This window comes from Dipteris shenzhenensis, chromosome 7 (genome assembly GCF_047967505.1).
Source record: "Dipteris shenzhenensis isolate YYH24624 ecotype China chromosome 7, Dip_SZ_1.0, whole genome shotgun sequence".
NCBI lineage: Eukaryota > Viridiplantae > Streptophyta > Polypodiopsida > Gleicheniales > Dipteridaceae > Dipteris > Dipteris shenzhenensis.
Genome location: NC_141602.1, coordinates 48,542,348 through 48,614,436, shown reverse-complemented (window position 1 = coordinate 48,614,436; position 72,089 = coordinate 48,542,348). Strand labels below are relative to the sequence as shown.

General features: G+C 42.8%; 1 protein-coding gene and 1 pseudogene across 1 annotated transcript; both read right to left on the bottom strand.

Moving 5' to 3' along the window:
- Positions 1 to 11,225: 11,225 nt before the first annotated feature.
- On the bottom strand, positions 11,226 to 14,914 carry LOC147900438 (uncharacterized). Its single transcript, XM_087376649.1, has 4 exons — positions 13,596 to 14,914; positions 12,227 to 13,509; positions 11,687 to 12,092; positions 11,226 to 11,603 (listed from the first exon to the last, which is right to left on the bottom strand). Exons 1-4 carry the CDS (start codon positions 14,912 to 14,914, stop codon positions 11,573 to 11,575), a joined length of 3,039 nt encoding a protein of 1,012 aa, XP_087232775.1. The 3' UTR covers positions 11,226 to 11,572.
- A 21,091-nt stretch (positions 14,915 to 36,005) lies between these two features.
- On the bottom strand, positions 36,006 to 40,793 carry LOC147900437 (uncharacterized; annotated as a pseudogene).
- Between the last annotated feature and the right edge of the window lie 31,296 nt (positions 40,794 to 72,089).

The following is a 72,089-nucleotide window of genomic DNA, read 5'->3' as shown; positions in this document are numbered from 1 at the left end:
AGTTTCGAAGGAGGCGACTAAGCCCCAGCAAATAGTAGCGGATATGGATCTATGAGATCTCCTGCAGTAGGAGAGAGAATTCGAAGAATGGATGAGCTGAGTCACACGAGTTCAGGAAGATTCTCTGGATACAGTTTATCTAGGAGAGGATGGAGCATCTAAACCAGTCAAAATTAGCACATTGTTGACAACTGAATTCCGTAGTGAGTTGATTGCCCTCTTGCGGGATTTTTTCGATGTGTTCGCCTAGGATTATGTGGATATGAAGGGTCTGGATCAAAAATAATTTTACCAGCATCGAGTCAACCTCAAACCACATGTGACGCCAACAAAGATATAGAGGTATTGTATGAATCCGCACGTGGCCAAGCAAGTGAAGAACTAGAGTGCCTACTGTAGGTGGGATTCATCGCAGCGATTGAGAATCCAAAGTGGATTTCCTCGATTGTCATTGTGCCAAAGAAAAATAAGAAATTGCGGATTTGTGTCAAATATCGCAAGTTGAATGCAACCACTATACCTCACCCATTTCCCTTACCGTACATGGATTCTATGCTAGACGAAGTGGCAGGGCATGAGGTGTACTCTTTCTTGGATGGATATAGTAGGTACAACCAAATTCAAATGGCTCCGGAAGACCAGCCCAAAACCACATTCATCACATCATGGCGGGTCTATGTCTGCACAATCATGTGGTTTGGATTGTGGGATGCTCCCTCGACTTTTTAGCGAGCAATGCAGGAGATTTTCAGCTCTAATTTGACAAATTTCATGCGGATTTTCTTGGATGACCTCAGTGTGTTCGGAACATTCACTGAGCACCTGGAGAATTTGTGGAAGTGTTTCCAATGATGCAGGGAAGTCTCCTTCAGTCTGAATCCTATGAGATGTGTGTTCACAGTCCACAGCGGCCAACTCCTGGGGCATGTGATCTCGGTGGAAGGAATTGCTGTGGATCCGAACAAGTGGCAGTAATTATGCAAGCCCTGGCGCTAACAACACCTAAGCAGTGCTTGCGGTTCTTGGGCCAAATTCAATGGCATGGCAAAATCTATAGTTCTTGGCTCACATGGCGATTCCCTTGAATGCATTGGCTCATGTGGAACTGAAGGCATTTGTGTGGACCAAGCGTGCCGGCAACTCAAGATTCATCTTTCCAGAGCACCGGTGCTATTGTCTCCAGATTGGGAGAAGAATTTTCATGTGTTTGTGGATGCCTCGGATAGAGCTATTGGGAGTGTCTTGATGCAAGAAGATGCAAATAAATGGTATCACCCAGTCTACTACACAAGCCGACGGCCCTCAACAGCCAAAAATAATTACTTTGTCACGGAGCGAGAAGGACTGGGCATGATCTATTCCGTCAAGAAATTCCTGCATTATTTGTTGGGTCGACCTTTTATATTCCATGTTGATCATTCCGCATTGTTGTATTTGGTAAAACAGCAAAGTCTTACAAGGTTGATTGGCACGTTGGGTGTTGCTACTGTAGGAATATGATTTTGATGTGATTCATCGACCGTGGTAGATTACCTATCTCGACTGAGTCTGGAGAACTGCCAACGGGAGTAGAGGATGAGTTTCCTGATGCAGAGCTAGCGGTGATTTTTCAAGCGGATCTGATCATGACAGAGGCCGAAGTCATTTTTGAAGGACCATGGTCATGGTATGATGAGATGCTCTCATTCCTATCTACTGGCATCATGCCCAATTACATGAATAGAGACTAGAGGAAACGCTTGGCATTGCGGAGCCGATCCTTTGAAGTAGTCCTGGGCCAGTTGTATCAGTGACACCCGATAGAGGCGTTGCTGCGGTGTGTTCAACCTCATGAGCAGGAGGCAGTGCTAATGGAAGCCCATTGCGGGGTTTCGAGTGGCCATTTTGTGGGCAAAGTCACCACAAATGAAATTTTGCAGGCAGGTTTATGGTTTCCTCCTCATCATCCTCCAATTTGTCTGCCATGTTCATCGTCTGCAAAAAAATTTTGAGGATGGCAGACGGATTGGAGGATGATGAGGTAGAGTTTGGAGCTCATTCTCGAGGAGAATATAAGCTGAGTGGGTGCCCGGATGCGCAGATGAGGGATCTCTATCGGTGGATACTCGAGTCTGTGAAGGAGCTGATTCATGTAGAAGCTTTACGGGTGGTGACAGCAGTAGAGAAGAAGCAGATGGTGAATTCAAAGCTTGGGCAGATTCTGGAGATACTGTTCCCCCTGCATCTGGAGTTTATGGCACCTCAACAAACTACTGCTTGGGTACTCTTGTTCTCTGAGGGGCTTGCTGCAATAGAGTCTCTTTCTTATAAGAGGCGTGTTGTTTCAGTTGTTGAGACTTATGAGGAGTTGGCAAAGGTGGAAAGTATTTGTTGCACGTATGCTTACAGTAATCATGAAATTCGACAATGGGCTAGCTTGCAAGAACCAATATTGGTAGTAGAGGGGGTACCAAAAGAAGATGATACAACTGAAGGTGGAGGACATAAAGAAATTGATACCATACCAGAACAAAAAGAGCTTCAACCCTTCAATGAAGAGCAGCGTGAGCATTTACAAAAACATGCTTCAAAGTTTTGGGAAACAGAAGAGGAAGCAACAGGTCCTTGAAATTGTCCTTTTATATGGTGTTCATGTTTTCCATATGTTATCTTGCTATATTCTTCATATGTTGTATTAATTTTGTTGCAAAGATCTTTCAATATTACTTGGAAATTTCTTCTATCTCATTGCCATAATTCAAGCATTCATATGTATTCTTGAATATGTTTAATTTTCTATATTTCATGAGAAGAGGAATGCAAACCAGCAAGAACAGTGTTCATTGATGTTTCGCCTTATACGGGTTGTGTTAATCTAGCAGAAATTTGCATTTTCCCTACAAAATTTGATATGGATTGTGGTGATTCTATTTTGCTTCATGAGTTATTTCCGTACCTACAAATGCTAGATGATGCAGTAGATGTGCGCACTGCTATCTCTTCTAACAGATTTGGGTCAAGCTCTGATTGTCGAAGGGCATGATATGTTCTATTATTTTCAACCAGTGATCCTTGAATTCAAATCAAAAAACAAAGAAGTGCTCGAAAGGATGAATGTCCAATCTCATGTCTACTCGTAGCTCAAAAAAAGACACAGAGAAAGGAATTGCTTCACCTATAACCAAAACTAGAGTGAGAGGGACTTGTCCTACTACAAGAAGTATGGTGCATGCTCAACATGTTACATTGAATGAAGAGGAAGAATGCATGCTAGAAAAAATTGCCAAAATGGGGCTATTGAAAGATAGTGAGACAAAACGCTTTGCTATGGTTCTGGGATGCAAGGAAAGGGGAATCGCTGCCGATGCTGCAAGGGCATTCTTAGCCAACTTGATTAGCTACATTTTGATTTATATTTGGACACTATTTGGTTAGATTCGATTTGCAAAACATTATGTTTCAATTTGTGTCATGAAAGAATTAATAGACATTGAGTTAGTACCTTGTGTCTATTCTTTGTGATGTGAGTTTGTATTCCTTCACTAAAAGAATGATTCTTTGATTTTAAACATATGATAGGTGTTGCAGATTGTCCTGAAAAGTTGAAGAGCTGTCTTATTACAAATTTTGACCCTGCATCCAATGGTTTATGGAAACATGAATTGCCCATACCCATTGATCACGTGTTTGAAATGAATTGCATCCATTATGACGTAAAGAAATCAACAATACATGGGGTAGGATATGGTCTTTTTGTACATACGAGCATCAAGAAGAAACAAGATTTGATGGTATATAATGGTCCAAAGTATGATTATGATACTTGGAGATCTCTCCTCAAGTTTTTCCCAAGGATGAAGACTTATGGACTGTTTGAAGATCCATTCATTGAGCCATTGACATATGTGAAATGTATTGTGGGAGATGTATTGTATGGAAACATTGCTGGATATATAAATAGCTCAATGTATTATAAAGAAAGAACAAATGTTATATTTGTATACATCCCTAAGCTACCACCTTGGGCTCAAAAGTCACAAGGAGACCTGAGTGCCCATGGTTACATTACTGTGCAAACCATAAAGGATATCTCCTTCGGAGATGAGTTACTTTGTGTGAGTATGAATACTAGTATGGAATTATTAATGATTGTGTTAAACGATGTGGTGCAAAATTTAGTTGCAAAATTGGCTATGTATCAATGGTTTTGATTATATTTAGCCCAAGAAAGCAATTTAAAAAAAGGGTTTTATCAAGACCATGTCTCTGAGTTTCATGAGCTCTATTGTGATGGAACGGTGTTTTTGAACACCACATTTATATGATGGATGTCAAAGCTCTACAACAATCCTATTGCATATGTCAATACTGCAATTTATCAACATAGAAACATATGCATTTGGCATTAATTTGATACATCTAATATACCAAATAAAAACTAACAGTTGTTGCAAGTTTAATTTTGTTTTTGAACACCACATTTATATGATGAATGTCAAAGCTCTATAACAATCCTATTGCATATATCGATACTGCAATTTAATTTACTCCAATGAATCTTCCTAACGAAACATCTATAAATTGGCTTTTGTTTGTGGTTTCGATGCATATGAAACAACAAACATCTTTCTTTCACTAGCAAATCAACAAATGTTTTGGCCATGGGGCCATGTTCACATCTATTAAGGCCTTTTGCTATAGCAACATAAGGAAGCTTGTTGCTTGGGTTCTAGGAATTCGCAAAGTATTGTGCATGGTCTAGTCTCCCCCAACCTAATTGAAACTTGGGTCCTCAATGGAGCTACTGTTTCAATAAAAAACATCAAAATTTCCTTTTGAAGTGACTATATTTTATTTCGTGGGAATTGGGATTTTCCCAAATTCTCTAATATAGTGTTTAATGTCCAGCTACAATTTTGTTCCCAGTTGCTCGCTCGGCTGGCCTCACAATATGGTGCGGGGGGTGATTCTGCGAGAGTGACTAGTTTAGAGGCAAAAGTCACGCAGTTGCAGATGGAAAATGAGACTTTGCGAAGTCAGCAGGCGCGAGTGCAGCAATTGGAGGACAAGGTGGTAGTTCCTGAAGCCCAGGTACAATTAGTGGAAGCGCACTTGGAGGCCACTCAGTAGTTGCATTCGGAGTATGTTTCAGGCATTGAGCATGAGTTGTTATGCTGACATACTACCGATGCAATGGGGCTGAGTACTTATGGGCCTTTTCGGGGAATGTTAGTGTCAACATGGAGCAGATGGGCTCGCTCTTGGAGGCTCTTTAAGGAGATGTGCGGGCGGAATGGGACAGACAGATTGCACGATGGAGTGCAGCTGTCGTTCCGCAAATGTGTCGGCGGGAGCTGGTTCCGCACCAACGCCAACCCGGAATGAATGGAGATGCATGGCTGGTGCGGGTTCCAACCTGCAAAAGGGTACGCAAGTACAGACGGGTTCTAAACCAAGGGGGTCTAGTACATCTTCCGGTGGTGATGGTGGTGCAGATAAGAGGAAAGGAGTTGTCGCGGAGTCGGTGTAGATTGCAGGGGATTGGCAAGCAAAGTATGAAGAGTTGGCGGATGGAATTGTGGAAGCCATTGTTCGCAACAACAAAAGAGTGGATGTGCTGAAGCGGCAGAGGCATTCCCTATGTCTGTGGTTGGAATTGTGCGCCCACTCCTTTAGTCTGTCATTGCCTCCTCGTCCTCCTTGGTGGAAAGAAGCGGATAAGTTTTTGGATAATTTTTATAATAAGCACATGCCTTTCCCTGGATTGCTAGATCCTCCTTCTTATGAACCGATGGTAATTCAGAGACCAGCGATGGCACAGGAACAATGGCAGCAGCAGTTGCCACCGGGTGCTTGGATAGATGAGGTGCTGCCCACAGAGTAGTGGCTTGAACAGCAAGTGGTGGATAGGTCCAAGCCGCATCCTTTGCAGTGGCTGATGAATCTGGAGCAAGATCGCAGGATAAAAATGTGGTTGTGGAAGAGGCAGCTAGAGACTACTGCTGTTGGTTCGAGTGGAGCGACGATGCACTTGCAAACAGAGTTACTTGAAAGCGGTGATGCGAGACTGAGCAAGGTGGGTGTCATTGATGCACCTGTTCAATATATTTCGAGTTCGGATGAAGAGTAGAACTACAATGATGGCTGTTGGATGGCCTCGCAGAATAACGATAGGAGATTTATGAAATGCGGGTTGCTTTTGGACAGGCAAGATCGAAGATGTATGAAATGTAGGGATGCTTTTGGATAGGCAGGAGAAACAAAAAAGGACATTCAAATAGGCATTTTGACTATTGGCAATGGATGTTTTTTTTGAGTGTTTTCGGAATGAGATGCTTTGTAAGACGTGTACTAAGTGAAGGGTGAGAATTAACTTAGCGCACCTAGTTCTCTGTCGAGGCTATGCCTAAAATAATTGTTGTGCATACACTATACACTATGTAGGCATCTGACTTCAGTTCCGGGGATGTGCATGTGTGGTTCGCGCAGTCCACCGTGAGTGCCATGTGTTATTGCATAACCATGCTAGTTAGCAGTTAGCCGCAAGGGTTGGCAGTTCAGATCTCCAAGTGGTTGAGTCTTCAACGGCCACTTCCCTAACCGTTAAATGGTTCTGTGCACACACTATTACTAGCATTCCGATGTTGTTTTGTACACAGTTGTTGTGCGAGCTATTGCTCCGGAATGCAGTGATATTTGGTGTTTTGTCTCTATTGCATTATTTGTATTCCGTTCTCATGGATGTTACGCATGTCGTTTATCTTTGTTTCCCATAGCGTCTGCGTGTATTTATGATGCTACACATGGCTATGTGCGCTTTAATTAATTATTGCAGGTACCAAGAGGAGTTGAAGACCCGAGAAATATGAAGTCCAACAAGCGAACAGGAGTTGTTTGAGTGACCCAGTGCTACAAAGACCTCTGAATTTTCCCTTTGAGGCATGTAGCTAGAATCTAGTTAGGATCTAGTTAGAATGATGACAAGTGGCTCTTGCCAAATAAATGAGCTTGAGAGCTCCTTTGTAAAAGGATTCACGTATGGATTTTGTAAGTAGCTAAAACTCTGAACTTTTGTACTCATAATTTATATTTGATAATAAAGCTTTTGGGGGGGGTCCATCCCGACCTGTTGCCCTGGGCCCTAGTGCTATGTGTGAGATAGAGTGAGAGAGAGTGTGTGATTTCTTAGCAATAGTTTTGCTCAGCTATAGCAAGAAAAAGAATTCAGTAATGTTGATTTTACGGTCTAATTGGAGTGAGGTTTCTTATGTATCAGAGCTCAAGGCATGCTCTCTTTCTGAAAAGAGAATGGTCCACTGGGGATGCACATATGCAAAAGGAAATTGCACAAAGTAGACTTAAGGCATAAACTCACATTTCTCTTAAGCATCAATTGTTATGTGCCTCTTTTCTGGCTGCTACAAAAGCACTAGGAATGTATTTGATTCCCCCTTTCTGCACATAAGCATGCATTTATTTACTTTTGTAGATCTTTGATTTACTGATGCTTTTTGTTGTTTTTGGACAGGTCAAAAGTTTGCCTTGACAAGTGAAAATTGACAGGTGTAACCATCCTTTTTTTTGGGGGTAACTGGTTGCCAATGCAATTGAACTAGATTGGGGTCTGGTTAACTGGACCAATTTTGTCTGATTAGCTGTAATTGGTTGGTTAGCTTTAACGAAAGTTAACCAATTGTGGTCAAACTAGACGCGAGCAATTAGCCTAATTGGTCATGGTCTAGTTAGCCTACTTAGTGAAGCTAATGTTCCTCACTCCTGGCAAAGTGCCAGCATACTTCAATGCAATCCCCAACTCCTTGTGTAGACGGGGGGGGGCAATGCAATCGTTGGAGAACAATTCTTATAGGGAATTTGACATTGCATGTCACAAACACTAGCACAATCCGAATGAGCTAATACAAGTATGTGCTCTAAGTGGAACATCTTTCCATTTGTGTTTTCCCACTATGCAAGACCGAATATGGCCGATTGTGATCAACGATGTAGTTATTCTGCTGATGCCTTTGTTCTCTTCGATGGAGTATCAGATATATTCCTTGCAAAAATTGACCATAACATCTTTGAATTTGATTGGAAGGATGGTGAAAATCTTATGTAAGATTTCCTTTCCATTACATCTTGGAATATGCCCTATAATGAAGGATTGTAGAATGCTTGTTAGAGTCCTCTTGGTGTCTCTCCAAACTAGAATGCTCGTCACTGCACCTCTCATTGCACCCTCACCTCACTATGTATGATAAGAGATTGCATCAAATGCTTGGACGTGACCTAGATCCCCCTCCATCTATTGATATATCATCTCTTGATATATGATTTATTGATAGATAATCTATTTATAGATCATCTCTTTGCTGAACGTTGATCCTAAGAATCTAACTACATGAGGTCCCTCCTAGCCTTGCATCTACTACTAGCACTTTAGGTCAATGTGACAACAAGATCCACGTCTCATAGACATCGTTAACTATGCCTGAAAGCCACACATATAATGAAAGGCACAACATAAAAGCCTAGACAATTTAAATGTAAATGGGTAGGGAGAGAGAGAGAGAGAGAGAGAGAGAGAGAGAGAGAGAGAGAGAGAGAGAGAGAGAAGGGGGGGGGGAGGGGGGAGATAAAGGAGAGGGAGAAAAACAAGGAATGGAGGAGGGAGAGGGTGTTGAAATAGTGAGCTGACCACATGATCGCCCACCTAGGGAGTGCCCTACAACCATTAACATGATAGATTGGTGGGATGTAGCATGGTTGATGGTAGCCCTAAACCTGAAACCTCACTCCAATTAGAACATAAAATCAACGTGCCAAATTCTTTTTCTTGCTAGTTTAGCAAAACTATTGCTGAGAAATCACACACTCTCTCTCACTCTCTTTCTCACACAGCACTAGGGCCCAGGACAACATGTCGGGTTGGACCCCCCCGAAGGCTTTATTATCAAACGAAAATTATGAGTACAAAAGTTCAGCATTTCAGTTGCTTACAAAATCCATACGTGAATCCTTTTACAAAGGATCTCTCAAGTTCATTTATTTGGTAATAGCCACTTGTCATCATTCTAAATAGATCTTAGCTAGATTCTAGTTACATGCCTCAAAGGGCAAATTCTGGGGTCTTCATAGCACTGGGTCGTGCGAACAACTCTTGGTCGCTTACTGAGCTTCATATTGCTTGGGCCTTCAACCCCTCTTGGTACCTGCAACAATTAATTAAAGCGCACATAGCCATGGCACCCAACTATTAATCGTTAACACTTTTGCATGCAAATAAATTCTAGACTAATCTTAGTCTCTGTGGGCGTCCCCACCAAGCGAAACCTGTGCACATAAAATAACTAACTCTGCGGTTGACCAAAGCCAACCCTTCCGGTCATAATATTAAGGACTTTGACTGAGGGTCAAGGTGCCTTTAATGCCAAAACTCTCTAACCCGAGTTGATAATAATCTAGGTTGACCGGAGTCAACTTGCTTTGGCCAAAGCCAAGTCTTGTTGACCAAAGTAAACTCTTTCTAACCATAGTCCGAGGTGCTTTGGTTAACCACAGTTAACCTTGTTGGCATAAGCCGAGTCTTCCTAATCATGGTTAAGTATACTCAACCAAGGTTAAGTATCTTTGACCAATAAACATAATTAAATAACTGTAAGCCTCATTAATTATGATCAAATAAATGGTCAACTAGAACTTTGACTTTGGGATATTTACAACTTGGTGACATCCCCTCAGCATCTATTCAGTTGACCTCAACTGAAAAGCTTCCTTGTAAATATCCAAAAGCTATGGATGATCAGGCAACATGTCTTCATCCATCCACTTGGCATCCAATGCCGAATAGTTTTTGAATTTTACAAGGTACTTGTTAAATTCCTTGCCCTCAGGGCCTTTGTGTACAATGGGGCATGGGAAAACCTTTTATGTTTGTCTACTAGGGTTACAAAGAAATGATGGGGAGTAGCTCCATACAACTCGATATCTAACAAGTCACACTATACGTCAATCCAAACCGCATCCTCTTCACTAGGTAAACAAAAGGGCACCTTCTTGTCCTTTGAAACCTAGCCGATTTGTATAGCAGCATAAGTAGGCCAGGTGCCTTCCGCCTGTCAATTGGACCATCCATCTATAACCGTGATACCTCCCTCGAACCTCAATGCTCGTGAAATGCCCGAGGGGAGAAGTGATCCATCCATTGGACCAGCCCTTAGATGCAGAGAATCCATCTGTAAGGTGCAGAGAATCCATCCATTGGACCATCCATCTGTAAGAGCATCTTTAAGGTGCAGAGAATCCATCCATTGGACCTATCCTCATATGGAAGCTCGTAGATGGGGAGCTGACATCTAATCCCAACATCACATGCTACATATGAAGAAGTAAATCATAGGCTTCCTTCAAAATTACGCATATAGCCTTATGCTAACCCGAAGCCGTTAGAGTTTATTTAAAGAAAGCGGGTGTGTATAAGAGCTTGAGAAAAAATGGAGACATAAGGGAAGGGAGCCATAGTAAATTGCTAAAAATATCTGTATAAGCTACGATGGGCATGTTTTATTATACTCACAAGGATCATGTACAAGGGGTTTTCTTGAGGTTTATGCATGTAGGTGACATCCTCCCCCTTCTTCAGAGTGAATCTCCTGAGAAGCAATTGGAGACAGAATCCCCATGCCCAAGTCATGTCACTTATCCAAATTCTCAAAGCTTCAATATTCCCATTGTAGACCGATTGGTCCACCAGTCAATCTCTCCAAAAATGATTTTTGAGAGTTGATCTCTAAGTTTTCTCTCTTGCTCGATGCGTCTAGCTACAAACTAATCAAATGAGTAGTAATATGATAACACCCAAAGTCTTAGATAAATATGCAATGTCTATTGGTTTGTGGACAATTATAGAAGCATTTGACCAAGGTGAGGTGAAAATCTCTTCCAATAATTGTCTAATTTATTGAGTGTATAAGAATGGCCTCATCCACATGATATTATTACCCACATGTGTTGGCCGCTCACCAAATCGTAATGGTTCTTGAAAGTACAAGAAAGCGCGAGCATCCATGAGGTATCGATTACCCACGTATTGGCCACTCACCATAATGTAGCAACATTGCTGACTATGAGTATAGTCTCAATCTTGTGACCATTGTGTTATCCAAAGTCCCTATTTTCCACATGGACTATTGGCAGTCATTGTTGACACTTAGATGTAGACATTTACTTCATCGTTTTATCATCCTATGACAAGCTTGTGGTTAATAATAGAACTGACTTGGCCCACACCATTCAAGATCTTTCACATGAGCGGGCAACAAATTGCATGTTATTTACATAAGAGTCAGCAAGTACTTACAACCTTTTTCCAAGATCATGCTTCTTAGGTAACTATCAGATACTCATGCAAATAAATACACTCGCTTGACTTGCAGTCTACTGGTAATGGTACCGAGCTTATGTATTCTTCATGTCTAAATTCTCACTACATACATTATGCATATGATGTTGGGCCCTTATTCTTAATGTATGTAGGTGCCATCAACGCCTTAGTTACTGCCTCAATAGGCACAACTGACTCCTTTGCATCTAGCTAGGTTGAGAATGAATGTTCTTGTACATTCCTGCAGGCAGACATCACATCGATTAATGATCAGATATGCAAAAGACTTGGGGATAAACACATTTTGAAATCAAACAACAATACCTTTGATGCTGATCTGAACTTATTGCCCTCGTGCTGCCAGCGGTAGCAAGGCTTTCTAATGCAGGATAGTTGAGAATAGCATTGCCAATTCCCGTTTCTATTTTAAGTAGCTCTGTGAGAACTTGTTTCATTGTAGGACGGCTGCTTGGATTCTCCTTGGTACAAGCCAAAGCCAGGCCCATGAGTCTGATGATATGGACAGGATTATTGATTCCAAATCCTTGAAGAGCTTCATCCAAGACTTCGATTTCTTTGTCCGGGAAATATGAACGCACCCATTGAGATAAAGTCATCCCCATGCCAAAATTTTCGTCTGTGGGCCTTCTTGTAGTAAACATCTCCAACAATACAACACCATAACTGAAAACATCCACCTTCACAGAAACCTGGGTAGAGTATGCATACTCTGTAAATGAAACAAAGAATGCACATACAATGTCCTGTGAGATAGAAACATAGGATTGTTTTGCATGTTGAAATTATGTTAAATCCCGATCTTGCGGGGCTCTGGAAGAGTAGAACTGAATGCAAGAGCTTTACCTGGTGCTAGATAGCCGATGGAACCTTTGAATGTGGAAGATAGCTGGAGAGAGGTTTCACCACTGGAAAGATCGGTGAATAGCCTCGCAGTGCCAAAATCTGTGAGGCGTGCTTCAAAGTCGGAATCAAAGAGGATGTTGCTGGGCTTCAAGTCACCGTGCACCACAGGCAGACCGTAGTCATGGTGCAGATAAACCAAGACCTGAGCAATAGCAATTGCTGCCTTCAAACGTGTTTCCCAGCTCAATCGGCAGGTTCCAGCTTCATACAAGTGTCGCTCCAAACTCCCATTGCTCACAAATTCCAACACCAAGGCCTTCACCTCCGAAGTAGAGACGTAACTCAAGATTTTGACCAGATTTCTGTGCCGTAGTCTTCCAAGTATCCGCAGCTCCCTTACGAATATATCGTAAGATCGTGCGTCTTTGAGTATTTTCACAGCAATGACCCTGTTATCTGGCAACACGCCCTTGTAAACAACGCTGAATCCACCCGCACCAAGGATATTTTTTTGATCGTAGGCTTCTGTGGCTGTCCACATATCTTGAGCTGTAAACCTTTCTTGCCTTCGGCGCAAGGTTGGACATAGCACATTAGAGGATCTTGAACTGTTACGATGGATGAAGTACCAAAGTAATCCCCCCAACAATAGCAACGCTGAAGCAGTAGCTGTAACAATGATAACGAGCTTGTGGTGGCCTGCAATGGCTACCTCGCAGACTTTATGAAGGATCGGCCCACAAAGGCCCGGGTTGCCCAAAAATGATGTAGCATTGAGATGCATAAACAGGCCAACATTTGGAATTTCACCTGTGAAGGCATTCAATGAGACATTGAGATATGTGAGGGCAGGCATGCGTCCAAGGACAGAAGGCAAGCTGCCTGTGAGGTTGTTCAAGGATACGTCAAGCTGTGCGAGGGAATTTAAAGCAGCGAGTTGTGGCGGTAGAGATCCAGATAGCATATTTCTAGAAAGATTCAACAGCATTAGACTCTTGAGACTGCCGATGGTCCGTGGTATTTCTCCTGTCAAAGTGTTGCTGGAAAGGTCGAGGAAAGAAAGCTCCAGGCAACCGCCCATGCTTGCTGGGATTGTACCGGATAACAAGTTGTGAGACAAATCGATAGCTCCCACCAAGAACAATCCGCCTAATCCTGAAGGTATGGATCCGGATAAAGCATTCCGAGATAAGTTGAGCGCCAATCCCAAAGAGACTAATACTGAGAAGTTTGAGGGGATACTTCCTGTGAGGGAGTTGGAAGAGAGATCCAAATCTATGAGTCTGAAGCACCAGCTCAGAGTTTCGGGAATGAGACCCGTGAGCATATTGTGTTGCAGATATAAGTTTCGGGAACGGCTGCACTCAACCTGTTGTAAGAAAAGTCGAGGAAGAATAGCTGACTGCAATTGGAGATCTCCGGCGGTATAGTCCCGGAGAGGTTATTCTTCTCCAAATGTATGCGTCGAAGAGATCCTAGTTTGCCGAGCTCGGAGGGAATTGCACCACTTAGCTCATTTGAATCAAGGCCGAGATCAGCGAGGGAGGTGCAGTTGCCAAGGCTGGAGGGAATGCCACCCGTGAGGTTGTTACCACTCAAATAGCAGATTGCAAGGCGATGGAGCATCCCGAATTCCGACGGTATCGATCCCATCACCTCGTTTGAAGAAAAGTCTAGCGCTGTGAGAGCGCTGCAATTCCCAAGGCTCGGGGGGATGAGGCTCGTGAGCTGGTTTCCCCAGAGAAGCAGAGTCTGAAGCTTGGTGAGCATTCCAAACTCCGATGGGATTACCCCGATTAGTTGGTTGCTATTAAGGTCAAGAATTGTGAGGGTGGTGCAGTTGCCTAAGCTGGAGGGGATGAGGCCCGTGAGCTGGTTTCCGCAGAGACGCTGAGTCTGAAGGTTGGTGAGCATTCCAAACTCCGATGGGATTACCCCGGTTAGTTGGTTGCTATTAAGGTCAAGAATTGTGAGGGTGGTGCAGTTGCCTAAGCTGGAGGGGATGAGGCCCGTGAGCTGGTTTTCCCAAAGAAGCAGAGTCTGAAGGTTGGTGAGCATTCCAAACTCCGATGGGATTACCCCGGTTAGTTGGTTGCTAGCAAGGTCGAGAGCAACAAGGTTCGTGCAGTTGGATAAGCTTTTGGGAATGGAACCGGTAAGGTTGTTCTTAGCTATGGCCAAAATCCGAAGATTCGCAAGTATCCCAAATTCAGATGGGATGTGACCGGTGAAGTTGTTTGTATGGATTTGGACATCCGTGAGGGCGGTGCAGTTGCCAAGAGTGGTGGGAATGCCACCCACAAGATGATTGTTGCAGAGATACAAAATGTGGAGATTTTGTAAGAATCCAAATTCATGAGGAACAGATCCAGAAAGACGATTTTGAGACAAATCCAAAGAGGAGAGATGTGAGAGTCCACCTAAAGCTGGTGTGATCCAACCTTCCAAATTGCTAGATGTCAAGTTTAGCTCACTTACCTGGGCTACTTGCATAGAACTGTAGTGTGGCTTAGGCTCAACCACACACTTGACTCCCTTCCAATTGCAAAACACAGATTTGTTGCCAACATTCCAACCTCCTAACACCCCCAAAGGATCATGGGTGATGCCCCTCTTGAATGCCAACAAAAGCTCCACATCTTCATCATTTCCCGTACTTGCTGAGCTGCACCCCGCAAATTTTGCCATGAGGATGCTCAATATGATGGCAATTTTGAGAAGGTGAAGCCAAACCATTTTGATGTGTTGTCCACAATAATTCCCACAAGGATTGTTTCCACACCAAAGCTGGAGTGAATCCAACAAGACAAACAAGATATGAATATCTCCTAATGTGCCACAATCCTTATATCTCTCAATATGCCTTAGGGAGCACACCATCTACTCATATATATAAGTGTTCACAATAGAAAATAATTTCTTATGATATTTATGTATGGAATTTTGAAAACACATAAGCCTAGGCTTAACAATAATTTCAAGGCTACTACCTTTAAAAAAGGATGTCATTTCATCATGGCCTTAAAATCAAGATATTTGTGAACTTTTCAAACCTGAAGATATCCTCTATTAGATTTTAAATATGGCCCTCCGTTTCTATTTTTAAAAAGCATTTGCACCCTTGAGAAAGTGTAAGATCGAAAAATCAAGAGTATATCATATATCTAGTTCGCGCAACATTAATCTCACATGATGACAACTTAAAATACAAATGATAAGAGGTCACGACTTGACATAATCTTTGACGACTTTCATGAGAGAGCATGGCTTGACTTAATGTTTCAATGCTATCATGATAGAGCATGACTTGATGTGATCTCTGAGTGCTATCATTATGGGAGACTTTAACATCTCCCATCATAATAGAGTAATTGACTTTATGCTTCAATGCTATCATGATAGAGCATGACTTGATATGATCTTTGAGTGCTATCATTATGGGAGACTTTAACATCTCCCATCATAATAGAGCATGACTTGGCATAACTTAATCTTTAGTGCTATAGGTACGCGCTTTCAACCAAAGAGTAAAAGTACCATTTCTTTTTCGTAAACAAGTACCTATAGATAAGCATTTTGTTGTGCTAGCCATGGCAAATCATGGACCCATACCTTGTAGATTAAATTGATTGAATAGAAAGGTCCCATTACTTTGAAATTTATTGAGCCTATCTTGACTTTATCCTACAAGCACTTTTAATATCTCTTCCTGTTCCAAAATACACTGCCTTGCTTTCTCTACATCCCTTTCGCTATGGATTGGAGACCATAGACTCATATCTAGTTTTTCTATTGTACTACCTTGACTTTATCCTACAAGCACTTTTAATATCTCTTCCTGTTCCAAAATACACTTGCCTTGCTTTCTCTATATCCCTTTTGCTATGGATGGGAAACCATAGACTCATATCTAGTCTTTCTATTGTATATTATTGTCTTCATTATGAATACAAAGGTTCCAACAATTCAAAATTTATTGGAGCCGACATTGGTATTCCCCTACAAAATTTGAATATCTTCCATATTCCATATGCCTTATATAGCACACTATCCACTCATATATAAGTGTTCAAATAGAACATTTCTTATGAAATTTATATATTGAAAATTAAAAGGCGCATAAGCCTAGGCTTAACAATAATTTCAAGGCTACTATTCGTTCTAACCCTTAAAAAAGGATGCAATTTCATCATAACCTTAAAATCAAGATATTTGTAAAATTTCAAGCCTTGAAAATAACCTCTCTAAGATTTTAAACAAGGTTTTCTTTTCTATTTCTAAAAACCATCTGCACCCTTGAGAAAATTAAAGGTTAAAAAAATCATGATCATATCAAATATCTAGTTTGGGAAACATTAACTTCACATGATGGTAGTTTAAAATTCACATGATAATAGCTCATGACTTGACGGAATCCTTGATTTCTTTCATGATAGAGCATGACTTGACTTAATATTTGAGTGCTATCATGGTAGAGCATGAGTTGATGTAACCTTTGAGTTCTATCATGATGGGAGACTTAACATCTCACATCGCAATATTGACTTGACTTAATCTTTGAGTGCCATATGTTGTCACGCAATTTCAACCAAAGAATAAAAGTACCATTGCTTTTTTGTAAACATGAGTACCTATAGATCAGCATTTTGTTGTGCTTGCCAAGGCAAATCATGGATTCATACCTAGACTTTCTTTTGTACATTCAATTGATTGAATATAGAGGTCCCATTAATTTGACATTTATTGGAGCCTATCTTGACGTTTATACCAAAAGTTTTTTTAATATCTCTTTCCTATTCCAAAAGACACTCGCCTTGCTTTCTTTACATCCCTTTCACCATGGATGGGAAACATTAGACTCTTTCTATTGTTCATTTATGAATAGTAGAGCATGACTTGACTTGACTCAATCTTTGAGTGTTAAAAGTCGTCACACTCTTTCAACGAAAGAATAAAACTTCCATTACTTTTTTGTAAGAAAGGTACCTATAAATAACCCTTTTGTTGTGCTAGTGATTGCAAATCATGGACTCATACCTAGACTTACTTTTGTACATTCAATGTATTGAATAGAAAGATCCCTTTAATTTTAATTTTATTGGTCCCTATCTTGACCTTTATCCTACAAGTTTTTTTGGTATCTCTTTCTTATTCCAAAAAACACGGCCTTGGTGTTTTTACATCTCTTTTACCATAGTAGATACCATAGACTCATATCTAGAGTTTCTATTGTACATTGTCTTCATTTATGAATACAAAGGTCCCAACATTTCAAATTTTATTGGATCTAACCTTGGTCTTTCTTGGACAAGGTTTGAATATCAACTAGTGTGCCACCATCTACTCATACTCTCAACGTGTCTTTGACGGCACACCATCTACTCATATATAAGTGTTCACACAAAAAATATTTATGTATTGAAAATTAAAAAGCACATAAGCCTAGCCTCAACAATAATTTCAAGGCTACTATTCACTCTCACCTTTAAAAAGAATGTAATTTCATCTTAACCTTAAAATCAAGAGATTTCGTAAATTTTCAAAACTTGAAAATAAAGAGTCTCTTAGATTTTAAACGGGGTTTTCAAACATCAATCCATATGAAATACATTGATGAATGGTTTTTTCTAGCATTAGTATCCATCTAAAGGAGAGTACCTTTTAAATGTTACCTAGAATATTATGCGAGACAACATTTCTAAAAGGCTAGTGTGTAAACCCATGGCATGTTTACACATCAATGTATCCCAAGCATGTTCATTATAGATATCACTCATGTGGCAATTACACTACATCATTTCACAAACACAATAAAGCACAAAGATTTACTTCTAGGCTTGATGCTCTTCTTACATGTAAAATGTCTCAATGTTCTACATTCAACTTTAAGTCCTCTTGCTGCTGCTTGCTTTATGGAGCCTTTCTACAACCATCTATTGAATGGCTTGCTCCATCTAATGTGGTTGTAATTAAGAATCAATTTATGGCATTGGTCACATTAGTGTTGATAAACCTTACTCCTCATTGCAAGGTTATTTGCAATTGTTACTTTTCTTTTGAGTCTCAAGTTTTGTCCTAAGATTGACCTTGTGCTGCATCAAGCTTTCAGCCCATTTCTAGCTTGGGCAAGTATCATGAACTTAATGGCAATATACATCAAAACATTCCCTTTCCATAAATATAAAGACAACACTCCATGTTTAGAAATTTGTGTTAAAACATATGGGCAAATACCAATTGATTGCATGCAATCTAGTACCACCAAATCCCTCAAAAATTTGAACTTAAATGCAAAATTATAGTTCGAGTGTTAAAATAAAAGCTAATATAGACTCCAATATGGTCTAATCTGTCTTGGGTGGCGCCTTGATTTGAAGTTAAAATTTGGATATCATTTCAAAAGGGCGCAACTACATTATTTGATCATGACACAAACAAGAACCCACATCAAACTGGTAGTGTCTAAAGAAGGTAGACATGCAGAGCGTGAGTGAAAACATGTAAGAAGTAGACAAAATAAGATTTATGTCGGGTTTCATAAATGCTTACTCATGAATTAGCCTTTTGTGGACTTAAGTATTATTAAACAAGAACCCACATCAAATTGGTAGTGTCTAAAGATAGGAGACATGCATAGCTTGTGTGGTGAAAGCATATAAGAAGCAGACAAATGAAGGTTTATGTAGGGTTTCATAATATATCACCCATAAATTATCCCTTTGTGGACTTAAGGGTCCTCCCTCCTTTCCTGGCAGCAGCAATGGGACTTCGATGCTATTTATTCAACTTAGTAGTGACTTGAGTGCATGGGGCTGAATCTTAAGCAAATCAAGTGCCCATCATGCTCCACAATATATAGCTAGATACTCTATTTCTCTTCTTTAGTACACATTGTGAGGAATTAAGGAGACTAGAAGAGTAGGGGATAAGGTACGTGAACACAACCACATAATGTAAGATTAGAATAACCTTGACCCACCCTTAAGTAGGCATTGACCTTTAGCAAAGCCACAAATTGTGCTAGTGCTTGTGAGTCACATGGGGAATACCTTTGAAACATGTGCAACTAAAGGAGAGTAGCTTTGAAATGTGTTCAATTAAGTGGAATACCTTTAAACTATATGGAACTAAGGGGACTATTTATGTGAATTATATGTAAGGTAGCATTTCTGAAAAGCTAGCATGTGTGCCCCTAGATTTGGCACATGCAAAGGATCTACTTCCCTTTGTAAGGTTCTCGTAAGGTTGTATTTCTTAAAAGACTACCTGAATTTACTTAGCAAAAGCACAAGATAGATGAGCAAGGTGAGGGTGAGGTGCTACGTGTTGTCAAGCTTCCTTTCTAGTGCACCTGTTGGTACACTTCTGCATGCTCGAGCACTCCCATAAGGGAGAGGGGGTTGATGGATCATTAAAGAAAAGGAGGTGTGAGGTTGATTGCCTTGGAGTTCCCAACAGAGCCCTAATGAGTTCCAATCTTCTCAAAGTGGGGGAGGTGGTTTGTCATCCCCTCTGGGTAAGAGCACTGGTAGATCAGTGAATTTTTCAAGACACGCAGTTGCTTTGGATGAGGGGAAGGGTCTGAGTCCGACATTCAATCGGTAGGAGGGCGTTTTCCTGCAAATTCATTAGGCAGCATGCTGGAATATGCCTTCAGTCATTTGAAGGTGTTTGCATAACCATGCAGGATGGATTGAGTCTATGGAAGGCAAGAAGTGTGCACAGATTGAAGGAAGAACCCATAAGTACAGTTTTACCCTCACATGCAAATATCACACTTGAAGATCTGCATTCCTACAGTGATTTCTCTGTCTTGACTTGAGTCTATGCATTTCCATGCAGGATGGATTGTTTCTATTGTAGGCAAGAAGATTGCAGAGACTAAGGGGAGAACCCATTGTTACTGACCTCAAAATGCCTGAAGACTAATACTACTGCCAGATCTCCAGGTTACCTAGAGTGCAAAGTTCAAGCTAGTGAAAGAGTAGGAGATTTACCAGTGCAACTCCAACAGCATGGAAAAGGAAAAAAAAGGTCAGAATTCTAGATTGGTTTCAATGTTTTTTAACATATATTTCTTCCATCCATTGGATTTTTGATGTCCAAATGTCTTCACTCAGCTCCACCCTTCTTGTTACATTTTCAATTTATACTGTCCAAGAATGTGGTAAATCACCCAGGAATTTGATTGGAGATGGATATGAATAGAAACTAGAAATTTGCAACAAAATGCGAGGAGAGTGGTTTATAAATCTCTAAATAGCCCATATCACATTTTGCTGCAAATTCCTGTTGTTGACACATTCCTCATGAAAAGTTTCACTCAGCTCCATTATTTCTCTTGCATATGAGATCATAGTGTCCAAGAATCACTGAGATGAACCTAGTGTTTGATTTGACATGCACATGAACAGAACTGGAGAATTTGCAACAAAATGCGAGGAGAGTGGTTTATAAATCTCTAAATAGCCCATATCGCATTTTGCTGCAAATTCCTGTTGTTGACACATTCCTCATGAAAAGTTTCACTCAGCTCCAGCATTTCTCTTGCATATGAGATCATAGTGTCCAGGAATCATTGAGATGAACCTAGTGTTTGATTTGACATGCACATGAACAGAACTGGAAAATTTGCAACAAAATGCGAGGAGAGTGCTTTATATTTTCCAAATGGTCTCGCATCGCGTTTTGCTGCAAATTCCTGTGTCTGATTTGGTTCTCACTTCTACCTCATTAATTTGCTATCTTTAGCCCTGTGGAAATCTTCCTTGATGATAAGAAATGTTTTTGCTTTGGAACAGCTGGCTCCCAGGCCCCACCTTTCAAGAGGAAGCTGGACTTTTCTACTGCTATTATTAGACCACAGCAATCACCAGGTGAGTCATGAGATGTCATGAAGGAATTATCTGGTGATATCCAATGCATTAACTGATTGCATATGTCAGCATATAGAATTCATAGTATATAAGTTTTTGAATAGGCAAAAAGAAGAGACTGGAGCAGAGTGTTGATTCTTCCATCAAAAAACAAATGGAACCAGAAGAGGACAATTCTCCAGATTTGCTCCTATTTGAGTTTCTTTAGAAATGCAAGGCTCAGAGTAACTTCCATATATACCACCGTATTTTCAACATGGAGTTCACAATGAGCTCTGTACTGGAGCATCACAAAGATTTTCTTTCAGACTATTGGGATACCTTCAAAGAATTGACAAAGGTAGGAAGAATTGTGGAAGCAGAAAAGGTTTTTGTGCATATAAATCATATTGTCTCCAATGATAGGCTGAGGTACCATGTGAACAGAAGATTTGACAGCCTGCCTGATCAATATAAATTCAACTGTACTTTGCACACCAGAAAGTGCAGAGTGCTTGAGGAAACCATGGCATTTCTTATGTACATTGTCTTCAGTCAGGAGTCTTTGGATGAACAAGGGCAGGAGATAGAAGAAGAAGACACATCTGAAGCAGAGGAAAAGGAGAATGTTTCTTTGGTCACAGAAATGGCAGAGCAAGAAGAAGATATCAACCTTCAGGATGAGGGGCTGCAAGTGGCTGCTCTTGACCTTGTTCAACTGAGGACAAAAAATCTGAGGGGAGCAGAGCCAGTTGAAGATTTTGATGTTCAGAGCAGCAACTATGCAGTGTCCATGCTTCCAGGTGTCTTGATTGGTGGAAAAGATTATGTTTTCCTCCATGATATTGAGTGTATGTTCAATTTGAGGGAGGACTATGCCATTTCCCTTATTGCCCAGGCTTCAAGGCTTGACAAGGAGGTTTGCCTAGAGGATGACCATTCACTACTAGCTTTGGAAACAATTTTTGATCCTGTAGAGGCCCTTACATTTTGTTTCAAAGAGGCTGAAAAGTTCCAAGAGCCAGATGAAGCTGCCTTCCAGCTCACACAAGAAGCTATGAATCTCTCAGCACTATACACAGAAAAGCCTAAAGAAGAGGCTGGACAAGAGGGGAGAGGGATAAATCTTTGGAAAGATGAACTGCTTGTTGCTAATGAAAATGAGAAGGTACTTCAAATCAAATACTTTGACTTCTGCTTAACTTTGTTTTTGTAGGTTGTGTATTGTCTCACTCCAATCTTTTGATATGTGGCAGCTACAAATTGAGGATGACACATTCCTCCAGAGATCAAGTGGAAGCAGGCCGGTTGGGTTTCGCAAAATGTCAGGCCTAGCTCATTATATTCATGATCTAGGCAGTGCCAAGATCTTGATTTACCATAGGCAGTTGAGCAACAATGGAGAAGCCATTGTTTACTTCTTAAAATGTTTGTCCAGGGCTTTAGATGGACATGTTCTTTCATGGCAAAAGGAAAAGATCATTTTGATAGAGAGGTTGTCTGCCATAGATATATTTGGAGATTATGTGAATAAGCAGGCCTCTAGGGCCGCTTACTTTTTGTCTTACACTTCTTATGCATTAGCATGTGGTGTTAAGGAGCCCAAATATCTGGAGGGCTATGGAAAACACCAGCTCGTAAGGTTTCGAGAGCCACCCATGATTGCATCAGGCCACACAGTCCAAGAAGAGGAACAGGTGGAGACAGTTGAAGAAAAGGATACCCCTCCCAGACAAGCAACAGAGGCAAGCATTGATAAACAGACAGTCGACATCAAGCCAATAAAGAAGAAAAAGACTCCAATCAAGATCAAAAAGAGAGTTCCGATCGGCAGGCTCTGGGAGAAATAGGATTTAGTCATCAAATATAGCACAAACATTATATTAAATTTGAACTGATTTGTACAAAGTCTTTGATATCTAGTATGATCTTGTATAAATGAACAATAAGTTGAAGATGAAATGATTTGTACATTTACATAGAGTGGTGTCATTAAATATTAAACAAACAATATATTGAAATTGTGAACAAATTGTATTAAGTTTAGATCATATGTTTCACAAAAGAAATACTTTTCATGCATAACACCAAGAGTCACTTGTTCCACTAAAAACATTTCTATTGAATGAGTTTGAAAACATGTGGACATAACACCAATAAGTTACAAATGAGTCCTATTCATGTTTACTTGTCCATTTATGGTTTCTAAATATCTTCGATTCCCTCCATTGTCTATGTCTCTTTGCTGCAATTGAATTGTCTAGAGCTTGTCTTCGTCTTTGCTTTTGGGCTAGAAGAAAAGCAAGCTTGATTTTGGAGCTAGCAACTTTTCTTTTAGCATGCAGCCTCTGTAGTATGCCTCGGTAAAACCATTGGAAGACTTCCTTCAGACTATTTGCCTTCTGACTCCCTCCATAGTGTTGTGTGTGTCTAAAAAATGCATTACGTGCCATGTAGTGAGACTTCTCCATGCCTTGGGTAGACCAAATTGCTGGGCATCCATACTTTTTGACAAAATAGGGAAGGTGGTTGTATATGATATGCTGTAAGACATAAGAATGCATAGTAAGTAATAAAAAAAAGAGGATCACACTTAAGTAAAAGAAAAAGACAGAACCTTACCATGTAGTGAGTTATATTGCAGGCTGTCCATGCGTCTTTCATTGACTTCCCAAAATGTTTAATTGCCTCCTCAAAGTTCTTGTAATCACTCTTTGTCCATGTTACTTTGTCACAGAACATGAAGAGTTGATCAAGAGACCTCCACACCTCTGCCTTCCTATTTCATGCTTCCCCATCTGCCTCATGATCTTTCACAGCATTATGGACTTGCTTCCAAAATCCATAATTAATCTTTGAAACTGTTCTACCTTGCCTTACTTGCTTACTGTGTTTGGGTCGAGACAAGAATCTTCTTGCCTTAACACCACCAATAGAGGGCTTGATTGGTACCTCCTTGCCATTGGTAGACTTTTTAAAATCCTTTGTGATTTGAACATCTCCTCCATGCAGACCTATATCGGATAACACTTTTTCCAATGCTTGAAGAGCATCCTTTCTATTTTTTTTGGGACGGAGTTTCCAAGCAAATCCAATATATAAAAATACCAATTTCTCAATAATTCGACATAGACCATGCAATGTGCAGATGTGAACATTACATAGCGGAATGTCCAGAATGGCCTTGAAGTCAGGGTCAACTTTATCTCTATTAGGTGCTCTCTTCCACCATTTTGAATCCATTACTTGAGTTGATTCTTTGCAGTAAAGACAAGGAGACTTTGAGTTGCCTCCTTTACTAATGTTATACATGCACTTAAGTGTTTTAAGATCCCCAGCCATGTGCCACTCTACTTGAAAATCACCTTTTCCTGCAACATGGAGATTCTCGCCTTGCACTTGTCTTTTGATTATTCTTGGTATTTCCGTGTGGTGAAACACCCAATCTAGTGTTTCATGGTCTTCGGTCTTCACCTGCCAGATTATAGAAAACAAAAGTATTACTATAACAGATTTGAAAAAAATGACCAAAATCAAGTATAAAACAAAAAATGATCATACCTGGAACGAGCCTAACCACCATATGTGTTTCTCTGACTGCACACTAAAATACTTCGAACTCGCTTCAGTCAATGATGTATCAATTGCTCCATTCATCAATGTAATAGTAGCTCTTTCCATTTTCTTTTCCTTTACAACCTCACACTCATCCAGTTTGGTAACAAATTTCAAAATGCCTTTGCACTCCTCAAATGTTATTCCATAAAACTCGACCATTCTTTTTTGAAGTTGTTGTAGATCTAAAAATATATTGTTCCAAGGATCATACACAGTGGTTCCTTTAACACCATGAAATATTTCTTCAATATGGATATATTGCCCAATAAATTCATCTACACTTTCATTCAAATGACCTCTTATCCTCCACACGGTTGCTGGATTTGGCAGTAAAACTCGTTTAATCCTTTGATCTTTCAAAGTTGAGGATATCGCATGGAAAATCGAACTATATCCCTTCCTGCTAACTCCACTAACATCAAGAGCCTCTTGGATTATAGTGCCATCAACTTGATTATTGGATACAAAGTCCTCTACAACATTGCGTTTGACTGTTTTGTATTTTTTTTCCTCAATCAAACCTTTTGCTACACCGCAAGAAAGCAATCCTTTCATTTGTTTAACAGGAAGAAGGTTCGGGTCCATATTTTCTTTGGCAGGCTCCAATAATTTCCTGTAGTAACAACACAATATGCCTATATCATTCAGCACCTCCATTCTTGTTTTGCGATAATCAACGAAATAGATATAGTCTGGAAGAGAGCCTTTTTGAGTATACAAAATGATAAATTTCAATCTAACCTTGCTTCCTGAATTCGTCGCTTGCATCCACCAGTCCCAGCCTTCAAATTTGCAATGTTTTTAATCTTCCTGCTACGTAGTCTATCTCCAAGCACGGTTCTCTTCTTTCTTGCTCTTGTCAACTCTTTTTTACTCTTTGAATGCTCCTCAATTTCATTCTGCAACTGCTGCTCAAATTTTTCACGAATGGCTATCTCCTGCATCTTGGCCCCCTTTTCTTGTAGGTACATCATTTTATACGTTTCCACAAATGCAGACTGCGCTGAAATATAACCAAGAAGTCCATTTTGTCCATCGCCGGCAAACCTCAGTAATGTGGTGGGATTGACAAATGGAGGTGTAGAGTTTTTTACTTGACATTTTGGATATATGCTTCCATCGCACCATAAGTCAATATGTTGAAGCCCTTCTCTTCTCATATTTTCCCGCTGTTGAGCATTCAGCACCGTATCCTTTCGTCTTTTTTGTGCTGGAGCATATTGTTCTTCTAAGTCGATGTGAAGATGGTGTAATCGCTTCTTCTGAGATAGTGACTCACTAGTATCGGCCATTTTTTGTGCTTCTGAGGTTGCGAAGTTTGTTTTTCAATCTCATAGTCGTTTTGTAACATGAATCGTGGAAGTGTGGCGGTATCCATGTGAATATTTTGAAAACTTGCAATCACCAAGTTCAGTGATGGATTCTTTATGAAAGGCCTGCACACGTCGGCAAAAGAGATGCAGAATCTTTGGTACACAAAAAAAAATCTAAGGAGATATTTAATGCAAAATCGTGTTAGTTAGACAAAAGATTATCTTATTTCTTTTTGAATTGACAGTTCTGTAGTCCTTACTGACAGTTCTGAGCCACGTTTCCGTATTTTACTATTTTTGAGGTCTTTTAGGAGAGAAATAAATCAAAAAATAGTGAATTTCTTACAGGGCCCCAAAATGAGTTCCCTTTTTCCGTAATGAGTGGTCAAGTTGATAAAAGAATAGACTTCACCGATTAGGTAAAAAAGTTTAGAGTTCTTACAAGGGATCTCAGCACTCATGGTAATAGATTGTTGGAAGAATTCTATTAGAAGCATGCAAAATGGGACGTATAGATGGATGGGTGTGGTGAGTTTGAGCTGATAAAAGAATAGACTTCATCGAAGAAGACTATTAGGTATAAAAAAGGATAGAGTTGTTACAAGGGAACTCAACACTCGTGGTAATAAATTGTTGGAAGAATTATATTAGAAGCATGCAAAATGCGGCGTACATATAGATGGGTATGGTGTGAGTTGAGCTATTATATTAATTTTTGGGGGCCTTTTGTTAATTATTTTTTTGAGTAGGCGTACATATAGATGGGTGTGGTGTGAGTTTGTGCTATTATATTAATTTTTTGGGGCCTTTTGTTAATTATTTTTTTGAGTGAGTTGGAGGGGGCTTATTTACTTTTTAATTCACTTAGAAGGATCCATTAATGCTAATAGAGTTTTCATTTTATTGATTGAGAAAGTAGGGGGCATTATCTTAATTACTTGGCCAGCACTAGGACGTTTTTTCAAATTCTGAAATCCTGTGCTTCCACATGGCACAATATACACCCTTAGATTTTTTAAATTCTGAAAGCCCAAAAGCTTTGAAAGCTTTTGAAAAGCTGCGTAAAAAGCCAAGGCAAAACCTTTAAATATAGGCGAAACGGACGAACGAAATCCTTGCTCACGTTGATCACTTCGAGCGCCTTGCCCTTGTCCCCGTCTTCAGGCACGTTTGAGGAGGAAGGTTGCTTCTTATCCTGCCAGTGTTTTGGCCTCGGAGAAGAGAATCGGCGATGCTGCTTGCTCCACGGCAGTTCTTTCTGAAGCATTGGTTCTCCTGCTGCCTCATGCAATTGTTATTTTTCCAGCACTGGTTCGACTCCTCTTTCCTCATGCAGGTCTTCGTTTTGTGCTTCCACATGGCACAATATACACCCTTAGATTTTTTAAATTCTGAAAGCCCAAAAGCTTTGAAAGCTTTTGAAAAGCTGCGTAAAAAGCCAAGGCAAAACCTTTAAATATAGGCGAAACGGACGAACGAAATCCTTGCTCACGTTGATCACTTCGAGTGCCTTGCCCTTATCCCCGTCTTCGGGCACCTTTGAGGAGGAAGGTTGCTTCTTATCCTGCCAGTGTTTCGGCCTCGGAGAAGAGAATCGGCGATGCTGCTTGCTCCACGGCAGTTCTTTCTGAAGCACTGGTTCTCCTGCTGCCTCATGCAATTGTTCTTTTTCCAGCACTGGTTCGACTCCTCTTTCCTCATGCAGGTCTTCGTTTTGAGGCGTTGGTTCGTCTCCTGTTGCCTCGTGCAGTTTTTCTTCACGAACCTCTCATGCAGTTCTTCGTTTTGAGGCGCTGATTCATCTCCTGTCGCCTGGTGTAGTTTTTATTTTCGAACCTCTGGCTCGTCTCCTGATGTTGTGGCTTTTTCTTCTCCTCCTGCTGTCCGTTCTTCATGTGCTTCGGGCAACAAAGCAACCCTTAACTCATTGTATTTAGGGGATGGCATATCGATGCAGACAAACTCAAACTCGACCCAGCAACTTCAAAAACATCCGGCCACCACATGACCGCAGTGCTTCCCGGAAACAAGAGAGACGGATTTTAAGGGTCAGGGTTGAAACATAGTATCTTTTCCTGCTTCACCCAATCGATGAATGCATCTTTCTTCATCTCTTTTCTTTCAGCATCTCTAAGATCACCAAAATCAACCGTTTCGGTTGATGACGGCGCCTCCCTGGTCTTCTTCTTCTCCCCCCTCCCCATCGGCGTCTCTGCCTCAGATCTCAGCCCTGATTCGCACCGCTTCTCGCAGCCAACAATTCAGCTCTATCTCCTCCAGTTTCCAGCGTGTTTTCAGTCTCAGTTTTCAGCATCGAGCCCCCTCAGATCCTGCCTGTTCTCAAGCATTGACGGTGATGACACTGGTATCACCCTGTGTGATAACAGATCCGTTGGACACAAACAGAAGGTCGAGGATCGCTTAGTTACCTGGTTTCGTGGCCATTCCTTTTTCACTCTACATCCACCCCATTGCAAGAAGGTTTTTGTACCGTGAATTGCCCAATCCAAATGCTCACTGTCGACGAAACGGACGAACGAAATTCTTGCTCACGTTGATCACTTCGAGTGCCTTGCTCTTGTCCCTGTCTTCAGGCACCTTCGAGGAGGAAGGTTGCTTCTTATCCTGCCAGTGTTTCGGCCTCGGAGAAGAGAATACGTATTTTTGTTCCCCTCTTTCTTGTTGTTTTTCTATCTTGTTTCGCAAGCCCTCTTCCCCTATTGTTGCCCCCTAGCCCGAGTCATCAAAGCCTTCTCCAGATTGAACCGGAGTTTAGATATAGAGCTGTAGGACCAAGCGTAGCCAAGAAAACTGCCAAACGCTTTCCCGTAAGTCGAGCGGCGATGCTGCTTGCTCCACGGTGCGGGTGGGCTGAGGGGAAAGCCGTGGCTTTCGCTTTTAGGCATAGCGATTCAAGGCGAGCAGCATCCAATTCCTCATCCATACAACAGATACCCATCCTTGCCAATCAAATTGAATAATAGAGTCCCATGAGGCGGGGCGAGAAGTAGTTGCACTGCGGGGATGATGGGCTCACTCTGTAATTTGATCCTATAATTCAGAGCTACGTGGATGCTTTTCCTCCGCGTAGCCCCTCACCTTTCCGTTGTATATATATATTTCTATCTATTTCTGTATATACATCGATCACTACAGATATACATTCGGCTTCAGCACTTTATTCACCTAGTTCAATCCGTAAAATTGTAACTACAACTGCTCGAAGATGATTACCTTGATGGTTTGAACATCTTTGATCATTGGATTGTGTATAGCTTTTGTGCTTGAATTTATCATCTTTAGGAAATTGCATATATGCTAACCAACATATCCAAACACGCAGAACATGAGGAATGCATATTGACTAATCATGATTGTTTTTCAGATTCCAACATTCCAGCAAAGAAATAGGCGACTTCTCGTCGAGCTGTGGATGTCACAAAGGATACTCCACGTAAGTAGAATGTACGGTCATTTCAATTCTGAAATGTTTCTGCACCATCTGTTGCTCTGGTCTGCATTAATGCGCTACACCTCCAACACTGGAGGTGACTATTCGAAACGGGGGGATGGCACGTTCCCCTATGATATATAATTTTTGGAGAGACATGTGCCGGCTCTCCACCATACATTACGTATGGTTTTTTTTTTTTTTACTCCTCATCTTGAGCACGCACACTTCTTCGCACATTCTGTTTCCGCAAGGGAACATTACATTTGCTTGGTTCGACCAACATACTAATCATGTCTGCAACACTTCTGTTTTCGAGATGTTTGCAGCCTCCAAACGAGTGTCTTCTCCTAAAGGTACGCACAACAAAATGTATTTGCTTGATTCAAGTTATTTTATCAATTCTTTCACCTTCTAAAGATAGAGGTTTAGTCCATTTTGTTTTTCCTGTTGCGTTTAGACAAAACCATGTGAGTGAAATTGTAGCAAAGTTTCGGATGGTTTTTATTATTAATCCGTGTAGGTGTTTAAACCCGAACATAAGACATCGATTCATGTCACGATGTAGAAATGACCACCGGAAACTCCTTCGAACATGACCATTCGTCAACGCTCAGAGCAGCCAGAGGTCGAGCTATTCAACTTGATATAACATCAAGAAAGATGTCCTTGAGGCCAGGTACGTCATCGTGGTTGACCATCACAGATAGATACAAGCAATGGGTTAGTAATTGCGCGGCTATTTTCTCTAGCCTTCAAATCTGCGGTGTCTGTGGCATAACCACGCTACTGTCTGCAAACCAAAGGATCGTTTCTTCGCAAGGCATAGGCATCTCGAGCCACAGCACCGCACTCGGAAACATGATACTTTTGGATGCCTGCGAGAATATGGGCATGCAAGTGACTTATTGGAAATGCCAAAGCTGCACACGAGATGCCCAGCGGAGCAGATACATTGTGCGGTTGATACCACAGTACTCTCGGCAGTTGCTTAAAACAAACCACCTCCACACGCAACTGCTAAGCATCATAGATATATCCATTTCAGTTACCACGACTGCAAATGCGATTGCTTGTGGCACACTCGATCGAAGGTCACTTCTAGACAATCCTCTGATATCTTGGCAAAACGTCCCACTAAGCTCGGCTCAAGGAATCGTGACGAACGAGCTGTCAGGTGTGCTCGCATACAACATCGAGAACAATCCAATATTGCGCAAGTACAATTCTTTAGCAGAGCGTGCGGACATCAAGATGGGTATGTGCATCTTGAGTCCTCAAACCATTGCAGGTATCTTGGAACTACACGATGAGACAGCTCCCTTCGAGTTAATGTCAATAGCGGAATCTCAGCCTGAGCTCTTGCTTTTGCAAAACATGGTGGACCCCGCGAACCGTCGCGCCTTTGATGCAAGGGACAAGCATGAGTTTGCCTCCATACAGCTACGGGGTACAGAAATGCTTTCAGAGAGGGTCGCTTCATTCCACGTCGACGGAGTAGCAGCAGCTGGCAGTGCATGCGTTGACATAACCATGGAGTCAGCAGTGTTCCCCTTCCTGTTCCCTTTCGGACGGGGCTACTATGATGGCTGCATACAGTTCAGCAACTATGTGAAAATGAGAATATGCACCTTATTCTCTATTTACACGCTCTACAAGCCGTACTTGTTGATCATGTTCCAGTTAAAACAGGCAGTGATGATTGCCAATTCAAGCAACTCTACATGCTTGCAACGAGACATCGACCAATATAGGAAAGCCAACCCTGCCACGACCGATGAAGACGCAATGAGACACGTGCTTCGCTACAGCATGCCATCAACAATGCCAGGGTCCCCATCATGGCATCGACGGCAACTGAAGGACCTCATAACGATGGTCGATGCTTGGGGCCTCCCAGATTTCTTTCTGACATTCACTGCAGACGAGGTCACCGATACACGGTGGCAAGAAATTAATGTGATCGAGAGCATCACAACACATTATAATGCGCAATTCACTTGGAAGGACTGTCCTGTTGAATGCGTGGCACTTTTCCACGCATGCTTCCACATGTTCATGCGCAAGCATTTGCTTTCATCCGACGGTCTGCTTGGCCGAATACAACACCATGTCGTTCGTTATGAGATACAATACAGGGGCTCCCTACACGCCCATGTCATATTGTGGGTCCACCATGATGACCGTCAGCGAATTGCAAATGAGATTGCAGCTTACGTCCCCAGGGACGAGGCCCTGGATCCTCGAAACACAAGGCTGCGAGAACTAGTTCTCAGGAAGTAGTTGCACGTATGCAGGAAAGCGTGCTACGTCGGACCGTCACACCACAGTTGCAAGCACGGCTTCCCTTTCGCAACACAGCCAGAATATGAACCCATCCTCGACCCTCTGACGCAACGTTGGTTGTATTACCGGCCGGGACATGAGCACCGAAACGTCGTCCCTTACCACCCTTCCATGTTACTGTTGTGGGGTGCACACATGAACATACAGCGGGTGACAAACTCTTCAATCTCTCACTACCTCCTCAAGTACGCGATGAAATCTGAACCAATGGGCAAACTGAACATCCGTTCAGAAGACGCCTCGTGCTTGGGGTTGCAACATCTCGATGAAGTAAAGCTGAAACTCATCGCCGCGAGCCTCCTATCAAAACCAACCTCTCCAACAGAGGCCGCGCTAAACTGCATGTAGATACCAACAATCACAAGGAGCGAGACCGTTCACTATGTCGACTCCTCGCCACCATCTCTAAGACAACGCATCATCTCACGAAACAACAACGTCACCCTGCACCCGGTCGACATATACTGCGGGAGACCGAGCGCCATCGAGGATAGCACGTTCTACGATTACCATAGGCAATATGTGAACCGAAAGCCCAAGGAAACGCAACGTGGAACGGTCGGTCTTGACCTCTTAGGCAACAGGATCGCAAAATGTGAGCGAGTAGTCAGATTCACTGACTACCACCCTGGACATCAACCAGAGGGGTACTTCTACAACGTGCTGTTGCGAAAACTTAGCTTTAGGAATGAAACGGAGCTCATATCACCTGCCAACACAGTTGGATCCTACTTTGTCGAATGCCAAATGTGCGGCCTCATATTGAGCAACGAGGACCTCGAGATGTATGTGACCGAATACACGCAAAGGAACTTGCTAGCGACTGACCACACAGACCATTTGATCAATATGATATTGCAAAAGGTTGCGATCATCCGAGACTGCCCGATGGAAGCGCTTAACATCGACCAGCAAACCGTCGAAGGGCCAACACGCGCGAGGATGTTGGAAAAAATGGCCGAGTTTCGCACTGTCGCCAATGACGTATTGACAGTAGAACAACAAAGAGTCTTCGAAAGCCTGGCTTCAACGAGCTCGGGGCTGCACGTTGTCTGTGAAACACCAGGTAGCGGCAAAAGCTTCTTGATACGGTACTATGTTTCGCATCTGGTAGCGCAAAACAAAACGGCAATACTCTGTGCATCAACAAGGGCGGCTGCGACGCGGCTGAGCTGGATTGCAACCACTGTACACTACCAATTCAAGATCCCTGTGCGCAGCAGTCAGTACCCACTGAACATCCATGAGACGGATGAGCGACACCTCGCAATCAAGGAAGCCAACGCGATCATCATTGACGAGATGTCCATGCTAACAAGGATGACTTTCGATCTCGTGGTAAGACAAATCGTCAATGTGACTAATGGCACATTGCATGAGCCATTCAGACACAAAATGCTCATAATTTTTGGTGACCTGGCGCAATTACCGCCAGTCTGCAAACACTGCGAGGATCTCTGCGAGCCGTGCCACCTTGCATACCATAAGACTCAGGACGCCCACAACTGACAAGATTTCCGACTGTTTGGGGCAGTGCATTGTCGACAAGGAAGGTGCATGCCACTTCATCGATGTCGAAACAACCATCATTTGCACGCACAGAGTCGATGTCGCTACCTTCAACGGTGAGCTTGTGGAGAAATTCAACACTCCCAAGATGATTGTGCATGTTCAAATACACAGTAACGTCGCGAGTGAACCAGCTCTCAAAGAATGGTTGGAGGACAAAAGCTTCAACGAGATAGGAAAAATTTGCGTGGGGGCGAAGGCAATGATAACGGAAAACATCGACCTTGCAATAGGTGCCGCAAATGGAGCAATGTGCAAAATCAAGAGCATCAATGCAACTAGCAGGGGAGAAATCAACGGTATCACTGTCGTCGTGGACACAACAGCGGCCGTGCTCACATTACGACGCTCGAAGCATCAGCGAAAGGCAATGGTTCCACAAGTCCACATTTCCACTAACCCTAGCATACGCTATCATGGGACACAAATCCCAAGGCGCAACCATATCCAACAAAGCGCTGCTCATATTTCGAGGAGTGTTTGCCCCTGGCCTAGCATACGTGATGTTGTCCAGAGTGACTGAGAGAACGAGGCTGCGCATACTACATTGCCCACATCCAGACATATTCAGACCAATTCCACGAGAGTTCTCACAGCCGACAACACAACCACGTGCATAAAGGTATTCACTACCAGAGATTGAAAAAGGCAGAGGCAAGTCATGAATATGTTACGTCAAACATGCGTGCAAGGAAAATGGTTTTAATATCTTGTCTGTTGTCAAGAACAGGTGCAGAGAATCAGAAAGCTCGGGATATTGCAGCATAAGACATGGACGCAGACAAGGTAAATTCCACCAGCATGAAAGAATCTTTTTTTCTTGAAGATTTGAAAAGACAGCTCATTTGAAAAGGCGGTGTAATAAGTCGTGCCTGCAAGGAGCTATTTGAGCTATACAAAAGCAACGCGAAGGCAACAAAACCTCCACCAGCAAAGAGGAGGTTCTTCCTAACCACAAAGCAATTCCGGCTAGCAAACAATGCAGGAGAACGTCCGGGAGCTTACATCAACGGCTTCAACACGTATGCGGAACTACGCGACTTCATTGACAACTGCAATAGGCGTTTGCCAGCTAAAAGAGAGCCGGGAGGCTTGAGATTCGCAAATGGTACGTAATGCTTCTGAAAATTTAAAAAAACCGCAACAATTGAGAAAAAGAATGAACGAGTTGCAAGAACAACAAACTCATCATGGATTGCACTTCTCCTGCAGGACTCCTCAAAGAGATCCTTGTCGAGCTTGACATTGAGTTCGATGAGACCGATAGGATGATGGAAAGTTTGGAGGGGCAGAAGCTACTAGACACGAAGACGAAAGGGATCACGACGTATGCGTGCGAGCTGCTGCATTACGGGTACAACGTATCCTTGGAGTTGTTGAGGGACACGACGCGCGATCAAGGAACGGCTATACTCGAACAATTCATGGAACAATTTGGAGGGACGCACGACGCGACGCACCCGGTGACGACAATGGAGAAGCTTACGTATATTTTCGACAGGGACTTATACGAGGAGCGCTTCGGTATTGGAAACGATCCTTTAACGCCAACAGAGAAAAACCAGGGCAAGTAAATAAATGCATTCTATTATGGACGTCAAACGAAAAAAAAAGACCGAAAACCTCGATAACTAACGTAATTGTCAATGTTTACGCAGGTACAACATTGAAAGACACGAGCCTCTAGATGAAGGAGGAGCCTCCACTGAAGCGCCCGCGCAAGGGAATCGTGCGAGCCTCGTCGTCTACTGCATCACGTGCAAGCCCAACAACAGAAAATACATAGGGAGCACGACGGACCTGCCGCGAAGGATCAAACAGCACAATAAAAAACCACCGGCGAAAATGAAAGAGGACTTGCAGTGTTACAAGCCCTTCAAAGAAAATTTCGAAATCAAAGTTTTAGAAACAACAGACACTGTAGACAAAGCACAAACTTTAGAGCAGTACTACATAAGGAGCCACAACACAGTAGGTCCATTAGGTTACAACACGCTCGAGGGCCATCCGGCTAGAGTGCGGAAGTACTATTTTCTAAAGCGTAGGAACATAATTTGACCCAAAAAATAAACATTTGTGCCTTCGAAAAAAGGGATCCAATGAAGTTGCAAATGGTGCTGGAACTTTTGTCGTACATGCAATGCAGCTTTGGGTTTGGATTATTCCTGTCACAGTTGCATGCTTCTGTCTCAATTTGGTTTTGATTTATTATTTATACATTTTTGAAATACATCTCCCCGTCATTCGCTCGAAGTGGAATGACAATAGATTTTCTTACAGTGCAAAGAATAGGAATTTGTCTTCCTCTGAAAAAAAGAAAAACTACGTTTTACTGTCGACATGAACAACATCAAGTGCAAGCAGGACTGAATGATAACGAAATCTCTAGAAAAGGTTGCATGCAATTGAACATCAATCTTCTGCATCATTTCTGACAACGTCACTCATGTGAACCTCAACAAGATAGCAAAAGAGAGAAGTATTCATCAAGAGCCCAACTGGCCAAGCAATCTAGTTTTATTGATTTAGAAAGTTTAAGGGGGCATTATCTTACTTGTTAATATTCACATAAGTTAAGGGGGCATTATCTTACTCGTTAATATTCACATTGTAATGCAAATAGAATTTTATTGATTCAACGGCTTGAAAACGCTTCGCATCACCTTGCCTGCATCAGTTTGATCAGTTGCTAGCTCTAAACTGGCATCCCTAACTGAAAAGACCAAGCCTTCCACATGTATTGGATCATCATCGATCTCCTCTTGGGTGTCAAAATCTAAGAGGTTACCACTCTCCAAGCACTCCCCTAGCCTTATAGCAGAAATCAGATTCCTTCGCAATAGATTCAACCTCATTGCCAGCCTCTTTGAGTCCACAGGCGACCAATCTCTAGCACTGATCTGGGCAATGACCAGCTTCAGGTCCAACATAAAGCTTCTACCACTGTGATAGCTTGAGGTGAGTTCTTGTATCGTAGCGCCGATGTCAGCAATACTCTCGTGAAATTCTGCACGCTGAAAAGGAGGCATTGCTGTGATCTCCACCTCGCCTCGTACATGGTAGTGAGGAAATTCTCACTCGACTTGCTGCAGATGTGGCGGATCTTGGCATAGAACTCGGTGTTCAAGTCTTCTACATCGGAAGCATCCACGTCCTTGATAGCAATGTAGAACAAGCCCTTGAACAGCTTCTCGTCTGCCTTGACCAAGCTGACGCCATCTTGGAACCTTTGGAAGATTGCCTCCGTCTCCTTGTCCAGATGAAAATCCTTCACGCACAGAGCACCAACATTCGATTCAAGAAGCAAGCACATACAACCAATTTCTAAATGTTATGCACGTCGACTTTTGACAGAATTCTCTTAGATATTTGCACGCACCTTCTTGTTGAAAATAGCAACATTGCTAATTGCAGCATTCAGAATCGAGAGCAGCATGTCTTCTTGTTCACTGCGCTCGAAACTCCCCAAACCTTCGAAGTCTAGCATCATGTATAGGCAATTTGCTTCACTTCTCAGGGTCATCCACACGCCATCGGTGCATCGGCCTCCAGCTACATCCAATAGACAACCAACCAAATGATTCAGCAGATAAGATTTGCCACTGCTTTGCTTACCCATGGACGAGATTACCCTCACGTCTCCTCGCCAACTCGCCAACACCAGATCATAGAGCCCAAATCGAATTAGGTTGGCAAGGGACACTGCGTCTGCGTAGGCCGCATTTGAGGGTATCTGAAGTCCGTTGACGAGAGGCTTCAAGGTATTATTCTCAGCTCGAGCGATTTGCAAGGGAACTAGGCATACCAGTTGCTTGATCCATCTGCCAATGCTGGATAGCACACAACTGCTGGATTGAGAGGGCCAGAGAGAGGTTTCCAGGTTCCAGTCATCTGTGAGACTCTCTGCGTAGACCTTCAAGTCCATTTTGGAAAAATCTTTACCCTTGTCCTTTAGCTTTTGCAACGACGAGTTCGTATGTTCCAGGCATCGGTTCTCGGTTGCCATCTTGTCCCAATAGACTCCTGCCTTCCGTGAAGGGTTCAGTAACACATGAAAATCGATCGACTTCTGGCTGGAACACAGTGGCGGACTGGCAGCATACTTGTCAAAAATGTGAAACAAGTAGTCCAATGCCGGACTTTAGCATCTCTGCTCTCCTCAAGGTAGCTGGAAGCTGACGGTTCCTCCCTATTTTTTGAAGTTGATAAGTCTGTGCAGTTGAGGACACTTCCAACAGCTAAGAGACCACGTTGCCCTTACCCATCGCAGAGTGAATTACAAGATGCATTTGCGGACCGATGTATTTGCAGTCCGCCTGCAAATCGTTAAGGTCATTGCAAACAGCGAAGGAATCGAGTTGGAGGACTTTGAGGAGAGCGAGCGAATCACCCAGCTGGTAGATATGAAGCGACAATGCAAACCTGTCGTCTGATCGGAAGCGATATCATCTGGGTCTTGCTGCTGCAACAAGATGAAGCCATTGTCGTGAGCTTCTTCGGGAGCTGGCACAGGGTCTCTGGGAGTGAAGACGATCAAGCAGGTGGCATCCGGAGTAATGCAAGCTTTGGCGAAGCGAGAAGGAAGAGAGATATGTCGTGGCTTCATCATGGCAGGGGTGAGCTCGAAGACTCGAATCCTATGATCATCATCCGCAAGCAAAAGCTCGCGTTTTCCTGGCACAAACTGCATCCAAACGATGTTGCTATTGCCGGAGAAGTCCGACAGCTGGATGTCGATGCCCGTCCAATCCACATGTTGGAAGGACTCGTCGAAGCGCAAGGCCTGAATGGTTGAAGAGCTACGCTGGTACATCGCCATGAACCTCGATGCTTCATCGACAGCTACCAAATCAATTCCTCTTCTCCATGCTTTCATAGGATTTCATCCTGTCATCGACACTCCTAGCCTCAGAACACATACAGACGCAGATAAGATCCGTCTTGGGCTTTCACGAAGATCAGAACTTTCCCCGACTTCATCAGCAGCACCCTCTCCAGCCCCTCCAAGCTTGGATCCAAGGTTATCAGCTCCACGGCCTCGGCACTAAATGACGGAACCAATGCACGTTTAGAATGAACGCTCATCACCTCTTCATCTCGTTTCGACGGAACCATCTCGATTGCTTTCCAAGTGACTGTTCCTGCCTCTAACCCTTCCTCCACATAATTCAAAGTTACCTTTGCACTACTCATCAAGTCTTTTGCGCTCTGCATCAAACTGCCGAGCAAAAGGACCGACCTTAAATACGAAGCATCGCTGCATTGGCTCCTTCCAAGGTTAGCTTCTTCTGGTCCGCCCTGAACCACGGACGGATTCTGCGGTTCATCCCAGAAATCATCCATTAGGGTACTCATTTCTTTGGGCAGTGAGTCTCTCAATGACCCCGCCGATTCAGCATTCAACACTCTGCGAAGCAGCTTCTCATCCTTTGTGACCTTGTTTCCTTTCTTTTCAATCAAAAAACTCAGAAAGGCAGCATTCCGTTGCAACCGTGGAAGCTTCCCACCAGAAAGGGCATCCAACCATCTCGTTATGCAGGAATCAGAATTATCTAGTCGTCTGATATGTACGCGCCCAGTGAGTAAGGGAAACTTATCAGTCTTACTGTCCAGATTTTCCACTAGCAGCTCCGTGTCCACAGCCGTTACGACGGGTCCCTTTGCAAAACGTTTACCATTTCCCGAAAGAATTTTGATCCTCTGTTTGGCGCCTTTTGTTTCATCTCTCTCCTTTAGCATTGCCACCTTCCCAAAGCAGATAGGCATTGAGTCTTCAACATTGGATTCTATGATGAAGTTGCCGAGTGAAGCACCTCCGTTAGAGCTTAAAAACTCAAATTCTGCACTGCTGAATAGCAGCCTGTGCTCTGTGTCTTGCGCACCTGACCAAATGTGGCATAATTCATTTTCCAAGTCGCAGAGTGCAGAGCGACCATCTGCACTTAACGGATCAGAATATCCTGAAATGGCTTTCCCCTTATCGGTCGTAGAATTTTGCAGATGAACAAATGGATCAGAATCTCTTGAAATGGCTTTCCCCTTATCGGTCGTAGAATTTTGCAGATCAACATTCTTTCCACTTGGGTCGGTGTTACTTGAAATGTCTTTCCCCTTATCGGTCGTAGAATTTTGCAGATCAACATTCTTTCCAATTGGGTCGGTGTTACTCGTACCTATCGAGTTGAGCATGCACCTTGGAACCAAACTCTCTTCCCATTCCCTTTTCTGCGTCAGATACGATGACAGACACGGTCGAATGCCTCTAAAATCTTCGTCTCTATGCTTTTCTTCAGAGTATTGTCGTAATGCCTGGATTCCGCTTCACGCGATCGTTCATTCCAACCAGCTTGTTCCTTCTGATACGCTTCCAACAGCTTATCACGATCTAAAAATTGCAGGAGCTGCAAGAAATCCTCATCTGGGAGGTCAGTGTACCGCACGGATGAATATGAGTGGAATGACAGAAAATGTGAGAGATCAACAGGACCACCTGTTACAACGCATGTTGTGGAAACAACCTTGCGTGGATTCACGCCACATGAGAGCACAGCGAAACGGTATAGACCATGGGAAAGTTGAATACCTTCCCCGGAGTGAAAGCTTCCTCCACGACAAGTATGAGAAAGAGCAACCCTGAAGCCGTCGAACAGTTTTAGATCGTCCTCAGACTCTTGACAAAGAGAAATTTGCAGCCTCTGTGTGCGCTTCTGTCTTGGGAAAGTGGAAGTACTGTTACTGAGCGACTTTTCGATGCTGTCACCCCGAACGCATGCATAAACAGAACCACACAACTCCACCAGATATCGAACAAAATTGCAAGAAACATCTTTCCTACTTGCATCAGTCATTTGCTTGCTATTCCAGTAGAAGAGATAAACATGACGACTTTTCAAACAAGCATACAACCCGGATTTGAGCGAGTCTTTATGCATACGATCCAGCATCTCTCTCGACAACAGATGCTCTTTCCTAAGGATTTTGGTCATCATTTCTTTGTCTCCGTAGAACCCAAGAACACTGAGCGAGTACCCGTCCAAAACGTCAAAATCCAACTTTGTAAGCCTTCCCTCCTTGAGCTGTGCAGATTCTGGAACAAGATCATTAGATAGAGCTGAGATCTGCTCCTCCAGAACTAGCACCTTGTCAACGAAGCTTAGATCTTGCCTATCTGATGTTATCTCCATCAACTGGTATGTTCGAATAGTAGCCGACTCACGGTCAGGCAATGGAATATCCAGGAAATGTGAGTTGCTAACTTTGGACTTATCCGCATGTTGTGCTTCGCTTCTTCGATCCCCCGTAGCGCCTGAAAAGATATTTTCTCCGCTTCTACGTTCAACTTCACAAACTGGCTTATGCTCTGTTGCTGCAGACTTCTCCGGAGTTTTTCGTAGACTAAGATTCACTACAGACATCAAGTCCAGCCATCAAGGAGACGTCGTCAAATACGCCCGATTCTGGCAATCCTCCCCCCATATTGTCCGCGCCTCTTCAAGGAACACAACGAGAGCAAGTCAGTTGACTTGCCTCTTTAGCTCGGCATAACTTTCATGGGAAATATCAGAGCGGGATAGCGCAAAGGAATGGATGCCTGCTATATTTTACTAACTACAGAGCGAGAAAACTTAAGAGTAGCACTCATATGTTCTCCCAGACTTGAAGGTGCGCAGATAAACACAGAATTTAAGCCGAGTCCAAGTATCATCGCATACCAAAAGCTACGTGAACAATATTCCGCAACAACTCACAATGAACAGTACGGTACACACAGAATGTCAATTCGAGAGAGAGAGCTGAGGGTCAAAGCCTACTGCAAGGAAAACACAGAGAAAAGGAAAATAGTCAGATGGTGCAGCTTCTCTGCAAGGTTCGCGAGATGGGGAAATCACGTAGGAAGGGAGGATACTTATAGCAAGTGTTACTATTAGTGGGCGAGCGTAAGGGCCAATAAATAGTTGTTTGTGCGCACCATCGTAGTGCTAGAATGCATCCTTAATTGAAAGCGTTAAATGTCAGATCTTTTAGTAAAGAGACTACTCTTTTGTTCAAGAGATAGTTAAGCTAGAACTGACCTGGCGGAGAGACTCCTTGTAGCTTACCTATAACCGCTTCCGCATACGATGGAGCTTCCATATGTTTCTCCCGAGCCTCGGGTTCTTGTCAGCACACATCCGGGCTGTCTCGGGATCCTCATTGACATGCCTTCCTTCTCTACTTCATGTTTGGCAGAGATTGCTAGAATGGACATGCACAGGCTCCAGAGATCTTCCCTCCGATCCTTGATTCCACTCCGATCCAACATGCTTATCTTGAGGTTCTCTGAAACCAGAGCTAGAACGGCTAGCCAAAGGGGGAGTGTATATGTTCTTCATGGAAAGAATTCCATCCTACCAAGAGCTGAGGGACTTTCTCCTTTATGAATGCGACTTACCAGCCTCCGCGTACTCCGCGAAGTTTGTGAGGAAAGGGTTTTTCCTTTTGAGGTGTGTATCAGAAGGAGTCTATAGAGAAACGATAGGGTTTGCAGTGGAGCGATCAAAAAGTAGACAATACTCAGACACAACTGAAGAACGGAACCCAGAAAACATAGTGCCTGTCGGTAATATGAAAAACTGAATACAAGAACCTCAAGCCGTCGTGTCTGAAGGACCGTGGCTGAGGTAAATCAGAAAGATGATTCCATGTAGAGAGACAGTAGAAAAGGTAGCAGCAGAGGGAGCGTAACGCAGTCCTCCGTGTAGCTCAATGATGACGAGGATGATGAAGGGCTAGAGCTGCCCTAGGAAATGGCTAAAAACCAGCATGCTCTGAGGAAGGAACCTTTAGGCTATCTGGAATAGCAACACGATGAAGAAAAGGAGCTGATCTGGAGCAGGATGGGACAGATCTAGAGGAGAAGATGCAGAGGAGCAGAAGAGATAGATCTGGAGTAAGATGAGCAAAAGTTGGGGCAGATCTGGAGGAGAGGATGAAGCAGCCAGGAGGCAGGAAGGAGAGGAAGAGAGAAGGCAGCAGCCAAGAGGCAGAGAGGAGTAGATCTGAAGAGGAGAGGTAGAAGTGGAGCAGGCGGGCCTGCAGCAAAATATGGCAGAGATGAGGAGCAGCTGTAGGTCCTGTCCTGTCTGAAGGAGTGTGAGGGCTTGTGTTTTTATAGGCCAGACCTAGCTGGTCGCGGCCAGCTGGTCGGTAGGTCTGCCAGCTGGTCGGTGGGCCTGCCAACTGGTCGGCCAACTGGTTGGCCATTGAGGTGGCTGGCCTTTTGGCTGGCCTGCGAGCTGTTAGATTGCCCCAAAAATTGGGAATTGTTTAGTTGCTGAATAGAGTTCGCAACGAACTACCTATTTGATGGAACCATGGTGTTGTCTCTACCTTGGAGCCCCTCCTTCAGTATGGGAGAGTTCTTGTACCACGAATGCCCAGTGTGGGTGGATTTTCCGGGCCTTCCGGAGTGGTTGGGTGGGGCAGTGGAGCGAATGGCGAGCTCGCTGGGAAGATTGTTGTTGAACCCTAAACTGACCCGAAAGGAGTCTGTGCGAAAGGCGTGGATCCTTTGGGACCGCGGAGCCAGGAGCTCCCCGATTGTGTTTGACTGGTCTTCCCGGATGGAGTCATTCTATGGCAATGAGTGTGCTTTGGCCCCTTCCTCGACGCATGCTATGTCTGCAAAGAATCGGGCCACTACACGAGGGAGTGTCCTAAGAGGGCAGAAAATACGAAGCTCGCTAGAAAAGCGACGGAGGATGAAGAGCGAGGTCTTCAAGCGGAAGAACCAGGAGGCCTCGAGAAGAATGTGACCCCGAGAAGAATGCAACCCCCCAAACACAAGCCCCGGGGAACCAAAAACATATAGAGGCAAGTCAAATGGCTGCTGACCATAAGGCGTCCCGACGAGATACGAAGGATGGAAAGACCTCTCCTCAAGGAATGGAGAAGATGCATGAAGTTGCTACCAAAATGGGACCTGCTGCATCCAGCCAAAGTGCCCGAGAGACCTTGCAGGTGGGAATAGATGGCTTGAGGGAAAAGGAGAGCATGTGGAAGCTCGTCGGCAAGAAGGGTAGGACGCAGGAGTTCTACGATGGGTCACCGTACCGGCCACCTTCATCTCCAAAGGAGCTCCCGCAGGCTAGAAAGACAACTGGCATCCCACTGGAGGCCGTGGCACAGGAGGAGTTATGCATGGATGAGGATCTGGCCAATTCCAGCGTTGTTCAGGAAGCTATTACAGTGGATGAGGACGAAGCTCTACCCGAAGCAAATCACAAGAAAAGGGTCTTGGAAGAGAGGTCCAATGCAACACGATTCACGGAGCGGAAGCAGACACCAAAGGGAGTCTCGAAGAGGCTCAAGGACATGGCCCGTGGGGCCTCACTGGGCAAGGAAAATAGCTTACAATTCATCAAAAATGCCTGCAGAGCCTTGGCGCAGTAAAGGTGGCAACAAAGCCTCCAGGGAGGTGAAGATTTGGTCGTGGAACTTGAGAGGCTGCTGCGACAAAAACAAGCAGAACAGATACCTCAAGGTAATTCGAAATCAAAGCCCTGACATAGTGTTGTTACAAGAAATCAAATGTGGTGTAGAGGATAGTTTCTGGTTTCCATTTCGAAAGCTGGTGGATGAAATCGCCTTTTGGGGGATCGTATGACCTTTCCTCATGCCTTTCGGACATGTTCCTACAGTGTGGTGTTTCTCCATCCCACTCATATGCGGGAGGTCATTTGATCATCCTTTTAAGTTTGACAATAGACTTGTAAAGAATACCTCATTCTGTCAGATGATTGACAGGACATGGAAAGATGTTGCAGCAGGTATACCCGATCCCCTGATTAGATGGGATTCGGCAGTGAGAGCTACTGTCTTGAGAGCGAGAAGCCGGACACTGGAGGAGAGGAGAAGAAAAGTTAGGGAGGAGGGTCAACTCTCAGAGATCCGTAACTCGCTACACAAGGTTGTGGAAACAAACCCACAAGACAGATTCATCTCCAGGCTGAAATTGAGGCAATGATTTCTGCTAGAGAGATGGAGGCTGCTCAAGATGCTTGGGTAAAGAGCAGGCTAACATGGCTACAGGTGGGTGATTGCCCATCCATGCTGCTCTTCCAATCTGTTAAAAGGAAACACATAAGAGAAAACATTGACAAGATCCAAGATGCCAATGGCAACACAGTAATTGAGTTGTGGCACATAGCTAAAGTGTTTTTAGACCAAGATGCCAATGGCAACACAGTAATTGAGTTGTGGCACATAGCTAAAGTGTTTTTAGACCATCTAAGCAATATTGTGGGGGAAGAGGTTGCCGTGAATCAAACTTGACCGAGAACCTACATACTCTTAGAAAATGTAGACATCAGAATCTCCAAAGGACAGAGAAACCTGCTGGCGTGACCGTTCACTAAAGAGAAACTTTGGAATGTATTATCTTCTATAACACTTATTTCATTAATTTTGGACTATTTCTAAAACTCCTTCCCAAATGAAAAGTTTACTTTATGAAAATGTTGTTTGAGAATCAAAAGTTTACTTTTTGGCTGTGTCATTTTCACGTAAGAAATTTTAGAATCTCTCTCTATAATGTTGCACTTAATAATAATTTAAATTAATAATTTAATTAAAAATAATAGTTTAATTACTCTTAAATGAATAAAATCAATTTAAATATATGAAAAAATTATATGTATGCATGCATGTCATGTATGTATGTATGTATGGATGCATGCATACATGCATGTATGGATGTATGTATGTATGTATGATCCATGCATGACATTAATTTTCCATAAGAGTCCTCTAAAATCTTCACGATATCATAACGGTATTAACAAACATCTTTTGAGAGTTTAAAAGCTTTACAATCTGGTAAATATGGAGTCACACACAACACTACATATGTATGCATGGAACGTACATGTCCTTGGTTCATCAATCAAAGGCCATTGATACATATGGTGGGACGAGTGCACTGCACTATCCATGTGGCATGGGCATGCCCGTAAGACTTTTATATTTATATTTATATAGCTAAGGTCCATGTGTGAGATGAATTTACTATTTAAGTCTTCTAAAATCTCCAAGACTTATAACGGTATTACTAAACACTTTTTAGAGTTTAGAGTTTTGGAACTCAAATCGCCAAGACTTAATAATGGTGTCAATAAACACCTTTCAAAGTTTTTGTAGAAATCCTAGTCTAATTTTTCATTTTAAAGAATCATCATTTAAAATTTTAACTTTTTCTTAACCTATTAATAACTTTAATAAATAAAAATCATTTAAATCCATGGATAAACTATATATGTGTGTGTGTGCTTGTGTGTACGTATGTATGTATGTATGTACATACATATGTATATATATATAAGGTCCATGCATTAGATTAATTTACCATGAGAGTCCTCTGAAATCTCCAAGACTTAATAACAGTGTTAATAAACACCTTTCAGAGTTTCAGAACTCTAAAATCTCCAAGAGTTAATAACAGTGCCAATAAACACCATTCAAAGTTTCAAAAAGAAAAAATGGTATAATCTCAAAGAACTTTATAATGGTGCCAATAAACACCTTGCAATAGTTACAAAGATTTTTTAAGCAAACACCTTCAAATGACATATCTTGATGGAGGGGGAAAGAGAGAGAAATTTATTTTTTTTAATTAAAATTAAAAAATTTATTTTATTTTGTTTTTGTCGCCGCCTCCGCATTGCCGATCTCTTAGACAAGGGAGGGAGGAAGGAGAGGAGAAGGGAAGAGAGGGAGAGAAGGGAGGAGAATGGGGAGAGAGAGAGAGAGAGAAGAGAGGAGAAAGGAAAGGAAGAGGGAGAGGGGGAACGGAGTGCAACGCGAGGGAGAGGGAGAGGGAGGAAGGGAGGGGACCATGATGGGAGCGAGAGTAAAAGGAAGGACTAGAGTAAAAGGAAGAGGAAGAGAGGAAGGGAAGAGTAGAGCAGGGAGTAATAATTTTTTAAAAATAAATTTAATTAGATAGGTGGGTGACTAAGAGGAAGGGAAGAGAATGGAGAGGGAAAGAGAGAAAAGAAGAGAGGAAAGGAATGAAGGTAAGGGAAGAGCAAGGGAAGGAGAGAGAGAGAGAGAGTCGCGCTACCGCAGTAGTGCAACGGTGGCAAAAAAAAGTTTTTTTCTTTTTTGTCATCACTCGCTACTACCACGCTACTGTGGCAGCACGACTCTCTCTCTCGGTGTGTGTGTGTGTCGCCATCGCACACTATAGAAGAAAGGGAGGAAGAGGAGATGAGAAAGAGGACAAAGAGAGAGAGAGAGAGAGAGAGAGGGAGGGAGGGAGACATGGGGGGAGAAAAACGGAGGAAGAGAAGGAAGGAGAAAGGAGAGGGAGAGGGAGAGGGCGAGGGCGAAGGGAAGGGGAAGGGGAAGGGGTGCACAACACGAGAGAGGGAGAGGGAGAGAGGGTGCAACGCAATGCAAGGGAGAGAAAGAGGAAGAGAGGAAGGAAGGGGAACATGATGAGAGGGAGGGTGCGATTGAAAACGGAGAGGGAGAGGTGAGAGTCAATATACTTCCCTCAAGCAATTTAAACTTCCCACTCTAAAATTCAAATTTCCCTTTCCCATTCCCCCCTTTTCCCCATTCCCCTCTTCTCCCATTCCCCATTGCCCAATCCCCCCTTCCTCTCCCCCGCCCCCTACCCTCTCCCTCCCCCCCCCCCCCTTTCTCCTCTTCCTCCCATTCTTCCCTCTCTCCCCTTTTTCCGCCCCTTTCCCCTCCCCTCCCCTCCCCCCCCTTCTGTCACGAGGGCAAAGTTTTCCCTAAATTTTTTTTCTCTTTTCTTTTTTCCTTTGCTCCCCGGTTTGGTCCCCTACCAAGATCCCAAAGTACTTGCTTGACCTCTGGATTTGCAACTGCCTTGCAGATGAGAACTTCCACTTGACTGACTGTCCTTCACCTTTACAAAGGTTCCCTGATCCTTCAGACGCTCAGAGGAATCGACTAGAACTCCTTCCGAGAGCTACGGCTTTGGAGAACCACTCCTTCGCGTAATGCTTGCTGAAGCGTCGTGTAGCAAAAGTAATGCCCGAGGTTTACTCCGGAAACTCAAGACAAGAGGGGGAACACGGTTGTGAAGTCTATTTCCAAAAGCCCTTTGTCTGGTTGGTTGGGACTTACTAAATTTAGCTGGGGCTAAACTGTCCAAATCGCCAAAAATGAATTGGCTGTACCTCCAAACTTAGCGGATTGTGCCAAAAGGATGGCCAACCGCCAGAACTCGAACTCAGGACCTTCAAGGAACTACACGCAGAACCTCTCGTTCAGCTAGCCAACTGCGCTGGTCTTAGTTAGTGTAACTAAAACCACCCACTTATATATATGGTATACTTTCTGCCACGCGCGTGTCCCAAATCTCTGCACAGCTGAATAGGGTATTCGAACCCTCGACCTCCTCTCGCAAACTCGAAGCACCAACCATCGAGCCACCTGTCGGTTGGTGTAACTAGGCGGGGCCACTTGCTTTTATTTTGTCCTCGGACGAATGCGGGTGCACCCAAAACGTTAGCGCACCACCACGCTGGGGATCGAACTCAAAACCGTCGGGAAAGCAACCGCAGTGCCTATCATCGAGCTAACCACGCGGCCTTGTCTTGGTTGGTGTAACCAAGCGGGGTCCCTTGATTATATCGTGTACTCTGGAGACTAGCAAAAGGGGGTCGGCCCCCTCGTCGACTCGTGCTCTACACCCCTCTGCTTGGACTCGAACCCGCGACCTCTACGAAGATGCTCGAAATACATCATGGCCCGGATAACCATCGGGGCCGTGGCCTTGCTTGTGACTCATTCCTATCCATATGGTTTTATAGCAGCCATGGGTAGTCGGAGCTATGACGACCTCCCCGTCACCATGCGCACGTCGAACGGCGTATCTGTGGTGTCGCACGGGTTCTAAGGATTGGTGGGGATGCGTATGAAGGAGGGTGCTGGCAATGGTGCACTGAAACGGTCGGGAGGAAGCTTCTCGTCAATCCCGTCGTCTTCCGTTCGGTTTCGTCGATAGGTTTCCGTCGATGGACTAGAAGTCCATCAAGTTCGTTTGTGCAATCCGATGCACTGCTATGATCATGGGCTCGGCCCTTTGATCTCGTTGATGGGGCAAAGTGCTATACTGAAGGGCTCGGACAATGGAGGTGAGGCGTGCCTATGTGAAGCTTCCAAAGCTTCGGCGTGATGGAACTGCAGTTCCATCACCTTCCGTTCATCGACAGTGGGATCTTAGTCGGTCCGTCCTCCGTGGTCCGAGCTTCGCGGGCTCTACTACTTCGTAGAGGAGATATGATCTAGGAGGATCTCCCGGTCCTCACGAAGTCCTGGATCGAATGGATCACTACAGAGGCCACACTGCTCTCTGCATCGGTCGAAATACCACTTGAGTGAACACCACGAAGATCCCTGCATCTCCCATGAGCTAGCAAACGGTCTGCTCTTTGGTGAGCTTCTTCCTTAGGCCAAGGGGAAGCCCTAGCTCAAAGGTAAGCTTCAAACACGCCCTGCACACTTAGAACTTAACGAAGGGGAGGGGGAACGATGCTGGCCATCTATCTACCTCAACGTTTGGAACAAAACACTCAGAGCAGAGAGACACGAATGCTTTGTATTCCAAAAAGAAGAGGCCTTGTGGTCAAAACGCCACAAGGTAAAGATTACATGGGAGCATCTCTCAGATGCAAAAGAAAAAATCCTCACAACACTCTCAGGATTACACATGGAGCTCGCAGCTCACGTAGCCTTCTAGTTCTGGTCTCCTGGAATTCTGATCCCTGTGTGTGTAGCTTGTTTGATTTTTGGAGGGGGTATCACCCTTGGTTCCAACATTCAGCCGCCTTCATTAAGGCTTCATTCCTCCTTTGGTACTTTTCTCCCAACAAATACTTTGAAGGGCCAATCAATTCAAATATTCCCGTTTGAATTGAGCCCTTTAGAGCCATGGTTGGGAGTCCAACCTTACCATGGGCTGCTCCCCTTGGTTAGGTCCTAGGGATGTCAAAGGGTTGCTCCCTGCTGGTTTCATTCCTTCAGCTTTATCTTGCCCACAACTGTGGCAAGTCCTCTCATATGCATCCGTATCTATATTCTCTTCTTGTGACAACCTGTCAGGTGCCTTGGCTGGAGGGTCTGATCCTGGATACACTCTATCCTCTGGTCTATCTCCCGTTTAGGAGGAAGCTCCCTTGGGAGCTTTTAGGGTAGGATATTAGTGTACTCCATCAGTAAACCCTGCACCTCATGTGGTACATGTCCCTTAGATGAAACTGAGTTCTCCTCATGTTCTTTGATGACCACAATGTAGGCCTGACTACCTTTTCCTACTGCTTCTTGCAACGGCATGGCTGAGAGGAGTTGGGGCAAAGGGCCTCCCTTTTGCCTTGATGCTTTTACTGCCTCCCAACCTCCTTCCTTGCAGAATACTAGCTGCTCATCATGGCTGTTGATCCGTACCCTGTTAGCTCTTAGCGATGTTTGCCCAAACACCATGTTGAAATCATCCATTTCCACCACACAGAATTCTAACATGTGAGAACAGCCTCCCACTTGGACACTTACTCCTTTGGCCACCTTGGCAACTGTTTGTCCCAAGGTATTTACTGTTTTCATGACCTTGCCTTCACAGATTTCAGCCTTCAGTCTGATCTCCTTGGCTTTCTTGGAGGTGATGAAGTTATGGCTAGCCCCGCTGTCCACCATAGCCCTCACTAGGCCTCCGTTTACTGTCGCAGTAATGAACAATAGATCAGAGGCTACGTTATCTTCACTCATGGCTCCTAGAAGCTGAAGGGGTGTCATGGTTTGAGTGGGCTGTCCATTTTCTGTTTCCTAGATAGTCTGTAGTGACTGTCGCATAGGGCAGTCCCTAGCAAAATGAGCTCTTGTGCAGATGTAACAACCACTCCCTTTGGGGGCTGAAAGACTCGACAAAGCCTTTGCTGAACCCACACTACTCTTGGGCTGCACAGTACCTTTTTGAGTAGCAGTAGCTCCCTCATGAGCTCATTATGTGCCCAAGGCCTCAGCCTTTTGATGAAATAGTAAAGTAGATCGGCGTCACTCATCTCCTTGATTTGTAGCATGAGGGAGGAGTGAGCTTTGATGAAATCTCTCAGGGTTTCGGTGTGTTTGAGACTATTCAAGGCATCTCGAGCCTTCCATTCGATGTTGGAGGGCAGAAACTGCAACCTCAGCCTTTGTGAGAGCTCCTCCCATGTGGAAATTGTGTATGTGTTGCGGTGGGTTCTCTCATCTTCCTTGTAATTTCTCCACCAAAGCTTGGCGTCATCCACCAAGTAGGTTGAGGCATGAAGCACTTGCTCTTCGAGCTCGATTATCTTGGCAAGGGCAAGGGATTGCTGCATGTCGTAGATGAAGTTCTCCAATACCTTGAGTTCTCACGTGCCCATGTACGGTTCAGGCTCCTTGAGCTTGACCTGATGCCTTTCGGATGGTCTGACCCCATCATCCTTGATTAGCTTGCTCATCACATGAGCAAGCTCTATTTTAGCTTCTGAGAGTTGCTGCTGTAGCAGCCCCTGGCTGGTCTCTGCAACTCATTTAGAGCAAGCTCTATGGCCTCAAGCCTTGCATCATGCTCACGGAATTTGATCTTGGTTCTGCTCCTAGTGTTGCTTGGCTCAGCACCAGCTACCTCATTTGAATCACCCATGAGAAATGGCCTTCGAATGGGCTAGACTGTCTATTCTGAGAAAATATAGGTGGTGGGAGAAAACTGTCAATTCCACTTGACTTCCCAAATCTTATCAAGCTAATACCTTTGGGGAACTGACTCTGCTCAGTTCCTTTAGCTCTGATACCACTGTCACGAGGGCAAAGTTTTCCCGAAATTTTTTTTCTCTTTTTTCTTTTCCTTTGCACCTCGGTTTGGTCCCTTACTGATATCCCAAAGTACCTACTTGACCTTTGGATTTGCAACTACCTTGCTAATGAGAGCTTCCACCTGACTGACTGTCCTTCACCTTCACAAAGGTTCCATGATCCTTCAGACGCTTAGAGGAATCGACTAGAACTCCTTCCAAGAGCTACGGCTTTTCCAACTTGGACACTTACTCTTTTGGCCACCTTGGCAACTGTTTGTCCAAGCGTATTTAGTGTTTTCATGACCTTGCCTTCAGAGATTTCAGCCTTTAGTCCGATCTCCTTGGCTTTCTTGGAGGTGATGAAGTTATGGCTAGCCCTGCTGTCCACCATAGCCCTCCCTAGGCATCCATTTACTGTCGCAGTAATGAACAGCAGATCAAAGACTGCCTTATCTTCACTCATGGCTCCTAGAAGCTGAAGGGGTGTCATGGTTTGAGTGGGCTGTCCATTTTCTGTTTCCTGGATAGTCTGTAGTGACTATCGCATAGGGCAGCCCTAGCAAAATGAGCTCCTGTGCAGATGTAACAACCAGTCCTTTTGGGGGTTGAAAAACTCGATGAAGCCTTTGCTGAACCCACACTACTCTTGGGCTGCACAGTACCTTTTTCAGCAGCAGTAGCTTCAGGTTTGGCCTGCTCAGCTGGGACCTCTCCCATAGGATGGTACTTCTTCCTTTTGAAGCCAAACCACTTGAACTTTTTCTTCTCGAATGGGGAACCCCTTGTTCACTTGGCTTGGGCTTGGCTTGACCTTGTCTCTCACCACCATGTTGTTTCTCTTGCCAATCGGTGAGGTGATCCGCTACCTCGTATGCTTTAGCCACCGTCTTTACATGCTCCCTAATGAGTCCATGTGCCCAAGGCTTCAGCCTTTTGATGAAATAGTAAAGTCGATCAGCCTTACTCATCTCCTTGATTTGTAGCATAAGGGAGGAGTGAGCTTTGATGAAATCTCTCAGGGTTCCGGTGTGTTTGAGACTGTTCAAGGCATCCCGAGCCTTGCATTCAATGTTGGAGGGTAGAAATTGCAACCTCAGCCTTTGTGAGAGCTCCTCCCACGTGGGAATTGTGTATGTGTTGCGGTGGGTTCTCTCATCTTCCTTGTAATTTCTCCACCAAAGCTTGGCGTCATCCACCAAGTAGGTTGAGGCATGAAGCACTTGCTCTTCGTGCTCGATTATCTTGGCAAGGGTAAGGTATTGCTGCATGTCGTAGATGAAGTTCTCCAACACCTTGAGTTCTCGTGCACCCGTGTACGATTCGGGCTCCTTGAGCTTGACCCGATTCCTTCCGGATGGTCCGACCCCATCATCCTTTATTAGCTTGCTCATCACATGAGCAAGCTTTATGTTAGCTTCTGAGAGTTGCTGTTGTAGAAGCCCCTGGCTCGTCCGCAACTCATTTAGAGCAAGCTCTATGGCCTCAAGCCTTGCATCATGCTCATGGAATTTGAGCTTGGTTCTGCTCTTGGTGTTGCTTGGCTCAGCACCAGCTACCTCATTTGAATCACCCATGAGAAATGGCCTTTGAATGGGCTGGACTGTCTGTTATGAGAAAATACAGAAGGTGGGAGAAAACTGTCAATTCCACTTGACTTCCCAAATCTTATCAAGCTAATACCTTTGGGGAACTGACTTTGCTCAGTTCCTTTAGCTCTGATACCACTTTCACAAGGGCAACGTTTTCCCTAAATTTTTTTTCTCTTTTCTCTTTTCCTTTGCTCCCCGGTTTGGTCCCCTACCGGGATCCCAAACTACCTGCTTGACCTCTAGATTTGCAACTGCCTTGCTGATGAGGACTTCCACCTAATTGACTGTCCTTCACCTTCACAAAGGTTCCCTGATCCTTCAGACCCTCAGAGGAATCGACTAGAACTCTTTCCGAGAGCTATGGCTTTGGAGAACCGCTCCTTCGCATAATGCTTGCCGAAGCGTCATGTAGCAAAATTAATGCCACAGGTTTACTCCAGAAACTTAGGACAAGAGGGGGAACATGGTTGTGAAGTATGTTTCCAAAAACCCTTTGTCTGGTTGGTTGGGACTTACTAAATTTAGCCAGGGCTAAACTATCCAAACCGCCAAAAATGAACTGGTTGTACCTCCAGACTTAGTGGACTGTGCCAAAAGGATGGCCAATCACCAGAACTCGAACTCAGGACCTTCAAGGAACTACGCGCAGAACCTCTCATTGAGCTAGCCAAGTGGGCTGGTCTTAGTTAGTGTAACTAAAACCACCCACTTATATATATGGTATACTTTCTGCCACGCGCGTGTCCCAAATCTCTGCACAGCTAAATGGGGTATTCGAACCCTCCACCTCCTCTCCCGAACTCGAAGCGCCAACCACCGAGCCATTTGACTCTACGAAGATGCTCGAAATACATCATGGCCCGGCTAACCACTCGGGCCGTGGCCTTGCTTGTGACTCATTCCTATCCATATGGTTTTATAGCAGCCTTGGGTCGTCGGAGCTATGGCGACCTCCCCGTCACCATGAGGACATTGAACGGTGTATCTCTGGCGTTGCACGGGTTCTAAGGATCGGTGGGGATGCGTATGAATGAGGGTGCTAGCAATGGTGCACTGAAACGGTGGGGAGGAAGCTTCGCGTCAATCCTGTCATCTTCCATCTGGTTCCGTCAACGAGTTTCTATCGATGGACTAGAAGTCCATCGGGTTCGTTTGTGTAATCCGATGCACTACTATGATCATGGGCCCAGCCCTGTGATCTCGTTGATGGGGCAAAGTGCTGTACCGAAGGGCTCGTACAATGGAGATGAGGTGTGCCTGCGTGTAGCTTCCAAAGCTTTGGCGTGATGGAACTGTAGTTCCGTCACCTTTCGTTCATCGACGGCGGGATCTCAGTCGGTCCGTCCTCCCTGGTCCGAGCTTCGCGGGCTCTGCTACTTCGTAGAGGAGATATTTAGGAGGATCTACGAGTCCTCAAGAAGTACTAGATCGAATGGATCACTACAGAGGCCACACTGCTCTCTGCATCAGCTAAAATACCACCTAAGCGAACACCACGATGATCTCTACGTCTCCCATGAGCTAGCAAACGGTCTGCCCTTTGGTGAGCTTCTTCCTTAGGCCAAGGGGAAGCCTTGGCTGGAAGGTAAGCTTCAAACATGCCCTGCACACTCAGAACTTAACGAAGGGGAGGGGGAACGATGCTGGCCATCTATCTACCTCAACGTTTGGAACAAAACACTCAGAGCAAAGAGACACAAATGCTTTGTATTCCAGAAAGAAGAGGCCCTGTGGTCAAAATGCCACAGGGTAAAGATTACATGGGAGCATCTCTCAGATGCAGAAGAAAAAATCCTCACAACACTCTCAGGATTACAGATGGAGCTCGCAGCTCACATAGCCTTCCAGTTCAGGTCTCCCGAAATTCTAATCCCTGTGTGTGTAATTTTTTTGATTTTTGGAGGGGGTATCACCCTTGGTTCCAATGTTTAGCCACCTTCATTAAGGCTTCATTCCTCTTTTGGTACTTTTCTCCCAACAGATACTTTGAAGGGCCAATCAATTTAAATATTCCAGTTTGAATTGAGCCCTTTAGAGCCATGGTTAGGAGTCCAACCTTACCATGGGCTGCTCCCCTTGGTTAGGTCCTAGGGATGTCAAAGGGTTGCTCCCCCTTGACCCAAAAGAGGGCAAGGACTTCCTCCTTGCTGCCGATGTTGAATCCCAAGGTGATGAGGAGGGCGGACTGAGACTCAGTCCCTTATCAATGGGCCACCCGTTACACCTTCCCCCCCCCCTTCCCCCCCCGTCCCTCATCATATGGATTGGATTTAGAAGGAATCCATTTTGAAATGAAAAAAACCTCCCCTTTTCCCCTCCCCTCCCCTTTTCCTCCCCCTGCCCCTTTCCTCCTCCCCCTTCCCCCCGCCTCTCTTTCCTCCTCCATTCCAGTAATTTCCTTTCTTCCCTACCCTCTCCAAGATAAAATTTTAAGGGAGAATATTTTTCCAAACAAGAATTTAGGAGCTTCTTCAAACTAGTGTGGCTAATCTTTCAATCTTGAAATTTGATAACTTCACCCAAAAATTAACATAACTTTATCGTATGAGGTCCAAATTTAGCCCTTCAAGTACTCAAATAGATCGGCATAAGCCATCTAAAGTCATCTATAGGGTTAGAATTTACAAATTCCAACTTATTAAAAACTTGTGAAGGAAGTTTAATTATACTTGATAAATTCGCCCAAAAATTAATATTACTTTATCATATGAGGTCCGAATTCAGCCCTCCAAGTACTCATATCGATCGGCATAAGCCATCTTAAGTCATCTATAGGGTTAGAATTTTCAAATTCCAGCTTATTAAAAACCTGTGAATGATGTTTAATTATATTTAAACCAAATTCACAGGCTAATATTTATAGCATGGGTAATATTTGTAACTCTACCCCATATCATAAATCCTAAACCCTAATCCCTATAGCCTTAACCCAAATTCCTATACCGTAAACACTATTTCCTATAACTTAAACCCTAAAACCTATACCTTCAATCCTAAACCCTATATCCTATATCCTAAACCTAAGCCAAAAAATAGTATTTGAGGTGTATTATTTGACCGTGCACATAACCGATGGACACAATCCTTTGCACATGCATCAATAAAATCTATTTTAAAGCACATGCAAAGTATCATATGCATCGGATATGCTTTTGATGGTCAAAGTCTCCACAAATTCCATTTTTCATCAAGTGTTATGCACAACTATCAAAAAATAGTATTTGAGGTATGTCGTTTGAACGTGTACATAACCGATGGGCATGATACTTTCTACACACATGAATCCAACCTATGGTAATGAACATACAAATTATCATACCCATTGTATATGCTTTGGATGGTCAAAGTCGCACAAGCCCCATTTTTCATCAAGTGTTATGCACAACTGTGAAAAAATATTATTTGAGGTGTGTTATTCATACGTGCATATACCTGATGGACACGATAATCTTCACTTATGTCAATCCAACCTATGTTGAGGCTTGTACAAAGTATCCTGCCCATCGGATATGGTTTGGATGGTTATACCTGCCACAAACCCCTTTTTTCACCAAGTGTTATGCACAATCGCCAAAAAACATGCTCTGAGGTGTATTATTCGAACATGCACATACCCGATGGGCATGATACTTTGCACGTGTATAAATATAATCTATTTTGAACTGTCTACAAAGTATCATGCCCATTAAATATGCTCTAGATGGTCAAAGTCACCACAAACCCCGTTTTTCACTAAGTGTTATGCACAACCGTAAAAAAAGAGTATCTAAGGTGTGTCATTCGAATGTGCTCATACCCAATGGTCATGATACTTTGCACACACATCAATACAACTTGTGTTGAGGCATGTGCAAAATATCATGTCCATCGAATATTCTTTGGATGGTCAAACACACCACAAACACCTTTTTTCATGAAGTGTTATGCACAACCACTAAGAAATAGTACTTGAGGTATATTATTCGAATGCGCTCATACCCAAAGGGTACGATGCTTTGCACAAGTAAAAATGAAACCTATTTTGAGGTGCATGCAAAATATCAGATATGCATTGGATGGTTAAATGCATCACAAACCATATTTTTTACCAAGTGTTATGCACAACTACTAAAGAATAGTATTTGAGGTGTATTATTCAAATGTTCTCATACCCTATGGGTACAATACTTTTCACGTGCATCAATACAATCTATTTTGAGTTGTGTGCAAAGTATTATGCCCATTGGATATGCTTTGGATGGTCAAAGTCGTCACAAATCACCTTTTTCATCAAGTGTTATCCACAATCGTAAAAAAATAGAGTTTAAGGTGTGTTATTCGAACGTGAACATACTAGATGGACATAATACTTTGCATTCATGTCAATCCAACCTATTTTTAGGTCTCTGCAAAGTATCATTCCCATCGAATATGCTTTGGATGGTCAAATGCGCCACACACTCCATTTTTTACTAATGATCATGCACAACTATCAAAAAACATGCTTTGAGGTGTGTTGTTCGAATGCGCACATATCCGATGGCCATGATACTTTGCAAGTTCATCAATACAACCTATTTTGAGCTGTGTGCAAATTATCATGCCCATCATATATGCTCTAGATAGTCAAAGATGCCACAAATCCCTTTTTCCATCAAGTATTATGCACAACCATCAAAAAATAGTATTTGAGGTGTGTTATTCGAACATACACATATCCAATCGGTACGATACTATTGATACAAGTCAATCTAATAGATGTTGAGGATTTTGTAACGTATCGTGTCCATTAGATATGATTTAGATTGTCAAACTCGCCACAAACCTCATTTTTCACCAAGTGTTATGCACAACAGTAAAAAACACATGCTTTGAGGTGTGTTATTCAATCGCACGCATATCCGATGGGCACAATACTTTCCAAGTTAATTAATACAACCTATGTTGATCTATATGCAAAGTATTGTGCACATCAAATATGCTTTGGATGGTCAAAGTTGCCACATATCCCATTTTTTAACCAAGTGCTATGCACAATAGTGAAAAAATAGTAATTTGAGGTGTATCATTCGAATGTCCTCATATCCGATGGGTGCTATACTTTGCATACACATCAGTATAATATATGTTGAGGCGCGTGCAAAATATCATCCCCATCGGATATGCTTTCGATGGTCAAACGTGTCACAAACTCCATTTTTCAGCAAGTGTTATGCACAAGCGCCAAAAAATAGTATCTGAGGTGTATTATTCGAATGCTCTCATACCCAATGGGCACGATGCTTTGCACACATGTTAATATAATCTAATTATAGATGCATGAAAAATATCGTATCCATTAGATATGCGGATCATAAAATACACCAAAAACTCTATTTATCACTAAGTGTTATGCACAATTGCCAAAGAATAGTATCTAAGGTGTGTTATTCAAATGCCCTCATACCTGATGGGCACAATACTTTGCACACATGTCAATACAACCTATTTCGTGGTACATTAAATTTTGTAAGGTTAAACCCCCGAGGGGACAATGACAAATAGGGGGGGGAAGTAGGGGTTGTGGGGGGGTAAAGGGGGAAGGGGGGGGGGCTAACTGATAATGATGCACAAAATAAATATACCCCTATATATATGCAAATACCTTCATTTTCTCAGTACCACCAGTACTCTCTCATACTAGTACATTCCTTCCTACCATCACATTTCCCATAGCCCCACCATCATTGACATGGCAAGAACAAAGCAGAGTGGAAGACCGAATGATTCCAAAACAAAGCTCCCAATCCCTCCCGATGTATACAATGCAATGATCAAAGAGAGAAGAAAGAGGAGGCAGGAGGAGGAGGAGGAGGAGGAGGAGAGGATAGAAACCAATGAGCAAACAGATGACGATGAAGAAGATCATGGGGAGCAATCCAAGCAGATTGGAAGACCGAATGATTCCAAAACAAAGCTCCCAATCCCTCCTGATGTATACAATGCAATGATCTCAGAGAGAAGAAAGAGGAGGCAAGAGGATTAGGAGGAGGAGGAGGACAGGAAAAAAACCAATGTGAGCAAACAGATGATGATGAAGAAGATCATGGGGAGCAATCCAATCCTCAAAGTTAGCCCGAGGCACCTCAAGAGCCAGAAAGAAGACGAGAAGAACAGGAGCGCAAAAGATGCAGGTTGGAAGAATGGGATAGAGGACAAGAAGATGCTAGGAAAATGCAAATTCAATTGGCTCAAAAACAAAGGGCATAAATGGAGAGCCAACAACGATGACCTGCATGGCAAAATGCTACTCGGGACTTTCTGTGAAGATAGTGGGAGAGAGGGAAGGAGTCTCACTTGCGGCTTTCTCACATACACAATGGGGGAATACACACAAAGGTGGAGGCTAAAAGCAGTTTTCCTCTTCTTAGTTGTGAAAGCCAAAAGAACTCTAGTACAAAGAAATAGAAGAACCCTATATGTGGGTCTCAAACCAAACTCAACTAACTAAGGTGGCATACTAACTGAGCCACAAACTAGAGTAGATAAGGATAGTTGTCATCCATCTATTATTCATGGGCAGTGTACCAACCGCATCTGCAGCTAACAAGTCGGTGACATAAATGCACAACGGTCACCCTGGCATATCACGAGTGGAGCGCTCGATATCTCAACACTCCCCCTCGAGCTCAATCCCAATTCCTGCACACCAAGCAGGTCTCTGAACTTGCGCAGCTTCTCTGCGCCCAATGCCTTCGTAGCATGGTAGTAATGCAAGATAAGTTATCGCCAGCGTGGTGGTTGGTTGCACTAGGATATTAACATCCACTAGCACAGTGGTTTACTTCTATTATATCAAGATGAATGGATTTATAGAATGTGTGGATTTGTTATGGGAAACTAGCATGGTGGTTGTTGGGATATACTAAAAACAAGCACGGGATGAAATCTAATGGTTAACGAAATGATAAACAGTCTGAAGGGCACTGATTTAGTATAGCATTGTGCAACAAAATTTAGGATAGCACAGTAGTAATGTAGGGATAGCATGGTAGTAGTGTAGGGATAGCACGGTAATAGTGTAGGGATAGCACGGCCTCTCCTCGATGTCTTTTTGTACCAAAAAGATCCGACTACTACATCCCACTTCTCATAGGTTGTTCCCCAATTATCCTTAAATGTTTCCTCAACCTTGTACTTAGGTTTTGTGCATTGCAACATAAAGTATGGGTCATCTTCCTCGTTCTCACCAAAATCTTTGACAACTGCAAAGTTATCCCCCTCTTCCAGACAGTCAATGAGGTCATCGAAACTCTCCCAAATTGTGGTGAGTCATTCTTCTCTCCATTGTTTGTCACTCCATTTAAACGTAAAGGGAAACTTGAACTCGCTCCCATGTATTCACAGTTGCAATGTTCTCACAATCGTCATGATCCCCTATGATGCACACACTACAAAAACAATAAAGTTTTCTTGTTTTAATCAGTTGGCTATTTGAAAAGTTGTGCAAACCACAAACTCCTTTAATTTTCTCGCAATCGTGCCGGCTTCTCCTTTGCACTTCATCCACTTTCCCTATTGTATGTTGAATGCGTGCCTATGGAGAGGTTGGTTGTAAGCCATCTTACAGCATCATGGGCATCATTGAGTTTTTCTTGAGGGCATGCTAATTGGTGTTTAAATAGAGCTTGCTTAATAACAGCACTGCATCTATCATGTTCACCCTTTCCATGGCTAGACCCAAAGAAATTGCACATCATGTTTAGACCGGTCATGGATTTGAACCTTGAGACGTAGTAGAATCCACACGCTAATTTAAATTGACAGGCAGAACCATTTGACCACACCCAATGTTGTTTTATATTTTTTGCATAGGGATTTTCTTTTTTCAGCCATTCCCAATGCAGTAGAAAAGCATGCTACACATATAAGGTGTCATGTTCCCTATGATCTAAAATGTAGAAATGGTATGTGCACTGCATTGACCTAAATTCCTATGATTCAGCAAGTAGATTGGCATCATGCGTGGAAGAATCAAGCAAATGATTGCACTGCATCTAATTGGTGTTTAAATAGAGCTTGCTTAATAACAACACTGCATCTATCATGTTCACCCTTTCCATGGCTAGACCTAAAGAAATTGCACATCATGTCTAGAACGATCATGGATTTGAACCTTGAGATGAAGTAGAATCCACAGGCTGATTTAAATTGACAGGCAGAACCATCTGACCACACCCAATGTTGTTTTATATTTTTTGCATGGGGATTTTCTTCTTTCCAGCCATTCCCAATGCAGTAGAAAAGCATGCTGCACATATAAGGTGTCATGTTCCCTATGATCTGAAATGTAGAAATGGTATGTGCACTGCATTGACCTAGATTCCTATGAGTCAGCAAGTAGATTGGCATCATGCATGGAAGAATCAAGCAAATTACTGCGAGATTACTGCACTGCATCTAATTGGTGTTTAAACAAAGCTTGCTTAATAACAGCACTGCATCTATCATGTTCACCCTTTCCATGGCTAGACCCAAAGAAATTGCACATCATGCCTAGACCAGTCATGGATTTGAACCTTGAGACGAAGTAGAATCCACAGGCTAATTTAAATTGACAGGTAGAACCATCTGACTACACCCAATGTTGTTTTATATTTTTTCTTTTTTCAGCCATTCCCAATGTAGTAGAAAAGCATGTTGCACATATAAGGTGTCATGTTCCCTATGATCTGAAATGTAGAATTGTATGTGCACTGCATTGACCTAGATTCCTATGAGTCAGCAAGTAGATTGGCAGCACGCGTGGAAGAATCAAGCAAATGATTGTTCGTGATATGCACAAGTATTGTTATCTACTTGCTGTACTAGTGAGCACTTTGTATCTCATCTTGTTCTTGAAAAGAATAATTTTAAAAAAAATCTATGACGGATACAATAGTGTCACTGGGAAAATTGGCAAGACACATCTTATCCTGCCAATTGGTAGTGATATTTTGAAGCGCATATTTTGGGATGGATTGAACCACATGACCTACAGATATGCATAGGTAGCCACCCAACAAATGAGTGCCCTCGCCTAAGGGCAAGGCCCTCATTCTACTAAGCTCATTGTGCTAGGTGGAGAAATCATAAAACTTCACAATGCCCCTACCCTAAGCCAATTCCCCCACCCATGCAACAACAATGGCAACCACTGTCCTTACCAGCACCACCTAATCTCTATAATCAAGGCTAGCTAGCTTTACAAGGATCCCCCCAGGCCAACCAAGGCCCAATGCGAGCTCAAAATTTTCCAATCACTCAAAAACTATTGTCAAACCTCTGTCAAACTATGCCAAGGGGTGTGCCATAGACCTAAATACTTGGATCCAACTTTAAAACTATGAGAAAAATGTAGAAATACGATGCCGCGGAGAGATCATTTGACAACAACAATAACCAAAGAATAGCCGCAATAACCTAAATAACCAAAGAATAGCCGCAATAGAGAAAAATAAAAATTTTGTATCAGATACAACTAATGGTGTTGTCCACCCGTCCGCTCTCCAATAGAGCTTCGATAGCGATCTAGATAGACTCTAGATGGAGAAGGACTTGAGGTAGGGGTATTGGCATTCGATGTTGAGACTTGAGAAGTGGCCTCCTTATATAGCCCTTCGTAGTAGACCAATTCCACAACATTGGTGTGCTAGTGGTGGGGCAACATACCGCCACTGGGGGCATTGCCGGCACTGCCCCCGAACCCCTGAGGAGTATGTTGTTCCTTCTACCATCTCCTAACCATAACGGTCACTATGAGACCTCATCTAGTGTCAAAACTTGGATCCTACCAATGTCCAGTGCTCACACCATGGCTTCTCCTCATAATGGGGGCCCTACAAAATGGCAGTATGGAACATTGGTTACACATGAAAGGTGGGCATTGTACATATACCAACACCCCCTCTCAATGTCCACCCGAAGGTGAACTAGGTCCTTGGCCCAATGCCAAGCTCATGAAGATGCTAATTAAGATGTTCCTTCCCCAAAGATTTGGTGAATATGTCAACACAATTCTGTGAAGATAGTGGGAGAGAAGGAAGGAGTCTCACTTGCGGCTTTCTCACATACACAATGGGGGAATACACACAAAGGTGGAGGCTGAAAACAATTTTCCTCTTCTTAGTTGTGAAAGCCAAAAGAACTCAGGAACAAAGAAATAGAAGAACCCTATATGTGGGTCTCAAACCAAACTCAGCTAACTAAGGTGGCATACTAACTGAGCCAGGAACTAGAGTACATAAGGATAGCTATCATCCAACTATTATTCATGGGCGGTGTACCAAGCGCATCTGCAGCTAACAAGTCAGTGACATAAATGCACAACAGTCACCTTGGCATATCACGAGTGGAGCTCGATATCTCAACAAATTCTTCTCAATGAAGTAGTACTCCGTATCAATGATCTCATCTTGGATCAGCTCTTGTACATAGTGGTACTGAATCTCAATGTGCTTTGTCTTAGCATGAAACACGGGGTTCTTAGAGATGGCAATACAGCTTTGGTTGTCGCACCTTAGTGATGTAGGTTCTCTTCCTGGAACTCCTATGTCTACCAAGATTCTTCAAAGCCAAACTACCTCGCATGCAGCGAAGGAAGCTGCCTTGTACTTAGCTTTTGTAGAAGAGAGGGCCACTATGGGTTGCTTCTTGCTTCCCAAGAACAAATCCCAAATCCAAGTAAGAAGCAATATACAAAAATTGACTTTTTGGAGTCAACATCACCTGCCCAATCTGAGTCGCAGTAGCCAATTAAGGAATCTCTTGATCTATAAGTGATGCCATAGTCAAGAGTTCCTTTGAGGTACTTAAGAACTCGCATGCCTACATTCCAATGAAGACCATATTAGATAATTCTTGAAAAACCCAATTCCCAGAATGGCAGTTTTGGAAGAAATTGTAGCTCCCCTCAATGAAAAAACAGGAGAAATATGTGAAAATAGACTAGATAGCCATTCATGAAGTGTGAAATATCAACTACATTCTCAAATAATAAATAGAATATCAGTGTCTAAACTACGTTATCATCAACAAAATAATAAACTTTGAAACCCATTTGAGTTAGATTCATCTCGTGAGCCATAGTGATGTTCAAAAACGCCTTCATAATTCTGGAATTTCCATTGATATTGAGACTCGCTTTTGTTGTGAGCATTCTCATTTGAAAATCTCCAAAACACCGTTTAAAAAATGTAGAGTGTAATTAATAACCATGAGTATTGCAATGAAAACGCACAGGCTCTTTAACTTAGTAAGATATGTAGTTGATGGAAAATCAAGATATGTAGTTGAGGAGAATGAATGCAAGATATGTAGTTGATGGAAAATCAATGGGCAATGACAAGCATTTGATGTAATTTAGGTGGCAATGACAATCTTTTATTGTGCACTTTCAATTTTTGGACTGACTATCATTATTGTAAAATGATAACTTTACATGTCATGTTGATTACTCATTGCAAAGTAAAAAAGTACACTTTAGGATGGAAACATAACAACTTGTTGATACACCATTGAAATCCCTGAAATAAATCATGATTCCAAAGAAACTCTCAACCACTAGCGGAGAATGGCAGTAGGATAATGGCAAAAGTGCCAATGCACATGTGAGTTTAGGATTCCTTGTGCATGTTTTCAGGTCATGATATGAGATTGGCACCACTACCATTCTCCACGGAGATTGGCACAATTCCATATGATCTCTCCACATGGGAGTTTAGGCTTCTCAATGACATTTCTTAGGGCCTAATAAGAGATTGGCACCACTGCCATTCTTCACTTGTACAAATGTTTACCCTACTATTCTAGGAGGGGTATTCCAGTGATCATAGGAGAGTGGTGTCCGATTCCAATCGACATGTGAGTTTGATGATCTCAGAGACTGACACAATTCCATATGATCTCTACACAACGGAGACAGTGATGATCACTACATAAAAGAATGCACATGTGAGTTTAGGTTTCCTTGTGCACCACTGCCATTCTCCACTGGTGGCATTCTATAATGGCAAAACTGCCAATCCACATGAGTTTATGATTCCTTGTGCTTGTTTTCAGGTCATGGTATGAGATTGGCACCACTACCATTCTCCACTGTTGGCATTCTCCACAGAGATTAACACAATTCCATATGATCTCTACACAGTGGAGACAGTGACCACTACATAGAAGAATGCACATGTGAGTTTAGGCTTCTCAATGCCATTTCTTAGGGCCTAATAAGAGATTGGCACCACTACCATTCTCTTGTACAAATGTTTACCCTACTATTCTAGGAGGGGTATTCCAATGATCATAGGCGAGTGGTGTCCGATTCCAATCCACATGTGAGTCTGATGATCTCAGTATAATTATGTAGGTGCCACCATGAGTTTGGCATCACTGCCATTCTCCACTAGTGGTTAACTAGACAAACTAAACCTATAGATTGACATTCCAAGGCCTAATAAGAGATTGACACAATTCCATATGATCTCTACACAGGGGAGACAGTGATCACTACATAGAAGAATGAGCATGTGAGTTTAGGCTTGTCAATGCCATTTCTTAGGGCCTAATAAGAGATTGGCACCACTGCCATTCTCCACTTGTACAAATGTTCACCCTACTATTCTAGGAGGGGTATTCCAATGATCATAGGAGAGTGGTGTCCGATTCCAATCCACATGTGAGTTTGATGAACTCAGAGATTGACACAATTCCATATGATCTCTACACAGCGGAGACAGTGATCTCTACATAGAAGAATGCACATGTGAGTTTAGGATTCCTTGTGCATGTTTGCAGGTCATGTTATGAGATTGGCACCACTACCATTCTCCACTGGTGGCATTCTCCACAAAGATTGACACAATTCCATATGATCTCTACACAGCGAAGACAGTGATCGCTACATAGAAGAATGAGCATGTGCGTTTAGGCTTCTCAATGCCATTTCTAATTCCCAATTCGGGGAAAAACCCAATTCCCAGAATGGCAGTTTTGGAAGAAATTGTAGCTCCCCTCAATGAAAAAACAGGAGAAATATGTGAAAATAGACTAGATAGCCATTCATGAAGTGTGAAATATCAACTACATTCTCAAATAATAAATGGAATATTAGTGTCTAAACTACGTTATCATCAAAAAAATAATAAACTTTGAAACCCATTTGAGTTAGATTCATCTCGTGAGCCATAGTGATGTTCAAAAACGCCTTCATAATTCTGGAATTTCCATTGATATTGAGACTCGCTTTTGTTGTGAGCATTCTCATTTGAAAATCTCCAAAACACCGTTTAAAAAATGTAGAGTGTAATTAATAACCATGAGTATTGCAATGAAAATGCACAGGCTCTTTAACTTAGTAAGATATGCAGTTGATGGAAAATCAAGATATGTAGTTGAGGAGAATGAATGCAAGATATGTAGTTGATGGAAAATCAATGGGCAATGACAAGCATTTGATGTAATTTAGGTGGCAATGACAATCATTTATTGTGCACTTTCAATGTTTGGACTGACTAGCATTAAAAACAATAACTTTACATGTCATGTTGATTACTCATTGCAAAGTAAAAAAGTTCACTTTAGGATGAAAACATAACTTGTTGATACACCATTGAAATCCCTGAAATAAATCATGATTCCAAAGAAACTCTCAATTTCTAGCCCCAAAGAGAATGGCACCGAAAAGAATGGCACGAGAGACACTGTAGTTATGAACATGTTTGCATATTATTCACACACAACAATTACGCACCAATTTACATAGTTGGCAAGAAAGTAGTAATTCCCATAAGTAATGATTGTATAAAGATATACAATGTTGTTATTCAAAACTCATAGTCTGCAAATAGCTCCTCTCCCCTACATGTATATCATCTATGGATTCAATACAAATGTGACCATATTCTGCAATATCTATGTTCATCATGGGGTCATACCAAGGTGGAACATCAAGGGAAAATACATAACAAACATTTGGCTTTACATTGGTATTTCTATTGCTGTTAATAAATCCTGCCACATTGCCATATTGAACATCACCAACAATATGCACCATATCCTTCATAGGGACAGTAGGGTCCTCTTGGATCGAGTACTTCTTTAGCCTTGGATGAACTCTACATAATTCCTTCCAGTCTCTGTAGGAGTACTTGTCACCTCCATAATGGAGAATAGTAGTCCCTCTCTTGATGGAGCCATGCACAAACAAGCCCAAGCCCAAGCCAGCTCCTGTAATGGTTGCAACACTCATGCACCTCGAAAGCCACATTTTTTATCCAGAACACTTCGTTGATAGGGACATGTAACTTTGGTGGTCCAAATGGATCTCGTTCTGGTATGTACCTACTCAAGCTTGATTTGAACGTATATCTATCTACATCACAAAAGACAAATTCAATTAGCTACAACAACAGTTATATATATTGAGATAAAATCAAAAAACACTTTGACATATGTACCTTCATGAAAAATACGCATTCTGTAGTCGGGTTATGTAGCCCTTAGCAATGTATTTCTTGATATAGCGACCTTTGTACCCTAGGTCTATAGCCAATTGAGAAACTTGCATAGCATTCATGCTAGAGAGTTGCGGAGCGTTCCTTAAAAGTCTTGTTTGGGATGCATTGAGTTTAGGCACCTGGCCATCACCACCATGGGTTGCCCTACCACCTATATCCCTCTCTCTTAGTTGATCTGCAAGAGGAAGATTTCTTGTTTTATATTCCATTCTTGACCATGCATGATTTTCCTCCCTCCATTCATCAATTACTTTCTGGACAAGGTTGAAATCCTTATGCCCCTCCATCACAGGTAATTGTCCATACCGATTTGTCTCAATCATGCTGCGCACATCTTTAGTCTCATCGAGTTGTAGTAAGTACGGCATCAACTCTCTCAGTAGAATATTATCATCCTTGTCTTGTACATCAAACGTTGAAGGAAATATGCAATTTGATGGAGGGCTAATGCAAGCCTTGTATGGGGAGTCATCAACAAGGATTGTCCTTCTAGCATCACATCCAAATGCCTTTGAGATTTTTGCTAAGGGTTTGAACATTGCCTCAACACCAACCTTGTCAGGCCTATTTATCCTTGTCTTACTGTAAGTGTAGCATCCTTGCTGAGACCATATAACAAAGAAAGGGAGGCTCTCATTTGCATAATTTTGCAGCTTTCCTACCATATCAAGTACGTTATGCTCCATCGCAGTTGACCAGATACCTACATTAAATCTTTGTAGCAAGATTTTAAGAAATTCTATGCACCCAGGACGAACAACCATATAACTATTTTTGCCATGCATAATAGACTGATGTATTGGAGACTTGAATAGGCAGCGACTTAATAACAGGCCATTCAAGTCTAATATGATTGTTAATCGTGGCATATCCAAAGAAATTGTATGTGGATATAGATCCAAATTCTCCTTGAAGTTGCTGGCTTTTGACTCATCCAAATTGTCAGGTGCTATGATTTCATGCATGTTTGCAACAACAATAAGATTATCTAGTTTTGTCCCCAATGTTGAGACAATACGTTCATCCATGTTCTCTTCTAAGAGTATAGGATTCGTGATATTCCTTGCAATTTTCTCCATTTTTGGGGTTATGTTTTCTTCTATACCTCCTGCATCCATCGCGTAATTGATAGTCCCCATAACTGGTGGTATGTTGTCCTCTACATTTGATGTCTCCACATCCTTCCATGCATCATTGGTCCCTATGGAAGTTGAGGAATATAGAAATATTTTGATTCTTTAGAGTGTATTCAACAATGTCGAAGCACAAAAGCATATGAAACTAATAAATAACAATAAAGTATGAACATTATCCATCGTCGTTCACTGATTCCATTGTATTTTTGGGGAATGGCAAAAGTGCCAATCTCTCTAAAGGTCAATGGAGAATGCAAATAGTGCAACCTTTCTCTCTGAACTCATAGAGAGAATGGCAATAGTGCCATTCTTCTCTTGGGGTGGTGCTAGTGCCATTTTACATATAAGGTTATGGAGAATGCCACTAGTGCCTTTCTCTATACCCTCATTGGGAGGAGAGAATACTACTAGTGCCTCCCCCATGTCCCAAAAGAAATGTACAATGCATGATCTGAAAGCATAGATACTGTATTACTTTGGTCCAATAGATTTGTAGAAAGCACCCAAATCAAAACTTTGGTAGCATAGTTAATATTATACAATTTTTAATCTCTGTAATGCTTTCAACTAACATAGATTCAAGAAAGGAACATAACAGTATTACCATTTCTACATAACCACAAAGAGAGAATGGCACTAGTGCCATTCTCCATATGAGGTCGCATAAAATGTTAATAGTACCTCTTACGTATAACCCGACATAGGGAGAATGACACTAGTACCATTCCCCATGTCATTATGTCACACAATTTTATCATACCTAATGTTTAATATCTTTAATATGATGAGAGTATGTGCAATCGAGAAAATCCATAAAAGTCATATTATTTTGAAACTGAATACACAAGGCATAAATGAGTAGCTAAAGACCTTGCTCCAAATCTTCCAATGTAATCTCTGGGATAGCTTCAAGATCTGCTTCAGTTAAAGGTCGCAAGTCTTCAATGTGATGCTCACCCTATTTAATTCCTTCATCGATAGGTGAATCAGCTCTATGTGTCTCAAGAGGCCTCTCAATGCTAGACCAAATCTTAATATGGGGATTATTTGATGCATGTGCCACACACATAGCCTCGACCTCTGTCGCCTGTTGGGATGTCTTCACCAGCGAGATCACTTTTCTTTTGCTTGACAATGCTTGTAATGCCACACATCCATTAGTAAAGACGTCAACAACAACTTCATGTTCCTTACTACAATAGCACCTGATGCACTCCTTGATGATGCCATGCTTCACAACCGCCTCTTTTCCATACTCATCGCCCTCATCAGAATAAAGAATATTGTCCTCAATTATTGTGTATGGCCTTGTGATTTCTAACATGTGCTCAAATCCATCAAACCCATCATGTGAGCTGACAAATGACAAAAAACAGAAGGTCTCAGACAAACCCTTTTGTGCACTATCCGATTCATGGATAACACCCACAAACCTTCTATGCCAAAATCGAGCCTCTATCATTGCTTCCTTGAGATTTACCATCTCTGTCATTGTCATAAATGATAGCAATACATACTGTGACGGAGTGGCAACGGTCTCCATCAAGCCACAGAGCAACTTCTTGAAGGCAGCCTTATCCCAATACATGCCTTTGGCAGATCCCTCTGAGGTGTCAAGCACACACAAAATGATTGGAAGTTGTCCCTTGGAGTGACATGTTAGAAAGCTCTCCCCCTCCATCTCCATGTTCACTTGAATAATTGTCCAAGGAAAACAAGATTGCGATGTAGACTTGTTACCCTCTATTGAACTAATCACCCAATCAACATAGATTGACACGGCTTTTGGGAAATCAGGTGTGGACTTGCCAACTTGCAGCTTCTCTTTGACCCATGACTCACATGAACCCTTGAAGCTCTGATAAACAATTGAATCAATTTTGAAGTAAGTTGCAAGGGCATCCCATGTTTGATGTTGGGGCGAAGGGTGACGTGAGTTGAACTCCTTGATGAGCGCTTCTTTCAGGGCTCTATCATGCTTAATCTCCATTGCCCGTTGAGACATTTCAATGGAGTCCTTTTCTTTGCTTGACTTGACCAAGACTATTTCTTTAGACTCAATCTCTACTTGAAGTGCACGTACATCTTCGTCTTCCAATCCTAGCAGACACCTCATATATGTTATTGTGGGATTTCGACCCTCAAGATCACCCTGCTTCACCAATGTCAAAATCCTAATCCATTGTTCGTAGATGTCATCATCGTATGTGACCATGTGTGTGTCCTTGGTAGCAAAGTTTGCGCCCATCGATACGCTTGCAACTCCTACAAAATTCTGTATAAAAAAATCAAAATCATCTTAGACATTCTTCTAATCCAAATCATGTAATAGAGATAATAATGACACTAGTGCGATTCTCCCATTACCATGTCAAAAGCATGACTTGGTAACTAGAAGAATGGCACTAGTGCCATTCTCACATCAGGGAATTGACACTACTATCATTTCTTTTACAAAGCCATAAACATTCTTGAAATAAAAAATGCATACAAAACAAAGTTTATTACTTACATCCCAACTTTGTCGATCTTTATGCCCTTTGACAAGGCCTTGGGCTGGTTTCTTTGGTCGTCCGAATGCAATCCACTGTGCCCTTAGGTGTTGTAAGATATCGATATATGGTTGATTTTTCAAAACAGTCTGTGCCTCCATGTTGGCCATTGATGATATCTTACAACTTGCTTCAACTGGTGCATTGACAACAATTCTCGCCTTCCTCCGTGTATAGAAACCTTTTCGTTGATTGAAGGCTTCTCCATGTGCTTTAGTTATAAATATCCTTGCAGCATAAATTGAATGCTACCCTGCGAGAATCCAATAATTATACTCCTTTAACTTTTCCACCTTTATCTCTTCCTTGCACATCGGAGTATTTGTGCCTATGTGGTAAGGCATAAGATATGCACATGTTGCAGGAGGTCGTGCATTCATTGCAAAACTCTTGACCAAGTCACTGACATAGCTGAGGGTCAATGTCCTGTACACATATTGGCTTGGTGCTCTAAAGCAATTCATCACTGGGATCAACACCTCAAACTCCAAACCAAATGGGAAGTACTCTACGTACTCCATCAAGCCTATCATACTTGTGTCCTTCCTTTCCAATTTCTTTTGTAGTGCCTTAAAGTCAACATCTGGCTGGATTTTCTTATACAGGATGATAGTTGCTTCAGATGATTTCTCACCATGTCCTGTTATATGTGTCTCACCACTCCCCGTTGCATCACCTCCACTTCCAGTTCCATCAGTGACTATTCCCGTACCTCCATGTTTTCCTCCTAAAGTTGTCTCTTTGTCTTTAGCATCCAGTTTATCCCCAATGCTTGTTTTTCCATCTCACCGTATTTCCTTCTCACCTGTTGTTTCCTCCTCACCGGTCTCTCTAGCCTTCTCTTTCAATGTGTTCTGAGACACTTGAGAGCTTGATCCAACAACATCACTTTTCTTGGTTCTTTTCGAAACTTTTCTACTCTTTTTTATATCTTGCTTTATCCCTTTTGTTACCAAATCAAAGCTTTCTAATATTTGTTGGTTGGTATAATTTTCTGGCTCATTAATCCAACCCCTAGATATCATCGTGTCCTCCCCAGTAGCATTCATCCTTGCATGATCAAAACAAGCAGGATCCAATTGATACACATTGCCTCCCA

Coding starts and splice junctions, on each gene's coding strand:
- LOC147900438 (XM_087376649.1), bottom strand. CDS start 14,914: ATGGCAAAATTTGCGGGGTGCAGCTCAGCAAGTACGGGAAATGATGAA. Junction 13,510..13,595: donor CTCGACTTTTCTTACAACAG/GTTGAGTGCAGC, acceptor CTGGTGCTTCAG/ACTCATAGATTTGGATCTCT. Junction 12,093..12,226: donor CATCGGCTATCTAGCACCAG/GTAAAGCTCTTG, acceptor TTTCATTTACAG/AGTATGCATACTCTACCCAG.